Genomic DNA, 69,910 nt, shown 5'->3' on the forward strand with positions numbered 1-69,910 from the left:
GCTAGCTGTTGGGTTCTATTTCATACAATAATGTTTTCCATTCCCTGCTTTTTTAGACTATGATCTTGCTTATGGATTACATGTGTCTTTTGTATATAGCATACGTTGGATTTTGTTTTCTTATCCAATTGCCAATGTGTGTCTTTCAGTTAAGGAGTTGAGACCATTTATATTGATAGTTATTACTAAAATATATTGTCATTGTGTTATTTTTCTGTAGCTGATTCTTTTATTTTTCCTTTTGCTTAACTGCTTCCTCTGCTTGATATATTCACTACATTGGGTTATTTGGTGTTGTTGGCCTCATTGTCTCTGTCTAGATGGGACACGATGGGTGGAGCGAAGGAAAAAGAAAGATAAAAGAATAGGAGGAACAAAAAATCTTTAAGTAGTTTTTGTAGTGTTGGTCTGGTGGTCATTAATTTTTTAAGGTGTTCTTTATCAGGGCAAGTCCTTATTTCTCCATCAATTTTGAAAGATAGTTTTGTAAGGTGTATTAATCTGGGTTTAAAGTTATTTTCTATTGGGCTTGAAAATCTTCACTGTAAAGTCTCCTTGCCTTTAACCACTTACCAGTCCAATTATTTAAATACAAGATGACTAAAAAACACATATTTTTTCAATAATTTTTATAAGATAATATAACAGGAAATATAAAAATGACAGTTTTCTCAAATTTATTCAATACAAGAATTGAATCAGAGCATGGTGGCACAAGCCAGTAATCCTAGCACTCAGGAGGCTCAGGTAGGAGGATTATTATGAGTTTGATGTCAGCCTGGAGTACAGAGCAAGACCCTGACTAAAAAAAAAAAAAAAAAAAAAAAAAAAAAAAATCAACAGGTTGAAATGACATCGCCCAAGTGATGCTCAGAATAATCAGTATGTAAACCAATGGGCTGCCTGAGTTATCCTTGGGGTAAACTGTTACGTGATTAAGGTTTACATTGAGAAATTTGCTCTAATAATAGGTTTACCATCATAAGTTATTTGTTCCTTTTCTGTAACAGTTTTAAAAATTCTGTCCTTGTGTTGGACTTCTGGGATTTTAACAATGATGTGTCATGGAATTCTTTTCTGATTGTGGCTATTTGGGGTTCTATATACTTCATTTACCTGTATATTGAATGCTTTCCCTGTACTTAGAAATGTTTTTGCTGTGATTTCTGTAGATTTTCAATACCTTCTGTACTGCCTTATCCATTTTAACTCCTGTTATTCTTCATTTTTTTAGTCATCTAGAAGCTATTGGATCCACTTTCCATCATCTCTTGTGATATTGATGGTATCTCTAAGTATAGGGTCGACTCTATGGTATCTTCTGGTTCAGTATCTCCTCACATTGGTCATTTCTGCTTCTCATACAGTAACACCTCCATTCATGAGCACTTCTGTTTGCAAACAATCAAATTCGCACAGAAGCATTTGGCAAAATTTTGCTTCTATTTGTTCTCTATTGGCTGACAAACACAACTACGGCCATCTTCCTTACCCAAACACAAACGCAGCCCTCTTCCCTCAAACTGTAAAACAAATGAAGTTCATAAGCCAAGGCACCACTGTACTTTCAATAGAATTAGTTATACTCTGGGTTCCTATTTGATACCTTTTCATGGACTCTAATTATTTATTAAACTAGTTATTCATATTCCGCATAATTTTGGTTAGTTTACCCAGCTTTTTATTTTAGCATTCTTTACACTTGCTGATCATTTTATCAATTAAATCTATTATATTTTAGTTTGAGCTTGCTGGACACCTTATTGATCTTTTCTTTGTTGTTTGCTATTGTTGTTACTTCTTTTGTCCTTCCATACATTATAGCCATGTGGATTTTTACATTCTTCTCATCAGTGCCCACTAGATCAGCTTTGGAGGAGTTAGGAATTTTGGAGTCATTTTGTTGCCTTGTTTTCTCCTGTTTCTATTATTTTTTTTCTGCTGAGAGTTTAGGCTCAGTTAGAGTGGAAAGACTGTTAAAAGTATGTAGAATGCTTTGCTACTTGCTTCCCAGCGATGTGATCTTGGCTTTGGCTGTGTTTTGTAATTTATATACCCCTTTAATTTAGTCAGCATAATAGGATTAGACCAAATCGTTGCGTTGCAAGGAGAGAATCCCTACAGCTATGTCAACATCAACAGATTCAACCATGTGTTGACTGTTAAAACTTGTTTTAACAATTTTGCCCGTTAAAATGACCCATAAAGACTGTAATACACTACAACTGACAGGTAGGATGGGACACGGTGGGTGGAGCGAAGGAAAAAGAAAGATAAAAGTGAAGAGTGTAGTTCAGAAAGAATAGGAGGAACAAAAAGAACTAACAACAAATGAAAGAGAGAGAGGAGATCAAACTCTATTAGTATTATTTCTATAACCAGAGTAGAGGGCTGGGGGAGAGGTCTGAGAGAATATTTGTGGGAATAGAAGGGATGCAGAGGGAGTGTTATTGGAGATTGAGCGGAGCTGTAAGAAGGCTGGGCCCTGTTAACATGCTATACACAATTTCGGCAGGTCACCTATGAAAGGTACTATTTACCTTAAACCCCTGATTAATTCTTATTCTCCTTTTCACATATCCATACAGCTCCCATATATGTGCTAGATAAAAGGAGAAAAGGAAAAGAAGGAAGATAAAGGAATAAGAGAAGGGGGCCGGGGATTTAGCTCAGTGGTTCAGCCATCTGCTGTGCAAGGTCCCGAGTTTGAACTCCGGTACTAAAAAGAGAAGGGGGGGAAAAAAGCAACAACTAAAAAATCCCACACAGTTACAAGAACACAAAATTAAAGCGCCCTCATAGTCTTATTCATATTGCAGTCTGAACTGAGCCAGAGACATCTTCCCCTACATTCACAAACAGGAAGTTTAACGGTGGAGGTGATGGGGTTTCTGGATGGATTTCTGGGTCTGGCTCTTTCACGCAGCTCTGCGCTCCACAGAACACCACGGTCTGCAAGGTGCTTTTCCTCCCCGCCCTTGTCAGCCCACAGCCGGCTCCGGCATCCCTCTGAGCCAGTCCTTAGGGATCTGGACAGACTGCTGAGTCCACCTCGCTGCTTAATCTCGGTTTTCCTTCTGTGGGCTGGCTTGCCTCAGTCTCCTGATTGGAACCTTTCAATTGGGCCGGAGCGGGAGTGTGGCTGGGCCAGGACTCAGCCTTTCGCTGATTTCCTTCAGGGCCCGCTGGGTCTCCGCTCCTTCCTTGCGTGATAAACCTTGCCTCCTTGCCGCCACTCTGTGTTCTGTTTCTGTAAGGTTCAGGTCAAGCATGCGCCACACCTGCTGGCTGAGTGCGGCTCTCCAGGGCTTCCCTCTGGCTCTCCAGCATCACCCTCCAGCCCACACACTCAGTGGTGCCTGAGGGCTCCCAGTGCTCAGCAGCTCCTGGCTGTGGTGGCGGTGGTCATGTCCAGTGCAGGAGCCAAATAGTGGGTGGTAGGTACTGAATAGGATTTTCCTCCAGAAGAGCACTCTTGGTGTTTGGGGGAACGATGGGCACCCTCGCTTTTCTCCCCAGGTTCTCTGCATACAGGGTCGAGGCTCAAGTCTGCAACTCCCTGAGCCTGGGCCTTTTCAGTGCTCAGATCTGGGTCTCTAATCAGAATCTTGCCCTTGTTTTCAACTTTCCCAAGGGTTTGCTGGTGCTTTCTCAGGTGCTGCCAGGGAGCGGGCAGTTTCTCTGGTGCTGATTGCTTTCCTAGAGGGCAGGGCAGGAAGATTAAGAGCCCATTCCAATGGCCTGCATGTCATGGAGGTGCTGGCTCTGTCCTGCAGGGCATCAGATGCTTTCCCAAGATGGCGAATTTGTTGGACCTGGGCCATAAGGGGTGCTGTGATCCAGGGATAGCCTAGTTTCCCTTTCTAAGCCCTCCAGACACTGGACTTGATCTGTAGGCTTCTTCTGCCGTCTGCCTCCCCCCATTTCTGACTGCCTGCACTACTTCCTCCTTGCCTTAGATGTCATATATCATCTGCAGATTTGCTTCTGTTTTCTCAGCCAGGACCACAGTCTGTGAAGGATGTATAAACCACCAACTGGGAGTCTTATTTTCCAAGCAGCAGCTATATACAGGTTTAAACAGAATCCTTAGTTCCTGGTGTTCTTTCCTCTTAAACGCTGATATACAACGGAAGGAAACAGCTGCACCACCACTCCAGCATGCTCTAATTCCTTATAACACTTTCAAATCTTTGTTGGTAAGGTCCATAGTGATGTCAGTGTACACCTACCTGGCTCACACGTGTTTTTTTAAAAAATCATTGTAAGATGTTCCTTGTTCCTATAACACTTTTTTGTCTTCTATTTTTTTTTAACATATAGTGGTTTATTTAGACAGTTTTAAATGATTTCATTGTGAAATTCAAGGTAACTGGAACAAAAATCCAATTTTTTCTTGAGTCTTTTTGCTAGACAATGGCTTTGGTTTCAGATAGGAAAGCTTCCCAGAATTTTATTAGCTGTTTCTGTGTTTGTACTACTGATTCTGAGTACTCGATGATAACATTTTTAAAATCCTTCCCTTGATCTTTCTCAAATCTTCCCACTTCTTTTTGAATTTAGAGATCTTGATTTAGAGATCTGTTCAAAATCTCTTTCTCCTGTGCTTTTGCTTCCCACTCTCTTATTTCATTTTTAGCTTGCTGTATTTTAACTGGTTTGTTAGTGAACATCATTTTTGCCTCAGTTTCATGTTTTGTGAGTGAAGTCATTTCAGCATGTTCCCATTTTGCCAGCACTTCACTGAAGAAAGAAGACAAATGTAGTCACTAGGTAGTTCTGAAGACATAAAAGTGGGCAAAAGCTTGTTCTTGATGTAACTTGCCTATTTTCTTTTCAACTTCTGCAAGCTGAGACCAGGCTCTAGTTACGGCAGTGTGATCCTCAGAATTGCCTAACATGGCAGCACTTTCGGCAAAGGCAACTGTATTGGCTGAAAGTTCTTTTTTACGGCAGACCGAGGCTTTGACCCTGGCGTGAAGTTTCCTAAGTTGCTGGTCAAGGGTCTCATATTGCCACTGCTTTTCTTCAGACCACACATCGATTCATTCATCTTGATTGTCATTTTGTTAACAGTGTCAGCAGCCTTGTTCACTATCCTCCATATCCCTGCTCCGCCTGGAGCCTGTGTATTAACTGCTCTAGGCAGCTCTGAACTTTCCAAGAATTGCCTTTGGGTCTTGTGATAAAGTTGGATGTTTTACTGTTCTTTGAAGATACCTTTCAAGCACTGTTCTTCATTTTTCTACAAAATCAGTGGATTTGAATCTCTTTTACTACTTTAACCTTAGTCATTCTTCCTATACTGTTTTCTGGAGCTGATGGCACATATAACCAACATGTAAATACTTGCTTGCCAACTTCCTGTGCAAACCAAGAAAGTCACTGAATCTTCTTTTAACTGAAAATTTACTCTTACTGAACATGGAAAAAGAGTAATCTTTGCTGTTATTCTATGTGCCATGTAGGCCTTCATGCTGTTGCCAACTGTCCCTGGATCCAACACATCAATTGCTATATCAAAAATATCTGTTTCCTTCTTCTTCAGTCTCTTCCCTGGATCTGTCAAATATCTCAGAAGCTGACATACTCTTTGATTCAACTATAGGAGCAATGAGCATAGTAGGGGTGACAGGTGTGCCAGTATGAGAAGGTTCTGAGGACAGGATAGGGTCCCTTTCTGGGTTGTCCAAAAAAAAAAAAAATTCTGTGGCTTCTGCAAACAGATCTTCTCTATCACCCTCTAGTACAACTTCTGATGGTTTGGGGGCCATTGGAGTTTGCATTAATATCCTCTGTAGGAAGACTGGCTGGTTCTGGAGATGATGGACTTGACTCCAGGATGAAGACAGTGCTGGTGAACAGGTCTTCTTCTCCATCCTCCAGCTCCTCAGAGTTGCATGGAAGAGGCTCCCTCTCCACCACCATCTTTGCTCCCCCAGACAACTGTGTGACTGAAGGCCTAGCGGACCTTTCAATTGTATTGTTAGTAGAGCCACTTCAGCTTTCTTCTCCTTATTGGCTGCATATTTTTCCCATCCATTCAATTTCAACCTCTTTGTGTCTTTGAATGCAAGATTTTTTACTATTTATATTTTATGCTTCTCATATAAGAGAAATCATCTGATATTTAAGCTTGTGTGTCTGATTTATTTTACTAAGCATTAAGGTCTCAAGGTGCATCCCTTTTTCCTATAAATACCACAAGTTTATCTTTCTTTATGGCTAAGTTGTACACCATTGTGTATAAATACCAGATTTTCTTTACCCATTTATCTACTGATAGATATAAAGACTGCTTCCAAGATTTAGCTATTATGATTTGCACTTGTGCTGCTATAAACATGGGTATATGTGTATCACTATAATGTGATAACTTTAACTCTTAGGAAGATGCCTAGAAAGGGATAGCTGGGTCAAAGAGAATTTGTAATTTTATTTATCTATTTATTTATTTTTGGGGGGGTACCGGGGATTGAACTCGGGTCCTTGCGCTTACAAGGCAGGCCACGGAACTGCTGAGCTAAATCCCCAGCCAGAATTTGTAATTTTAATGAGGAATCTCCACACTGATTTCCATAGTGTTTGCACTAGTTTACATTTCCACCAACAATATAGAAAGGTTTCTTTTTTATCTGTAGCCTTGCCAGCATTTATTGTTATTTGACCTTTTAATGATAGTCACTCTTTTTGAAATAAGAAATCTTTTTTTTAAAATGACTAAGATTTATTTATTTTTCCTCATTGAGTTTAATGGTACATTTTAGGTATACAGTACAGTTACATTCATTATTGGGATCTTGTATCTTTACATAACAGGTCTTGGTTCTCTTTTTTTTCCCCTGTCCCTGCACTTTATTTCCATTTTTTCATTTTCTCTTTTCCCAATAAGAAGAAATCTTAGTGTTGTTTTAATTTCCATTGTGATAGTCAACATCTTTTCATGTGCTTATTGGCCATTTGTACTTTTTCTTCTGCAAAATATATTAATTTCAGTTGCCCATTTTTATTGGGTCTTTTATTTTGGGGAGTCTTTTTTTTTTTTAGTTCTTTGAATATTCTAGATAATAGTCCTCTGTCCAAGGAGTAGCTGGTAAAATATTTTCTTATTTGTAGGTTGTCTCTTCAATCTGTTGGTTGTTTCCTTTTCTAGGCAGAAGTTTTTTAATTTGATATAATCCCATTTGTTGATTCTTTGTGTTATTTGTTGTACAACTAGGATTCTGATCAGGAACTCTTTGCCTATACCTATGTCTTCAAGAGTTTTATCTATTTTATCTTCCAGCAGATTGTTTCTGTTTTAATATTGAATATAAGTCTTTGATCCATTTTGATTTTTGCATGGTGGGAAATATGAATCTACATTCAGTCTTCTGTATGTGGATGACCAGTTTTCCTAGCAACATTGTTGAAGAGGCTACTTTTCTCCAGCTTGTTTTTCGTCCCTTCATCAAAGATCAGATGTTGGAGTGTGCCTGGGGTTGTTTCTACATCCTCTGTTCTGTTCCACTCATCCATAAGTCTGTTTTGTGAAAGTTTCATGTTGTCTTTATTACTGAAACTTGGTAAGATGACTTGAGATCTGAGATTCTGATGCCTCTTGCTTTGCTCTTGCTGCCCAGGATTGCTTTGGCTATTATAAGTCTTTTCTGGGTCTGTATAAATTTTAAGATTTTTTTTTAATTCTGTGCAGAACACTGTTAGTATTTTGATGGGACTACATTACATCTATAAGTAAGTTTTTGTTAACATGGCTTCAGAATGGATCATATCAATGGGTAGTCTTCAGTGTGCTGAGATTTCTTCTGCCAATGCTAATCATTAGGATTTATTTTATAGTCTGCAAACAGTCTTGTTCAGTCAATGTCCTGAGTGAATTTGAAAAGACTATGCATTCTGTTCTTGAGTGGAGTGTTCTTCAAACATCAACAAGATCAAATTGATTAATGATGATGTTCAAGTCTTTCGGTTATTTACTGATTTTCTGTCTGCATGTTTTATCACTTGCTAAGAGAAAACTATTGATATCTTCAATGATAAATGTAGATTTGTCTATTTCTCCTTTCATGTCCATCAATTTTTGTTTCATATATTTATAATTTCTTTCATTAAATACATAAAATTTACATTCCTGATGCTCTCCTAATGACTTGATGCTTTTATTATTACAAAATACCTGTTTTCCCTGTAATATTCCTTGTTCTGAGGTCTCCTTTGTCTGTTTTTTTTTTTGAGATAGGGTCTCACGCTGTAGCCCAGGCTGGTCTTGAAGTCACGACAATCCTTCTGCCTCAGCCTCCCAAGTCTGAGATTACAGACATACACCGCCACACCCTATCTGCTATTAATACAGTCACTCTCAGCTTTCTTTTTACTACTTGAATTAATATATCTTTTCCCATTGATTTTCTTCATATTTCAAGTGGGGTTCTTTTTCCTTGCAGAGAGCAGATATTTGAATCTTATATTTTTATCCAATTTGATCATCTCTGCTTTATAACTGACATGTTTATAATTCATAGCCCCTCCTACTATAATCAAAGCGGGATAGAGGGAGAGAAAACCAGAAATCAGGTCTGTTATTCTTTACAAAATTATTTCATTCAAAAGCATCTCCCCCAGAGACCAAGGTGAGTAACAGAGGCCCAGAGAGGCAGTGGGGTCTCCTCTTCTGATTTTCTAAATTGTTATAGTCCGGAGAGCCCAGGTAAGATATAAAATACCAACTGGGTAGGGAGGAGTCTTCATTGGTGGTCTACTCTGATATGAATCAGATGGCCCTAATTTAGGAAGAAAAAAATGGGGAGGAGGTGGAGATAGGTGTGGATATAAGGAGGCCCATAGATATAGGTCAGAACATACTTTTAGATTTTTTTTTTGAGAACATAGTTGAGGGACAGGGATTTAGCTCAGTGGCACAGAACTTGCCTGGCAAGTGCGAGGTCCTGAGTTTGATTCCCGGTACATACACATGCATATACAGTTGAAATACAATTGACATTAAACTATGTTTAAAATATGCATACATAGTACTGATATTTTTTTTTTTGTACTGGGGATTGAACTCTGATCCTTGTGCTTGCAAGGCAGGCAATGGTACCACTGAGTTAAATCCCCCACCCTAGTACTGATAAATTTTGATGTATATATACACTGGTGAAAACCAGGACCACAATCAAGATAATGAACAAATCTGCTATCTCCCAAAGTTTTCCTCTGCTCCTTTGTAATTTCTCCCTCCTAAGATCCAGCCCACCCTAGGCAACCACACTCATCTGCTTTCTGTCATTATAGATTCGTTTGTATTTTCTAGGGTTTCATATCGATGGACTCATATAGCGTTTACATTCTTCATCTTTTTTTTTTTTTACCTATTCAGTATTTTTATTTTAAGGGTCATCTTTGTTGTTGTTTGTATCATTAATCCATTTCTTTTTTTTTTACTGCTTGAGAGTATTCCACTGTCAAACATCTTGAGTGCAAGTCCATGTGCCATGCTTCCTAGCCATTTGACCGTATGTAATTCAAATAATGTCTTTGTTTCTAAATATGTGAAATGAAGATAATGATATCTATCCTTAAGGATAGGATGTGTAATTCTTCTCCTTTACTTTTTTTGAGACAGGGTCATATTGTGTAGTCCAAGGTGACCTAGAACTCACTATATCCCATGCTGGCTTCAAACTCATGATCCTCCTGCCTCCATCTCCTGAGTGCTGAGATTATGGGTGCCTGCCACCATGCCCACTGCAGTTGTGTCTTAAATTAAAAGCTTTACCCAGAGTGTGTTATTTTAGGGAGAACACAGTAAATGTCAACTCTACATGAATGTAGCAGGAAATTAGGCCAAGGCCATTCTTTTATTAAGGTGCAAACTACTTCCAGAATCTGATTCTTAAAAAAACAACACGAAACTAGGAGCTGTTTGCAGAAAATGCCCCAGACGGAATATAGAGAAGACCCCTCAAATCTCACTCATGGATCTCAGTTTTCAGAGCCTTGAGTTACAGATATCAGTAAGCAAAACAAAAATTTAAACATCTAGTTTATCTGTATAATAATAATGCTAGCTATGGTTACTTATATAAATAGCTTATGTTTACATACCATGTGTATAACTATTTTGCTTGTAATTATAGAAGCTAGACTTCCATATGGAAGTTTGATTTGGTTGTAAAACTAACCTGTTGGTGCAGGCTTCACCTTTATCTCTCTTTTGTTGTTCACATGGAAGTGTTGTCTATTCACAACTTTATTATTTATTTATTGGTTTTTTGAGACAAGACTTCACAATGTAGTTCAGGCTGGCCTTGAACTCACAGCTCAGGTTGGCCTCAAACTCATGGCAATCCCCCTGCCTCAGCCTCCCGAGTGCTGGGATCACAGGCCTGCGCCACTATGCCCAGCTTATTCATAATTTTAAAAGAAAAAAAGGTAATGAGCATTTTTTAAGGAGCTAGTATTCTGCCTCTAAGGTTTCATCTGTTGAAATAATGATTCCTTAGACTGGAAATTGTGTGTTCTTATGGAATAAACTGATAGGCTGTGAGTCAGAAGAGAAGGTACTGGGCTTCAAAAGACAGGTAGACCTGACTGGGTTGGAATTCCAGGGTTTTTACCACTTATAATTAGACTACAGCCTTAGCAAGCCCTTTAACCCCTGGCCTTCACTAACTTCATCTGCTAAGTGGGAATAAACATACCTAGAGTGGTTTGTATGAGAAGGAGGGCTAATGCAAAGTGCCCAGGTTGTACTGTTAATGGTGAGTCCTTGGTGTTACACAAATAGTGACCAAGGTGCCCAGGGCTCCTAAGGCCACATAATCATGTGATTCCTGAATTCACAGGACGCTTACTCTGTTGGATGGGTAACAAATGTCAAAGGATAACAGATGTTGACATTCCAAAGGTGCCAGGATGCCAGACTTGGGATTATGTTGTATCCTTCCTTCCACAGTCGGTAGGAAGAAGTGTGACTTCTCAATGTCACATCGTTGGCATGTCAGGGGTCCGATGGAGTATCTATACTGGTTTAATAATCCAGAACTAACACACCCCATGGGGAGAGGCAGTTCATAAACTCATCTTTTCCTTCCTTATGGCCGCCTTCCTTGTTTGTATTGTTGGCTTCCTTGTTTTTTCTTTCTCTTGGCTCAGTGAATACCAACAGAACGACTAATAAAGCCGGCACATTAATTTTCTTCCAAGAATATGTTTTCGTGCTGCATGGCACCACCTTGCTTGCTTTCTTTGAGAATAACAGATGCATTCTTTCAGCCATGTCCGTCGACTTTCAGACCAAACTTCTCACGCGTTCAGTGGAAGGTAGCCTGGAACAGTGGAAAAAGTAGAGGGTAAAGACTCACTCAGTTCACCTGGGTGTGGACCCCATTACTGTTTCCTCCTTTGCACAGCGCATCAAAATCCCGCCTGGGTATGAGTGAGCTTTGTTCACACACATGGCAAGCGATGAACTGCGGCAAGAAAGCAACTCGAGCTCATTAGCACTCTCTGCCTGGAGCTCACAGGGAACTGCCGGGCAAAAACTGCAACTGCGGATGGCTGGCTTCCTTAGCTTCCCGTAGCTTGTGTCTCCGTTGCCAGGGGAGCGAGGGCGGTGCGCTTTCCGGCGCTACTGCGACGAGTCGCAGCTGTCATGGCGGAGACCGCCTGGAACACTGACACCGGAGAAGCTGTGTATCGTTCGCGGGATCCCGTGCGCAACTTGCGCCTCCGGTAGAAATATCCGGGTCATATGATTTTATGCTCTCAGATAACGCGAGCCTAAACTTTTCGGTGTTCTGAGGCCCTTACTTCCGCTTTCAATCCGAACTAGTTTCCTCCCGATCTCCACACATCTCCGGGCACTACCTGGACCCTTCTCTGTCACAGCTTCCAAGCATACCTTCCAGTCCTTCCAAGTCCTTCCCCTGAGCCCTGTCCTTCAGGATCCTGTGCCCCTAACACAACTTTTTACTCTTAACTTCCCGGTAGAGCCGTGCACCCCACCCACCTCTCAGTTGTGTGCACCCAGCACCCTTGGCAACTCCACCTCTGGGTTTTGTTTCCCCAATCCTTGCTGTGTTCATCTACAGGTTGTGTGTGTAATATTTTGGGATTCTCTTTTCTTGACAGAGTTCATCTGCAAAGAATCACATCAAGCAACTTTCTTCATTATCAGCCTGTTGCTCAGCCCGGGAAAGACCTTATAGACTTGGCCACCTTTACTCCTCACCCAACTGCCAGTGGGTATTACGGTGGCATGTGGCCCTTTGGGAATCTGGGGAAGGGTCTGGGACAGGAGAAGTATCTCTTGGAACAGTAGATCCAGGCCTTTGATCTTAATAGAAATCTTCAGTTTCTTACACAGGAACAACAGAAGGCTTAAAGAGGTTGAATTAGTTCCTTAATTAGTGTCACACAGTAGGTAAATGTTGAACCCAGAGGCCAGGTTTTGAATCCAGGAAGTCTTAATTACTATATTGTATTGTGTTTAAAAATTGAATTGTGTTTAAAAATTTCTGCCACCAAATATAGATTTAATTAGTAGTCAAATGTAGTGAAATAACAAATACCATACTTTTGACAAAAGAAAATGTGCTCCACACTCTAAATACACATGTGAACTCTTCTATAAGCAATTTTAAAATTGGAGACTGCTTGAAAAATGCACATGTGAATATCAACTCTGTTCTTGTAAATTTCCTTATCTGGAAAACCACAGAGGGAAGAAGAGAGGTTAGGGTGCTTAGATTGCTAGTCTTCTGCTTTTGTTGTTTCTCTTTTATTGGCTTGGGTCTGCTGGGCGTAGTGGTACACAAAAGTTGGAGCCCAGCCTGGACGACTTAGTGAATAATTGAGATTCTGTTGCAAAATTTATAAAGGGGCCAGCCTGGGCATATAGTTTGGTGTGAAGGCCCTGTGTTCATATCCCAGTACTGAAAAGAAAAGTTCCTAGGTAAGAATGTAGGCTGGTGGATTGTAAAGCATGTGACTCTAAAAAAGGCATACTCAGCCAGAATTATATTAGATTTGGTGCTTTAAAAAATCAGTTTATTTGCCTCCCCTGTCCTCTCCTAATGCTTGGTCTCTTAAGTTACAAGGCTTATGATTCTGTATAAGGACTTAGGAAGGGTCAGATAAAAAAGCGAGGGCTCTTATCTAATGAAGTCATTTAGGATTGAAGAAGGACTGGCTCTTCAGCCTGTACTAAATTTCAGTTCCTGATACTGAATTCAATAAAATATTTCCTGGAAGGCAGTACTGCCTTTTATTCATATTAAAATAGTGACTAAGACTTCTTGAGTCCTAATCTTGGCTTCTGCTCATACTAACAGAGTATATCCACAGCCTTTCTGGCCTTTTTCTAGATTGAGTGCTTAATTAACCACTGAACTCCAGAGGGTTTTATAGCAACTACAAGAGCAGGGACTTTGATTATTACCAGCCATAGAGCAAGAAGTAGTGCTGGTTTATTTCAAGCATTTGACTCACTTTTTCATCTTTGGAGGTGGACACCGCCCAGATGAAGAGGAAGAGGAAGAGGTTGAGATTGGGTGGCAGGAGAAGCTCTTTAGCCAAGTAAGACAGTGTTATTTGTCTGCTCAGACTGTTTCTACTTGGTCCACCTCCACCTAGCTGGTGATACATATTGCCAGACTGATTTCCAGAAAACTAATGGTTTATACTTTCCCCTGTTGTGTTTATGGGGGCAGCGTAACATAATGACTGCCACTACTCAGTTTTATGGTGCCGGTTCAGGCACATCTGATCTCTGGGTTGTATGCCATCCATAACAGCGATTAGACCATCGCTCTGGCTCCTTTTAGCTGTAAAGTTCTTGTATCCCCTGCCCTCTACTACTTAGATAAATGTGAGTTGCTTATGAAAATATATCAAATAGCATCAGTTTTATAGAAGTGATTTGATTGTATGAAGAAGAACTTGATAAATTCTCAGTAGATCTGTTTCCTTGTGGTGACCTCAGTTTGAAGTGGATCTGTACCAAAATGAAGCAGCCTGTCAGAGTCCTTTGGATTGTCAGTACCGCCAAGAGATCGTGAAGCTGGAGAGCTCTGGTGGCAGGAAGAATCGACGAATCTTTACCTACACCGACTCTGACAGATACACCAACTTAGAGGAGGTACTGTTCTTTCCAAGGTGCTAATTTTCCTTTGTTTCCTCCCCTAGTTTTCTGATCTCACTGGTTCTGTGTATTACATTGGAAGTGTGAAGCAAGAACAGGTAGCTGACTAGAAACTGTTGTGAGCTGCTTGCAGGCACCCAGGTTAGAATAGATAGGGCACAGGTATTGTGGTTGCTGCTCTTTTCTCCGCGTGCTGGAAGTCCTGGGGGAACCAGCCTGTACAAAATGGTGAGATAGGTGTACAGAATCTAGAACAATCTAGATAAAATTCAGCCAAAACTTTGTATAGTTTTGAAGAAAAGTACCTATCAGCCATGGGCAATGGCTTATCCTCAATTTGCCTATGTCACCATTCCCTTTTGGACTTGCTTTATGTTTTCTTCAATCATTGTATGTGTTCTGTCTTCTTGGTGAGATTTTTAAATTCCTTGAGTTTAAAGCCCATATTTTCAGATTTTTTTGGGTGGGGGGGTCTGTGATGTTCTAGATTTCTACTGAGAGGTCATATTAAATGAATATATTTGAAAGATTAGCATGCTTTCTTCAGGAAAGCTTTGAGCTGGTAACATATAAAATTGTAGTTGTCTGTTTTAGAAAAACAAATAAAAATACAGTTTGTGTTTAGTTACCCATGTGAGAATTTTCCACGAAGTTCCCTTTGGCATTACCTACCTATGTAGTTAACGTGGATATCAACAGGCAAACCAGCCCAACTTTCTGTAGGGTTATTATGCCCAAAGAATGTACACTGATTTTAATATTTGCAGAAATAACTCATTCCTAAACTGCTAGGGCAAACCAAGACATGGTAGGAGTCCTCTTTGGGCTGATTATCTAGTCTCCCCTCTAGTAGCCTGTGTAACTTCAATGTGGCCGTACCTGTTAGATTTCAGAAGGAAGACTTCCCTCAGGTGCTTGGCCCCCATGTCACCCTGACTGGATGGCTTTCACAGGACCGTTGTCTTCCCCCAGCATTGTCAGAAAATGACCACCGCAGCCAATGAGGTGCCGTCATTCTTGGTCGAGCGAATGGCAAATGTTAGGCGACGACGGCAGGACAGGAGAGGAACGTGAGTTGAAATTGGGGTTAGGGTGGAGGCTTTGTGGTTCTCCCATGCAGCACCCCGTGATTCAGCTTCCCCTTCTGCTGTGGACCACCACAGAGGTGTGTCCCCCTAGACCAGGGGTGGCAAACCTAGGGCATGCATGCCGCAGCAGACTGTGCTATCATTGAAAGCTCTAAAAGATTTGCTATCACTGCCTGTGCTCCCCTTCAGGCTACTCGGGGGGTTTCAAGGGAAGTGACCCTTCGTGGTTTTCTCCCAGGGAGGGCGGCATCCTCAAGTCACGCATCATCACCTGGGAGCCTTCAGAAGAGTTCATCAGGAGCAACCATGTCATTAACACGCCTCTTCAGACAATGTACATCATGGCAGACCTGGGGCCCTATGGAAAGTAAGTGAAGCTTCACTGCCAGCTCAGACCCTCGTCCTCTTCTCCTAACTGTCATCTTCCTGTTATAGTCATCAGGGATATATGGGTATATGGAGTATCTTCTTCCCTGTACTCAGAAGAAAATGTTTTAACACAATAGCTTTCGTAATAGTTCTTCCTCTGGCCTCCTCCCGGAAGTAGACTGACTTTCTCTTTCCCTGGAGGTGGCACCAAGGATCCTGAAACTTGATGTTGATTTCTTGCTTTCTAGGCTTGGCTATAAGTCATATGAGCATGTGCTCTGTATTCTGAAGGTGGACAGCAATGGTGTAATCACAGTAAAACCTGACTTCTCTGGCCTCAAAGGACCCTACAGGTGAGGAGAGGAAGAAAGGGGATGGATGGAGACTGACATTCCTTGCCTGGCTGCCCTTCTTGTCCTTAGTCAAGTAGATTCTGAGGAAACCCCTCATCTGTTCCTACCTTTAGATTCCCAGGCCATGGTACACATTATCTTCGGGGCCATAGGCCCTTAGGAAACTGTCAGGAAATGTGCAGCCAGTTTGAAAGGGGCCATTTCAGCTGCAGCACAGTGAAGAAAAAATGATCCTTTGCACTGCTGAATGCAAAGGGACTCAACAGGGCCTGGTGAACTCTTCCTGAGATAACAGAACTGTCTGAGATAACAGAACTGTAAGTTAGACATTAGCGGGACCAAACTGCCCATTTTCCAGATGAGAAAACTCGTTGCCACAGATGTTGTGCTTTAGGTTCTTACTGTGACTTTGTGGTGGAAATGGGCCCAGGACCTATACTCTTTGAGCCTAGTCTGATGCCCTTCCTGCTTTGCCGCTCTGTCTCCCTCTTCCAGTAACCTTTATGGCCACTTTTGTTGTCATATACTTCAAGCCAGGTGTGTGGCCCATGACAGCTCATCCTGGGATGGGTCTGGAGGGCCCACTCTTCTCATCAGAGGTGGTCATTTTGTGGCTTTGACCTACAGAATCGAGACCGAGGGCGAGAAGCAGGAGCTATGGAAGTATACGATCGACAATGTGTCCTCCCTCGCACAGCCGGAAGAGGAGGAGCGGGAACAGCGCGTGTTCAAGGATGTAAGAGGCATTTCCTTCCAAGCCCACAGGCAAGGCCGCCCACGCGTGGGAGCTGAGACCATGCATGCAGGGAAAGCTCCTGCTCCTCACGGCCCTCTTCTGAGCAGGAAAGCATAGCTGATAGATCTGACAGAAGCTTTTGCTAAAACTGTAGCATAAAGTGAGAGTGGCCGTTTATGAGCACTGACCGTGCTCTGTGCTGGGTCCTTCACGTACATTGCATTTAGACCTTGTGATACCCCTTCAAGGAAAGCACTTCGTTTGTATGTGTGGTATTGGGGATTGAACCCAGGGATTTATGCATTCTAGGCAAGTGCTCTGTCACTTAGCTACGTCCCAAGCCCTTTTAAGTTTTAGTGTTTTTGTCTGAGATAGAGACTTGCTAAGTTGCCCAGGCTGGCCCTGAACTTGCGAGCTGCCTATGAGGCAAACACGTTTATTATTATCATTTTTAAAATGAAGAAATTGAGATTGAGGAGCTAGTAAGTGTGAGAGCCAGGATTCAGTCCCAGAACAGCTGACTCTGGAGCTTCTGTGCTCTACATCATGACCATTGTCACCATCGTCATCGTCATCCTCACCATCACTGGAGACTGACTCTAGAGCCTTCACACTGAGCATCCCCAGCCCATATTTTTAATATTTTATTTTTTATATTTGACTTTGCTAAGTTGCCCCGGCTTGACTCAGAGGTGTTATCCTCCTGCCTCGGCCTTCCAGAGTGCTAAGATTTAAAATGGGAGTACCTGGGATGCTTAGGCCTCCGGCTGTCCCTAATCTTTCTCATTATTGCTTCTTCCTCCCCTTCAGAGCTGAACCCTGGTTTGGCTTGAGCTGCATCTTTTTTTTTTTTTCTAAATGCATTTTGTTTTTTTATTGTTGCTTTTAAAATTAATTTTATTGGCATACTTTTAATTTACATAATGAACACGTTTATCATAGAGAACTTGCACCTGTACACAGTCTATCTTGACTCTTCTTTTTTTCCCATTCCCCTCACCTTCCTTCAACCTTTCTTCCCCTTATTTAGAAAAGCTTTTTCTCCTACTTTTTTCTTTTTATTCTCTTTTTTTTTCCTTTTTCCTTCCTCCCCTTACCCCTCTCCTCCCTTGTTTCCCTTCCCATTTGAACATTTTCTTCCTATTTCCCAATATCTGTCATCCATTTTAGTCCTTATTTACCTTTTTGGTTTCTCACACAAGAGAAACAATATGATATTTAAATGTGTGTATCTGATTTGTTTCACTTAAAAGTATGGTCTCAAGGTGCATCCATTTACCTAAAAATGTCTCAAATTTATCTTTATGGCTGAGTAGTTCTCCATTATATATAAACACCACATTTTCTTTATCCATTCATCAGTTCAGTGGGCATCTGGGTTGTTTCCAAGATTTAGCTCTTACAAACTGTGCCACAATAAACATGGCTATGTATATATCACTGTGGTATGATGCTTTTAACTCTCTCCAGAAGATACTTAGAAAAGGAATAGCTGAGTCAAACGGAAGGTCTAGTTTTATTTATGTATTTATTTATTTATTTTGGTTTTTTGAGACAGGATCTCACTATGTAGTTGAGACTGACCTGGAACTCACTATGTATCCAGGCTGGTCTTGAACTCATAGCAATCCTCCTGTCTCAGCCTCCTGAGTGCTGGGATTACACACGTGCACCACCACGCCTGGCCTGGAAGGTCTAGTTTTAATCTTTTGAGGAATTTGGGCTGCATCTTGAGGGATGGTTTGCTTTGTTTCCTCAGCTTTATGGCCGACACAAGGAGTATCTCAGCAGCCTCGTGGGTACAGACTTTGAGATGGTGGGTAGCTTGCTTCCTGCAGCCCCGGCAGCTGTGTTTAGCCAGAGCATTCTGCCTGTGGATGAGTAATAGTGCCTGTCTCTTAAAGGTCCCCAAGACAAACTGCAGTCTAAAGAGGAAGTTGGAGAGTGGCATAGATGGCATAGTCCTGGTTATGTGTCTTAAGATAGCACATTGATAGAGAGCTGTTCACATAGAAAAGGGTCTGAAAGTGTGCACACAAGCTTTGGGCGGCTTTCTCTGGGGATGGGGTGGGATTTGGAGGTTATAGATGGGTTTTGGGTGGTGAGAAGACTATGTCAGGAGCTTTCACTTTTTATTCCCAAAATTTAGGTAGTTATGACTTTCTATTAATGGTAAAACTATGTATTCATATATGACTTTGTAATTAATTTTAAAATTAATATAAAGATGAAAATACCTTCTTCACTCTTCATGTGGATATTTTTCCAAAGTGCCCCATAGAGGGGGAATGGTTGTTATTTCTGCTTATCAAATGTTTTGGCTCTTTTTTGCTTTTCCAGTACTGGGGATTAAACTGAGAGCCTTTGCATTAAGCAATATTCCCAGCCTTGTTTTATTTATTTTTAAAAATTTCTTGAGACAGGGTCGCTCTAAGTTTCCAGGCTGGGTTGAAAATTGTTATCCTCCTGCCTCAGCCTCCCAGAGTGCGGGGATCACAGGCAGGCACCACCACACCTAGCTAATATTTTGGATCTTAAAAACGAAAATCAAACCAAACAGTTTAGGTTAGTTATTTTGGGTCCTGTTCCATGTCTTCCCTCATGCCAGGAGTTTCATTTCTAGATCTGCAAACAAGGAACTACCCATGGGTTTTCTTCTCGCTGTCTCTAAAAAATTAACTTATTTTCATATTGTATAAACAACAGATATTCACATTAAAAAGTTACATAAGACAATACACAACTAATTAAAAAAGAAAACCCTCAGGTTCTTGGCCTCAGCCATAAAAGGGTTTAGTGGCCATCGCACTCTGAAGGATGCTGTTGTTGCTTCCCTTGGTAATTTCCCAGGCTACACTGCCCTCCCTGCCTTTGAAATTGTGTGCTTTTCCCCTTGGATTTTAGAAATGAAGGGAGCGGCCCTGCACTGAAGAGTTAGGGCGGGGAGAAAGTGCAGCAGTGTGGCCCAGGGTCCGACTTAGATCTGTGGATGGGGCTGGAGGAGAAGTGCTGAGTCCGTGCAGGCCCCTGATCTTCCCCCTTCTCTCTACCTTAGACGGCCCCCGGTGCCCTCCGGCTCTTTGTAAATGGAGAGGTAGGTAAGTGTCTTATCCGACGGATCCCACCCTGCACGGGTGAGTCTGATGAAGCTGTGAGTAACATACCTCACCCCAAGGAACCCCACAACTTGGCCTGTCTGCAACAGGGGAAACTTATGATGAGTCTTTCCTGGAAATGGAGTGTTCCAGGCCCACAGATGACTTATTTCCAGAGCTTGTATGCCCCTCAGGACTAAGCCTAGGAGAATAAGCTAATGTAATTTGTTTTCTCTTTTAGTTTCAGCCCAAGGCTATGAGTATGACAATCTCTACGTCCATTTCTTTGTGGAACTGCCAGCTGGTAGTAAGTAATACTCTTCAGTCTCCCCTTCTATGCCCATTCAACAGTTCTAGGGGCTTCAGCCAGGCTTCCATCTGCTTCTCAGCCGAAGCCGATACTGTTCTTTTCAAGGACGTAGAGCACTTTCACATTGCCAAATCCAGTGGTGACTTCTCTGCTTTCCCCTTACTTGGCTTCTCTGAAGCCTATTACACAGCTCACTTTTCTTCCCTTGTCTTGCTTCTGGCCCTACACTCCTGTCCTCCGTCTCACTGGGAGCTGATCAGGCTCCTTGGCTGATTCCTCCTCTTCTCTTGACCTTAAACTGCACATATCCGAGGCTGAGCCTAGGCTCCTTTTATTCTCTACTTACAGTCTTCTAGGCAGTCACACCCCTCCCATGGTTTAAATTTCGTCTGTGTCTCTCAGACTCCCAGATTCCTCTCTAGCTTTTGCCTCTCCTCTAACTCCACATTTATATCCAGTTACCTCTTTGCCATTTCTGCTTAACGTGACCAAGAATTCTCAGTTCTCCCTCAAACCTCCCTCCCTGGTCCTCCCCATTCTAGCAAAATGGCAGTGACATCCGTTTAGTTGCAGATACCCAAACCCTAGGAGATCTGCACAATTGCTTGCTTTCTCTAGCTCGCTGTAGCCAGTCAGGCCATGAGAAGTTCCTTTCAGCTCCATCCTGGATCTGTCTGTTCTCCCTAGCATCCTACACCAAGCTGCTGCCATCTCTTGCCTGAGCCAGTACGTTAAGTTTCTGACTTATCCTCTTGCTTCCTCTCTTGCTCCCCCATGGTAGCTTCTTTGCCACACACACATTGCTGCATTGTGTTGTTAAAAATGCTAAGCGGTTTGGTCTCATTTGAGCTGAAAACCGCAACAGCTTACCCTCACACTTGGTGTGAACTCTAAACTCCACACCATGCGTGAGGTGGTTCCAGCTTCTCTCTCCCTGGCAGCATTCCAGTCATTCTTCCTGCTGTTGACATTGCCAGTGTCATTCCTACCCTTCACCTCCACAGGACCATTTAAAGATCCTTTCTTCCATATCATTGCTTGGCTGGTTCTTTTTCGGTTTAGGTCTCAGTGTCATTTCTTCTTTTACCCCTACTCTGAATGAATCTCCAAGTCATCGAGTCCCTTGTTCTGTATTTAGTATGATACTTACTGCCCCCTGATAATCTCTTGTGGGTCTTGTATGTCTCTTCTTCCATGTGCACACTAGGATGTGAACTTCATGGGAGATAGGGGGTCTTTCGTATCTAGTCACCAAGAAATCTCCAAATCATACTAGCAAGTAGCAGACTCTCGGGAACTTATAAATACGTGACTTGTATGAATGAGTGGATGGATGAATGAATGAAGGAACTTCATTTTTTTTCTCAATGACTTGGGCTCCTCCCAGGTAAACTTACTATATTTGGTATTTTTGGCTTTCAGACTGGTCGAGCCCAGAATTCCATCAGCTCTCAGGAGTAACCCAGACCTGTGCCACAAAGTCCCTGGGAATGGTATGGAGAATCCAGTTTCCCTGAAAGAGAAGGAGAATCTGTTCCTGGGGTGGCATAGCTTAGTCAGGTCAACAGCTGTGTACTCTGGGAAAGAGCTCAACTTGGGCCTGACCCTTGTTGGTGGGCTCTGAGGGCTGCCAGGGCTGGGGGCCTCTTTCAGTCATTTTGAGGATAGTGGCAGCTTATATTCTGCTGTCTCTTTGACTCAGCGTCTCAATTCCCACCAGCGTGATCATTTTTATTTTTTCTGTGTGAAAATGACCCTGTCATTAGCCACAGGGGTTAACAAATTCCAAGTGAGGCCTTGGCCACCTTCTGACATTGAGTATAAAGTGACATTCCTCCTTTTCAGGACAACGTAGCGTACTTCTCCTACCCATTCACATTTGAAGCATTCTTTCTGCATGAGGACGAATCAGCTGGTGAGTAGGGCAGCAGTTGATCCTGGGCTTCGGTTCTCCTCAGCCCACAGTCTCCTTTGACCATGGCCTCCTGTGACCTGGCTGCTTTCCTCCCTTATATCCAGATGCTCTCCTGGAGTGGCCTGTGCTCTACTGTGAGGTCCGCTCCCTGGACTTCTGGCAGAGGTACCGTGTGGAAGGCTATGGGGCTGTGGTGCTGCCTACCACCCCAGGTAATCTCTTATCCCTGCCCTTCAGATGACGCACGTGTCTTCAGTCCTAGGAAAAAGACTAAGGTTCCCAGATTTGAATGCTTCTGAGGAGAAATAGGAATAATTTGGGATTAGAAGCATTTAACTTTAGATGTTTTGTTCTTTTGAGGAATTTCTCCTTGCTCCATTAGAGACAAATAATGAAAATTAGATGTGATGTTGGAATTGACTCACTGAAGCCATTACGTGCCTCTTGCTCCTCTGATTGGATTTAAGACCTTGCAAGAGAAGCTACATGATAGATAATTGGGTTCTTGGCATATGTGGTGTGACTGAATAGGCATTCACTTTGAAATAAAAGCCGCGGCCTCTTGCTGAGTGCCAGGCATTGTGCTAAATGCTTCTCACCCAATTCTTCAACCACCCTGTGAGGTATAAGTAAGGGTGTTATTTCCATTACATGGGTTGAGGAAGAGGAGGCTTGGGGAGGTTGAGGAACTTGTCCTGGCCATGCTGATGATCACTGGAAGAGCTGAGATTCACATTTCTGTCCGCATTCCAAACAGGTGTTGTTAACCACCGTGATTACCTTCCCCAGCGGTCAGGTTGTCACCAGACCAGGTGTGGTCATTGCTGGAGAGTCAGTGAGGGGCCACGTGCCCCTGGTAGCCCTGGCCCCATGCTCCTCTTCCCTGGCACAGGCTCACACACCCTGACGTTGCCCACGTGGAGGCCCATGGAGCTTGGTCCTGTGGCTGAGCTGAGGAGGTTCTTCATTGGCGGCTCTCTGGAGCTGGAGGACCTGACTTACGTGCGGATACCAGGAACCTTCAAGGTGACCTGTCTCCAGGGAGACGTCATGCTGGGACCTTTGTTTCTGTTTTATTCTACAGAGGGTGGGTTCTGGGTTGAGGCCTCTCCCCTACTTGTTTACCACCTCACTATTCCTAAGTGACTTTCTTTTATGGTTTTAACTAGAAGTCGTGGCCACATAGATATCTGCACAGATATCCTAGGAGGTCTCTGGAAAACAGTATACTTAGAGATTTCCCTTGGCATCCTCCTGAATGGCTGGCCATTCTTCCCTGACTGAAGACCTCAGTGATCAGATGCAGGGTGGGGTTGCAGGAAGCATGAAGCCTGCTTATTCTTAGCTGGGGTTAGAATTTCCCTGAGTTGCATTTGGGAGCCCAGAGCTAGCTTTGCAGTGATGGGGTTTGGATGATGGCATGAGGTTTCCCTGGGAAAACTGCTCAGGAATAAGAATGGCAGGGAGGCCCGCAGCCATGGGACGAGGCACCACGTAGGGTCCAGAGACGGCAGAAACTGATGCTGTCTCCACTCATGCGCCAGGGGGAGCGCCTCAGCCGCTTTGGACTCCGCACAGAGACCACAGGCAGTGTCACTTTCCGCTTGCACTGCCTGCAGCAGTCCAGGTGAGTTGCCCCAGCTCGGTCTTGGGCTCTTCAACCCTAAGGGCTAAAGAATAGTTGTGACCATGTGATGGGCTTCCCGCAGGGCCTTCATGGAATCGAGCTCCCTGCAGAAACGGATGCGGAGTGTATTGGACCGTTTGGAAGGATTCAGCCAGCAGAGTTCCATTCACAATGTGCTAGGTAGGCTCCCCCACCCAGCTGGCCACCCAGAACCGTATTCTTCCCCACAATGCAGCAGCCGATTACACAGCAGCATCGTCTTCCCTTTCAGAGGCCTTCCATCGAGCCCGGCGCCGCATGCAGGAGGCCCGAGACAGCCTCCCCCAGGACCTCGTGAGCCCCTCAGGAACCTTGGTCTCCTAACTCTCTTTGTCCCTGGCCCTGGCCTGTGGTATAAGAGGATAAGACGAGGGATGTCAGGCCCATGCCCTCCTGGTTCTTCGTCTTCCAAGAGATCACAGCGGCCTGCCAAGGCCCAGAAGTGCTGAAAAGTCCCAGGCTGGCCCCTCTGCTGGACTCTCAGCACGGTCTTTTTCGCGCCATGTGAGAATAAAGCCAGAAACCCTATGGTCCCATGTGGCCCCTCTTTCTATTTCAGCTGCTGTAAGTGGGCAGCACAGAAAAACAGGACTTTTGGTCTGAAACCACTTTCACGGGTAAACCCCTAATTAGCCTGTCCTTGACACACCCTCTCTTCTGGCTTGTCTCAGTCTCAGTTACAGGGAGCTGCCTATTTCACAGCCTTTAAAAATCGAGCCTGCCTTCCTCCAAGGAAGGAGGAGCGTGAGAGATCTAAGACCCTGGCAGGTCCCAATCCTTTTTTGCTAGCTGGACAGTATCTTTTTCTGTGTTTTTTGTACATAAATCTATTTATATATTGACATGTTCTGTGGGCTGTTTCTCTCCTCAGGTCACTGGCCTGGCTCAGGTACCTTTTAACGTTGGGTCCCTAACACTTCTGCCTTTCTCTTTTCTGTCTTTCCCTTTGGGGCATTTCTTTGGCTCTCTTAATTCAGTCCCCAGAAGAGACGCAGAATGCCAACTTGTGCCATAGCAGTGCTGTCCTGCAACATCTAGGGCAAGGCATGGGCCTGAGGCCACCTGCCCCTAACCCAACATAGACACAGCAGCCCCTGCCCTCAACATGCTTTATTGGTACAGAGTGTGCTCCCAGCCTGCAGGTTCAGGATTGTGGGGTGGTGAGACTGGGACTAGGTGACCTTCTAGTCATGGTGGTGGTAGGGAAATAGAAGAAAGTACTGGAAACCCTTCAGTTGACTCTTGCTGGGACCTCATGGCTTGGCTCACAAATCCTTGTATCTGGTACTAATTCTTAACCTAATACTTAAGAGGCTCCAAGGGTGGGCGGGTCCATCGTTGCTAGGAGTCCCTGCTTTTCCTCTCAGCCAATGAGGCGGGCAGTGAGTCGCAGCCGCCGAAAGCACCAACAGGAAATAGTTGTTCCAACAGCAAAGGCAACCTCATGATCTTCCCTTTACCCTCATTTCCAAGAGTTGGGGCTTGGCACAGACTCCTGTGGAAACAACAGAAGTGAATAAGCAAGGGATTTGCCAGATATCCAGAAATGGATCCTAAAACAGGCACCAGTGACCAAGTTCTAAGGATAGTTGGACAATTCCGAATTGCTCCTCAGAGTCCTAGGCTTTGGGATTGACTTACCAGCTCAGAATTTAGCATACTGGAAAGCCACTAGGAAAGAGCCCCCTGTTGCTGGTGACAAATTTTGTTGTCTCTACTTGGAAGCCTAGGAGAAGCCATCTGTCCAACAAAAGGTGTGAGGGCCTGCAGGCCTCCCCTTACCTGCAGAAGCCTCATTTGCCTCGCCAAGCTGATAGGTTCAACCTGGGGATACTACTGCAGCTCACAAAACCCCGAGGGTAGATATTGGCCTTGAAGATGTCCCTTGAAACGGTGGTGATACCAGTATTATCACACACGATTCGAGACAAGGAAGTCCGTCTCAGGGCCTTGCGCTGTCTCTTGGTGAAAACACCCCATTTCTGCCACCAGAACCTACCAGGAGGTCAAGAGATGTGGGAGAAAGTTGGGAAGGAATTACCTTACAGGCACTTGTACCAGGTACTGTACATAGAGTATCTCACTCGATTCCTAGAAACTTATTCCAAGATAGGTATTATTCCCATTTTATAAATGAAGAAGCAGTTTCAGTGGTTCAATAAATTGCCCATTATTACAGGCACAGACCAAGCAAATACCACATCCAAATAAGGAGTCAGGTTTTAAACCACAAGGTTACTGTAGGGAAACCAGATTTAATTCTTTCCGTCTTATGGGATCTGCCAGCCCAGAATAGTGAGGCTGACAGGTCTCCCCTGGGTTTAAGGTGACTCTCGCTCCAGCAATATCAGCCTCACCTGGGTCAGCATCTCTCTTTCAGACCCAGTTTTCCAGGGAGGAGCCTGAAACAAATCTAAAACCCTTTTCCCCAGAGATTCTTGAAATGCTAGTGCTTTTCTGCTCTGCTTCTGAATTGATGTCTTTTACAGTGGAATCACTCACCTGTCTCCATCTCGGGCTCTTCTGAACTGGTTCTCAAAGAGACAAGCCAGAAGAGGCCCCACACGGGCCCCTGGCAAAAGAGGCTCTGCGATGGCCCCAACCCAGATGTCAATGTTGTTGGGTGTCCCGTATAGTTTCAGGAACTTCCTTGCCAAGTCATGATTTTTCAGCACTCTGCTAAGCTGTGCCAAGTTCCGGGGCTGGGAAAGCCCACAAAAGCGCCTCCATGCGTTATACCCTGCCGGAGACAGAGAGAAGCGGCTTAGTCCTGTCCATCTCTCATTAGCTTCTGCTCCTCTCCCCATGTCCTCCAGAGCATGGCTTTGCACCATTTTAGAGGACACCGGTCTGGTATTTGCTCTGTGAATAGTTAATGTCGGACCAAACAAGAAGATCCCCGCCAGTCCGAATACCTGCTTACTGCCCTCTAAACTGTGAGTGGACAACCAGGCTTTGTGTGCATCAGACTGAGGAGCTGTTGTAACCAAAACTCACAGCTTGCACTTCGTGATACCTTTATTGGGCTCACGTGCATTAGTTAGGCTCAGTACCCAGAATATCAAAAGGTCTGACTCAGGAGTATAGAATGAGTAGTATAGTGAGCAAGTAAGTAAATAAACGAGTGAACAAACCAACAAATGAAGACTCAGCTACTCCGAAAAGGACCACATACAATATGAGAGTTCTAGAATAGGCAAATACATAGAAAGTAGATTGGTGGTTTCTGGGCACGGTGGTGCATCTCTAATCCTGGCACTCTGGGAGACTGAGACAGGAGGAGTGTAAGTTCAAGCCAAGCCTGGGCAACTGTCTCTAAGGAAAGAAGGAAGGGAGGGAGCTATCAGGATCTAATACCAGGGCCAATGCTACGTAATATGCTATGGACAACCAAGAATGGAGATGGCTTTGCATAACCTGAAGAAACACCAGCCCCATGTGACAAACCCCTCCCTCTAAACAAAGGGAAGCCATGCAATGTCTTATTACTACTAAGCTCTGTTGCATGAATATTTCTCAGGACCCCTAGAAAATCTCTGTGAGGCACTTTTATAGTAATATATCTGGTATATTTAAAAGTGATTTGTCCAAGGTCATTGGAACAGGAGTTCAAACCAGGTCATCCAACCCCAAATTTGTTAGTCATGAGAAGGGATTAGAGGAGTCTGTGAGAGTTAGTGTTAGGATATTTCTGGGATGGCATGGAGGGAACAGAAGAAGTGTTGGGAACAGGAGTCATAGTGTCACAATTTAGGAGGCTGGCTGGTGATCTCAAGACTCCAACGGGGGGGGGTCCACAGCTCCTTAGCTGTCAGGAGACCCCAGTTTAAGGAGAAAAGAACTCAGGTGCCAGAGTGCCTGCTGCATCTGTCAGGTGCTGCGTTAGGGAAGTAGGTGGCAGGAAGTCCCCTGACTCCTTTATATGTGGCCAGAGAGCACCCAGGCAGATGAGGCTTCCATCTAGACAAGGAGGTAGGGAAAAGAGAAAAGGGAATCGCAGTGGCTGACATCTTTGCCCTAATGGTGTTGAATAGCGGGAAGAAGAGACAGTTTCAATTTCACTACAGACTTTTACTGCTTGTGTGACCTTGGACAAATTACTGTGAGTTCATTTCCTTGTGTATCACGGCTATAATATTTGTGCGCCAAGGTCATGGGGAGGGCTGAGTGGATTGTCCATGAAAGTGCCTACTCTTTCTTCTTCCCTGGGATGAAGTCTTTTGTGCCCTCCCCACATAGCCAAGGCAACCTTGCTTTTACTCCACTAGCTACTTGACTCTAAGGCTCTTTGCCTGTCACTTCTCAGCAAGGAGCCAGATTTTGTAGGCCTAGAGCTTTAGCCTCCCTCCCTGGAACTTCCCAGGGAGGCTGGGAATGAAGCAAGTCTTCCTTGCTTTTTCAGTCAACTCTTGTTCTCTAGTGGGAAAGTCCTGATCTCTTTTTTCAGTTCCCATGCCAAGTCCTAGCCCTTTGGTGAACCTAAAGCTGGAGACCCTACAGTAATGGGGAAGAAGTGACAGGTTCCCAGAGTGCAGTGGTACACAGCTCTGTACCATCATACATCCTGTCAGAAGGGAGGCCCAGTTCTTCTCAGAACCCCTTGAGAGGACCAGCCTTACCTGGAAGGCCGTGATCACGGCTGCGTTGCATGTTGAGGGCTGCCAGGTCCAGTCCGATCCTTTTCACTTGCTGAAATAGGCGGTCCCGGAGCTCATCCACCAACATGGAATCTTGACGGTTCAGCTTGGCAGGGGTGGCCATGAGGCCTCGGAGGATGGGGTCAATGCCACCTGGTGGCAGGGAATGATAGCAGCACGGATTAGACCAGACTCTAGAATCGCCTTGGGTTATTTCGTGATGCCAAGGTAGATCAGAGCTGGACAAGCCAGTCTCTAATGTGTGTCCAGATAAACCAGGGTAGACATGAGGGAGCTGAAGTGGGGGAAGAGGTCACCCCACCCACCTTCTTAAAGAAGGTGTGAGCACCTTGGAGGTCTACCAGGACACCAGTCTGCCCCTCTCAGGAATCCCCCCCACAGGGAAGAGAGGCCCGTGACGGAAGGTCGTGTGTTATCCCTGCCTCTCCTGACCTGGGGAGACAACAACGTGTCCTCCTGGCAGTATGTGGGGTTGCCCCACCCCCGGGGGGGAGGGAGTGCTCCCCGCCACACCCCCTTTGCCTCTGGAAAGCCTGATCACCTTCATACACGATTCGCCAGCTGGCAAAGAAGGCAGAGCTAAGCGGGATGTGGGAGTTGGGTGCTGAGGCCCGGTACTGGCTGTCCAAGCGGAACATGAAGGGCTGCAGCATGGTGTGGCCGAAGCGGAAGGCCAGGGTGAAGACGTTGGCCACACGTGGGTCCACATTGGAGCAATACCCCCGGTAGTGACCTAGGGTTCTTCTGGCCCGGGTCTTGCCCAGAACCAGAGGCAGAAAGTCTCTGTAGGTGATTATCTAGGAAAGAAGGCAGGAAAGACTGTTGGAGGCAGTGCCAGCACACTTGCTTCAGACAGACTTGTGTTTTCAAAGGGCTGTTCAGACCTAGGAAGTCTTTATTGTCACATCAAATGTGGCAATGGTAACTTCCCACTGGGGGATGAGATACTCAAGCCCAGAGAAGCTGAGTGTCATGGGTCACAAGGAGTTAGAATATAGCAGGACTGGGGCAAAGGTGCACCCTAGTTACCCAGACCCAGCTGACCTCAGATACACCCCAAGCATGTGTTAAGGATGGTGTGAGCCACTCCCCCGACTGCTCCGCATGACAGTTGGCTTCTGGGTGATTCTGAGACCCGGCACTTCCTACCTGGACCATGGCCCCTATGATCTTCCGGGCTTCATTGTACAGCTTGTCGCCAGTCCAGTGGGGATTCAGGCGTTTCAGCTCAGTGGCCAGCCTGTTGTGCTCTCGCATAAAGAGGGTGTGTATGGCTGCCAGTTTGGGGGTCTCAGTTGACCGGGAGTCACCTTGAAAACCCCAAGTTCCAAGTTGCCACAGCCCCTCCTAGACAGCCTTTCAGTGACAGCAGACTGAGGTCTGGGACCTAGGGAGGTGGGTGGGCCAAGCTCTATCTTCACTGCACCTCCATATCCTTGGCTGCACCATAAGACCCACTGATTGCACCCTCCTCCCCAGTACTGCAGCCCACGATGGGAGCACAGTAGATCTTGGATCCAGTAGGGAAATATTTGCCTAATGACTCTACTCTGCAAGATGGCCTGGACTAGCTGTGGTGGGGGCACTTGGACCACTCTGGGAACTTGATTGGGGTGGGTGAGCCCACCCACCTGCATATCTTCTACCAAGGACTGAACCTTCCTTCCCATCTTAGCATTTGGTGTCACACTGCTCTCTCTCGAGGAGCCAGAGGGAAGGAGAACAAGAGGGAAGGTTGAACAGAACACTGTTTCCACACCCAGACCCTCAAGAAGATAAATTCGGTCATCTGGCATCTCACCAAGCCCTTTTCACAGGGTCTCATTTAGACTGTGCTTCAGAAGACTCAGGAATGCACTTGCTGCTCTCCCTGGGACTCCCTGATGTATAGCTCTTACAGAGCAAGGCCTGAGCCACTCACCTTAAGGAAAGCAGGGACCACAGCAGCCATGGCAGAGACCCTGAGCTACACTAACTTTGTCCCCGTGTGGGCTCTTCCATTGGAAACTCTGTGCTCTTCGCACACATTACTTATCTTCCCTGAGTCTCAGCTTGTCTGAAAGTAAGGATGATAGCTCCTGTCTTTCAGGGCTTCTCTGAGGTTGAGGGGTGGCCCGTTTGAATATCTTAAATAATTGGAAATGATTGCCATTATCATTACATCCACATGCCTGGGGGGCAGGCAAAAGAATCTGAGGAGTTCATATTATGCATCCAGAAGAAGGTATCAGATATCACTGTCTAGCTAGCATTAGGGGTGGGTAAGAAAATTTAGCCTAGAGAAGAAAAAAATCTAGGGGTAAGCAAAGCTGCTTTCAGATAATTAAAGGGGCTGTTGCTGTGTAAGGAGATACAGCCTGCTTCTTAGAGCCAGCGGAGCAGCCTGGGGATGGGCTGGGGCACCCAGCAGGTGGTGAGTCCCCCACATCACTACAGATTGTCAAGCAGGGCTCTCTGGCCACACACGGGATTAGCAAAGGGATTCCTTATGACATACTGGCTCTCTGATGACTGTGCTCAGATCGATGCCTATGGTGTGCCTGATACTGACGTCCCGAACCACGTTCCCTCCCCACATCCCACCATGGCTTCCCCATCCCAGTCAGACACCAGTGCCCCCCAGAGCTGACCTGCTAGGAAGCAGGGGATGCGTGCAGAGCGGTTAGTGAGGAGACAGGGGTCATCATGCATATTGTCGAAGGGCAGTAGGGCCCGGCCATTGTCCTGAAAGTGCTGGTTGACAGCCAGCAAACCCAGGTAGTTGGTCTGGTTGCGGAGCCGTAGGGCAAGGGAGACCTCACTGCCGTACACCATGCTGGCATCCACAAAGGAAGTAAGTGCGTTGATCTGGTTGCGGATGTTGGCCCTGTTTTGGGGGCATGATGGTGCCGAGCGGAAGAAAGGGATACAGTCACGCTGGTTCTTGATGCGGGGGTCATTGGGTGGTATCTGAGGTAGAAGAGCAGTCAGTGACTCTGGAACCCCTCAAGAGCAGGCTCACTCCTTTCGGTCATCCCCTACCTCCCTCAAAAAACTTGCTCAAAAGCCATCTTCCAGGAAGCCCACCTTGACTCACCTGGACTCATGCTGCTCATCACTTGGATCTGAGTGCCCTTAGCGTTTTGTAGCATAGAGTCACAAAAGGTTAGATATGGATGAGGCTTTTGAAACAATCTAGAGTCTCATCGTACAGGTGGGGAAACCATTTCTGAGAGGGGGCACAGTTGGACAAACATTTCCTAGGCTCCTTTCTTGCTGGGTGCTTTGGAGACTACGAAGGGCAGTGAACCCAGGGCCAGAGGTGGGAAGCTGCCAGCGCAGTACAGACAATCACACGCACAAAGCTAAGTCCCTCTAGGTGGCTCTACGTGATATAGAAGCCAAAGGCTAAGGGTACACTAGGAAGGTCTAGAAGCCCTGCAGAGGAGGGGCCTCTGTGCCAGAGCTTGAGGAAGGGGGGAGGTAGCAACAGGGAGGGGCCGGCCAGGGCCTCACATGTCATCCTTCATGAGTGTGGCCTGGCTATCGTGGGTGGTGGAGTTTGTGGTGGTGCCTGTCCCCGCTGTAGCCCCAGCAGAGCCTCCACTCCCTGGATTCTGCTGTTTCTTGCCTTGTGGCCAGCACCATCCTTGTTTTCTAGCAGGAAAGGACTCTGCTCAAAGCCCAACCCCAGAAGTTGGTGAGAGCTTCAGGGACCTTGGACCTCCTCAAGAAGGAGAAAAAGTAAGAAATCCTAAAGGCTTCCAAAAGTAGGGGCCCGGGAGCTTCCCCTCTGGGAATCAAACCTACAGATTGAAGCCTGTCTCCATGGCTTTCCTCCATGAAGTCACCTGAGCCTCAGCAGGTCCTCTCCCTTCCTCAGCATGTGCAGCAAGAGGGTCCATGCCTGGCTGCATTCTGGGTCTCCAGATTATACCCCAGCTGCACAAATGGCTCCTTGAGAAAGGCTTCAGTCTCTCCCATCCCTGCCTACCTCGCTTTGCCTAGGATAGAAGCCACCCTGGTGTCTGGAAGGTTGGCTGGCTAAGGGTACCTTGATAGGGAAGCAGGGGGGCAGCTGGGCACATGTCTTCTCACAATCCACACTTGCAATGAAGGACACTCTGGCTGGGGAGTCTGGGGAAAAGTCCAGGTCATGGTCGATGAACTGGCCCCATTGCATGAACATGAGGGCCCGGCCACGGTCAGAGGTCAGCCTTTTGCTGGGGAAGCGCACGATCTGGTTGGAGACAGCCCGGACCTGTGAGAAAATAAGATCAGCAGTGGGCCCGGGCTTGGGATCCACAAGGTGCTAGCGTCAACCCAAGACTTGAGGGCAAGCAGCTCCCCCTGCTGGAGGGGCCAGAGTCTCTCCTCTTCCGCCCTCCCCTCTATTTCTCCTTCGTCCCTGGCGATGCAGCTCTCTCCCATTGTGGCAGTCATTCCTAGGATGGTTTCTGGCCTGGCTCCTGAGGATTCCAGCAATAAAGAGGAGAGGGACTGGTATGACTGTCTCAGGCCCCACCAGCTCTCCCAGAGAAGTAAATAGGTCAAATTGACAGATTAATTTGTAGGCTGACAGTTAATAGGAATGATTCACAGATGCATAGACTGGTTGCAAGGTGATGGATAAAAAATAAGAGTATGGGAGAAGCAATAAAAGAAAAATAAGTAGATATCAACAGATAGATAGATGATTAATTGTTATATTGGCATATAAAAAGTCGATGAGTATGCAGTTGTATAGTTCAATAGGTATTTCCAGATTAAGGTGTATAGCTCTTTATATTTAGCAAGATACTTTGACACCAATCCTCTCAGAAAGCAAACCACACACACACACACACACACACACACACCTGGCAAGCACAAGGTCCTGAGTTCGATCCCTGGGTACCAAAAAAAAAAAAAAAAAACCAAAAAACAATACTCCAGTAGCTAGCACTAAGAGACCATGTCTTATGTGGCTATTGAGACCAAGTACTATGCTTTGTATTCATACCAGCTCTGTGAGACATCCCACAGATAAAGTAACTGACTCAGTAGAATTATTTAGCCGTATCACCCAGCTGGTTGGTGGGAGAACTTGCGGTAAATCCCATCTGGCTGACTCCAGGCTGTTTTACTCCCGGAATTCAAAGGAGGTCAAGCATCCTGCAGCCCCCTCACCCCAACTCACAAGAGGGAGGAGGAAGCCATTGCGCTTCTTGCCGGGGGTCCAGCCATAGGGGAGTGACCGCCCATCCTCATACTCTGCTGGCAGCCAGCGAGCCAGGGCCATGTTGGAGGCCCCCAGCCAGGGTCTCTTCCTGTAGCAGGAATGTGTAGGGGTTAGCAGGGTATAGGAGAGAGGCTGGGGAGGGAGGGAGGGCCCCTGGGTCAGGGCAGCCCTGGAACCTACCTGTTGTTGCATCTCCCCGTGATGGTTCGGTACTTGTTGCTGCACTTCTCAGCTTGGCCCTGGAGAGCACAGCCACTGGCCTGGGACAGCAGGTGCAGCTGGGGTTCCGTTAGCCCATCTGCAGGGCCAGGGGGCCAGGCCTGAGTCCAGGGTCTTAGCTCCTTTCTGGACTGGCCCCGCCCAACCTTCACCATCTCGTTGCCCTCTCTCCTCCCAACACACCATGGCTGTGCCCCCCACCTCCCACTCCTGGCTTTTTTCCACTCCCAGGCCAGGTGGAGAGCAGAGTACCAGTGACATTGAAGGGTTGGGATCCCTGGGGTTGAAATTTCTCTTCCAGTAGCCCTAAGGCCACATGCATGTAATCAGCAGCCTGAACAACAGTCCTGGTAGCTGCTACTGGTTGCTTGAAGAAGGACAGGAGGTCCATGGGGCTGGCTGAGCCACTTCGAAGGCGCTGCTTGATGCTGCCCAGGGGAGAAACAGGGAGGACTGAAGGAAGGGTGCAGACCCACCCCTCAGAGCCCCAGTGCAGGGAGTGGATGGTCAGGACAGAGTAGGCAGAGAGCGGTTGCAGAAAAGGGAGGTCTCATGAAGTGCAGGGGCCAGTGTTGGGTGAAAAGACCTTAGCTGAAGCCCATTCCCCCAGGACCCCAGGCAGGCCCGGGCCCACCTCTTCTGGGTCTGGTTGTAAGCTGAGTCCACCAGCAGCTTGGCCTCTGTTATGCTGTCCCAAAGGACCGAGATCTCCACTGCCCTAGGGGAGGCTGTTTAAATGGGTGGGGACTCAGAGTCCGAGGGAGCCTCAGACACCCTTCCCCCAGATCCAAGTGTTCCCCTCCTTTTCCTTTCCCTCAGGTCGACCCACCTCCTTGGCTGTCCAAGGGCTGTTACCTGGGACGGTGCCCTCACAGGGCTGGGTGAGCATGAGTGTGGCCAGGACCCCTGCCAGGGCCAGGAGCAGCGGCATCTCTGCAGCGAGACCTCCGGCTCCACAGGTGGGTCCCCTAAAACCTTCCTCTCAGAGGGTCCCCAGCTGACCTGTCACCTCTTCCTGCTCCTTTCTGGAAGTAGCTGGGAAGGGACCTTTATATCTCCTCCTGGTGGGGGGAGGGCTGCTCTGGACCTCAGGAGCCCCACCCCTGAGGCGGAGCTCTGGAAAAGCCCTCTAGTCCTCCGGGGAGTGGAGAGATGGAATTACCTCGCCCCCCACCCACAAAAGCCCGGTCCTGTTCATCTTCTCCCTGCCTTCCTGCTCAATCCCCACCCTCCACCACTGAGTCCGTGGATGAATTTGTCCCAGGGCCCAAAGCAGCGCCCCGCACCCAGGTGCCGATGGGTACTTGCAGGAGGACCCGGGAGCAGTACGCCTTGGAAAAGGATTGGGGCTGACCCCATCCCTCACTAACTACGTGGCCAGGCCTCCATCTCCATGTCCCTACATGGGAGTTGGGTCAAATGACCGGAAAGGCTCTCTTCCTCACCAGCAGAAACTGCAGCTGCCTTACTATTGTATTTTCCCATGCCCTATGCAAGACCTGGCGTTCGGCAGGTGCTCAGTAAGTGTTTGTCAAGTGAATGAATAATGTATGGCCGATGATGCGCCTTGACCTCCTTAGCTCCTCCCGAGGTGCCAAGGACAGTTGAAGGTGTGGCCGAGGCAGAGCCTGGCAGTGGGCTCAGACTGAGCTGGAATTTGATCCAGCTGTGTCTCTAACGGTGAGACCCTGAGGGAGCCCCGTTTCCACATCCTCTGTGTAGAATGTATCCCAGGCAGTGCGTGCCCAGGCCCAGCCCTCTCACACCTGTCTCCCTTCCTGTCCTCCCTGGGAGTCATGCACTCATCTCTGGAGCCTGCCTACCGCTGTGTCCACCGCCTCTCTTCTGGTGGACGTGTCCCTTCCTCCCTCAGTATGGACCCGTACTGCTCCAGAGCCCCACAGGGCTGTTCCCATCATCCTGTCCCCTGCCCAGACCCTTGTCCACCTCAGCCTGCCCAGTGCCCTCCTCTGTCCTTCCTCCCTCAGCGATGTCACCAGCCCCGACAGTTGCTCTCGACAGTTGCCACTTTGCTTTGGCAACCCTTTCACAAGCTCCAGTTGATGGCCAGGCCGCCTGATCTTATCGCCTGATTTCAGCAGAGGCCCCTGCTGCGTGATAAGGGGGCTGGAAGGAAAGTCACTCTGTAGGTGGTGAAAGTGTACCGAGTTCCCTGCTGGCCCACTGTGTGACTTTGGGTAAATCCCACCCTTTCTGGGCCTCAGTTCCCAAACCTGTAAGGTAGGATGGTGATCATCATGAGAGGTTTTCTTTTAATGGCACCAAGCACCTCAACATGCTTGACCTGCCCTGCCCTGCCCTCTGGAGGGCGGATGCTCCAGCTTGGAGCTAGCAGAGGTATATGTGGCTGAGGTTGCCCTCTTTCCAGGGTCCCTGTACTCAGAGCCAGCGCTGCTCTCCACCTCGGGGGCCTCTGCTTTCTCAGCGATAGTGAGCTGTGAAGGGTCAGCCCCAGATGTGGGCTGTCATGGGTTATTGGTACCACAGCCTAAGACCGAACAGAACCCTGGGCTCTAGACCTAGCCCTCCCTGCCACATTGGCCCATGTTCTAGGGATTTGAGCCTACTGATTGCTGGAGGGTGGGAGGGTTGGGGGCAAGCAGATGGAAGGGGTCATAGAACAGCCCTGCACAGCCAGACTGGAGATCAGGTTCCGGGGTGCTGCTGGGGCTGGGCCCATGCATCTGCCCCAGTGGGCAGAGGTTCAGGAGAAGCAGGGCCTCTTGGGGCCCTGGGGACTGGATACTCCTTATCCCATGCTCTGTGGCCCTCCCAAGTGGCTCTGCCACTAGGACCCAATCCTCCAACCCTTCACCTACAAGACCCAGCTTTTTCTCCTGGCTCCCTCTGGGAAGCTATCTCTGACCTGCCCCACAGAAGGGGCTAGACACCAAGCCAGGCAGTCAGCACCAGGGAGCCTGACCGTGCCAGCGGTGTTAGTTCCTCAACCTCAAGGCCATCTCCTCACTGGTGGCGGAGGGCTGCCCTGTCTACTGGGAGAATAAATGTGAAAGACCACCACAAGGTCTGACATGCAGCAGGCACTTGGCTGTGCTGTTGAGCCAGCCTTGCTGCCTCTTTCCGAGCTCCCGTGTGTCTGTCCTTCCTGGGCAGCCACCACCACCAGCCTGAAGGTGGTGGCAGGGAGTGCAGTGCCCTCTGGGCTGGGTGCCTGGAAGGGAGGCTTCCAAAGAAGACAATGGACCTCTGCCTCTGGGGGCCAGGACACTGCACATCAAGGGGAAAGACAGAGGTGGGGCCCCTCCGGCATGGGCACCCCGCCATGGCCTGTGCCAGGCAGCAGGCCTGACGGGTGGGGTCCTCTCATACCTCATGCCTTTGACGCTGTGTGGGGAGTGCAGCGGCACACGGGACCAGAAGAAGGGCGCGAGCAAGGGATGTGTCGTCCCTTCCCTTCCCCCATGGACTTTTTCTCAGGCCCACTGAGACCTCATTGGAGAGATTTTCCTTGGGGCTAAATTTTGCTTGTGGCAATCAAGAGTATCAGATTTTTTTTCTTCCAGTACTGGGGGTTAAACCTAGGACCTCACACTTGCTTGGCAAATGATCTATCACAGAGCTGCATCTTCCAATCTCACTTTTTTTTTTTTTTTAACACATCATCTTGCTATGCAGTCCAGGCTGGCCACAAGGTCAAATCTTCCTGCCTCAGCCTCCCGAGTAGCTGGGATTGCTACAGGTGTGTACTGCCTGACCTGGCTCAGATTACTTTTTTTATGCTCTTCTTCACATGCCAAACCATTTTTATTGATATCCATTAATGAAACAAATAATAATAATGACTAGAAATGTGCGAAACATTTCTTTTTTATACTGAACTTCGTGTATACATAGTCATGCAAGTAAAGAAATAAAAATAAAATATTACTACATAAAAGGAAAAGAACAATGGATTAATACTTTTTAAATTGCACAAATATGTTTTAAATAACCCACATGTTGGTGGTTTAATAGTTAACATATCCACAGTTTCTGCTTTCCTGACTTGTTATTTAGTTTTAAAATGAATAATTAGCCGGGCGTGGTGGCTCATGACTGTAATCCCAGCAGTCAGGAGGCTGAGGCAGGAGGATTGCTGTGAGTTCGAGACCAGCCTGGGCTACATAGTGAGTTCCTGGTCAGTCTCAACTGCATAGTGAGACCCTGCCTCAAACCCCCCCAAAATTAAAAGTTTAAAAAAAAGAGTTTGTTTAATCTTCAAGATATGAATGAAATTCAGTAGAATATTTCATGTGTGAAATAAAACTGCCAATTAAAAGTACTTCACCATTTGTACTTTTTCACTGTTATAAATTTTAAACACAAAACTCCAGTGGTCACATGGAAGGACATAATTGTAGAAAATAGAGTTCTGTTTCGTTGTCTTTACAATTACTGTGCTACCATAGTTTATATCTAGTCAACTGTTTAAAGGCAAGAGCACTCACTATTTAAAGGCAAGGCATCACGCCAAAGCCTGCCCAGCTCATTCTGAACTGCCAGCACTTACTCGGAGCAAAGGCCCATAGCTAAGGGAACCACTGAATTAATGGGAAATTTCCTAATTAAATTCCACATAGGACACAGTGTTTAGTAAAGAATAAGGCATTAAAATGCACTAACTTGGAGCTTGCATGTTTTACTAAAGCTCGTGGGTGACTGCGGTGACAACTTAGAATACAGGCCAACATAAGATGTCTTGAGGGAGGAGAATTTATCACTGATATTGTTTAGAATTGCTGCCGTGTGGTGATCGTAGTAAGTGGTCTGAATTTCTTGCACAGTTAGCACTCCTTATTTTCTGCGTGTGCATGGATAGCTTCCTTTGCTCTGTCTTTGGTACTGGCATTTCACCCCTTCTTATCCATTGCTGAATGACAAACCAGGAGGCTTTCCAGCCCTTCCACCCTCTTGCCCCTCTACACTGTGAGTCCCTGGGGAGAGGGAGGAGGGGAGCACTGGGCTCCGAGCATCTAGAGCTGGGAAGGGGCCGTTTCACATGCTCTCCTGGGAGCAGCTGGCCATGCAGGGTCCTAGTGGGCAGGCTTGCTCTGGGAGGTCTGTTATGGCTTGTGTCTAGATGTCCCCCCAATGCCCCCCAGAGGGGGTTGCTTTTCAGAGGTGGATGGATCTAGAGTGTGTGGTGCTGGGATTGAGGGTGTGTGATTATTACATTTGTCCACTGATTGGTTTGGCACAGTTCTGGCTAGAGTTTAGGGTGTGAGTGCTATACTCACCCTAGGGTGGGTAGCCTGCATAAAATATAAGGGACAGAAAGAAGCCCACTGTGCTCTCGCCCACCTGCTTGCTGTACACTGTTTCTCCTCTGTGATACCTTTCTGCCATGGCACCCTACCTTAGAGACAGCTGATTATGGACTGAAACCTCTGCAAACTATGAGTTAAGTAAACTTGTCCTTCTTTAACTTTGGTTGTTGGGTATTTTGTCTCAGCAATGAAAGAAAAGTAACTAAGAATTTGGTAGTGGGAGTGAAGCCATCGGTATGTCTACCTGACAACATGGTTCAGGAGCCTTTGGAACTGGCTTATGGAAAGGTTCCAAGATACCAGCTAAAATAGCAGCCCTGGAAAGCCTTAGGCTGTACTTGATGGGAGATTCTGGTCAGAGCTCAAGAGACCAGAATACTGATAGAAATGTTGCCATGAAAGACTAGGGTCATGAGGTTTCTGTTGGGAAGAAGGTTTACACTGACTGGTGGACTCCAGAACATGTGTGTAATGCCTTGGCAGAATGTTTTCCCATTCCAGAGACTGTGTCTGAGACCGATATTAAGGGCTATGGGCTGATAAATCTAACAAAAGAAATTTCAAGGCAGTCTAATGTTGAGGCTGTGGTATGGCTACTGTTGGGGGCCTTTGGCAGGATTTATATTGAGAATCAAGAGCAAAGAGCCCAGCAGAATGATTTAAAATGTGAGTTTGGCCAGAAAGGAAGCTCCAGTAAAGCTATAGACTGCAAAGATTAAGCAGAGGAGATCTTGATTGCTGAGGACAGGAAAATAGAAAAGATGGCCTGAAGCTATCACAAGAACCAGTAGTACTCCACTCTTTGCAAGCTCAAAATTGCAACATGAAAGACTTTGTATTAAGAGAGCCCCAGAGCACCATGTTGCAGAATGGTGGTGGCCTAGGAAAGCTGTTCCTTGGGATTTGGTTCATTGGCACTTGACCCCTACCGCTAAGAGAGAAGGAAGCCTGACTGTCGCTCCAGCTGGTAACAGACCTTGGCATCATGTGGTGCTGGTTTTAGGCACGTGCAGAAAATGAGAGTTGTGGGGTCAGGAAGGCTTCCACCTAGATTTCAAAAGAAGGCCCGGAAGGCAAGCAGTGTGCCCCGGAGAGGGCAGTGTGTGAAGCTGTGTGAAGACAAAGGTGCAGTGGAGACCCCAGAAGTTTGGAGAAACAAGGAACATGGTGAGGAAAACTGCAAGGAGGGAGCAGATCTGGCCAAGACAGAAGCCTTGGGAGCTGCAACTACCAGCAGAGCCACCCAAACCCTTTAGAGTGCACATCTTGCCACAGACTGCCTTGGATGCTGGACATGGAACTACAGGACTTAATGTTTGCTCTGCTGGATTTGGGGCTTGCTTTGGTCCTATTCCTTCGTATCCTCCTATTTTACCTTTTGGAGTGGAAATGTCTACCTTATGCCATTGAATGTTTGAAGTGATAACTTTCTTTTCTTGTGTATAGGTGCTTGCAGTCAAGAATTCTCTGAAAATGTCAGAGGAGACTTTGGACTTGGAATTTTCAGCAATGCTTTTGGCAACTCTTAGAGATGGACTAAATGCCTTTTTCATAAAGGGATATGCATAAGTCTTTGGGGGGCCAGGGGCTGAATATCAGGTATTTTGACTCAGCTATTGGAAAAACAACTAAGACAGGGTCTGTGCACAACGTCCCTTTAGCAGCAGTCCGGAGAATTCCAGATTCTTCCCCAGCTTCCTAGACCCTCCAGGACCTTCTTAGGCCTCTCACTTCTGCCTAGCCACCACACTCTGGCCTTGATCTCTCTGGTTGGTTGTTTTTTATTTTCAGTTTCGGGAATGGTACGTAGGACTGTGTGTATGTTAGACAAGTGTCCTACCACTGGGCTGATCCCCAGCCCTCTCTGGAGTGTTCTGATGCATCATCTGCCCCTTTACCTCTGGGTTCTTGTTCATGTCCCTTGCCTAGCTAACTTCTCATCTTCTCACCAGAGCTGAGCCATCACCTCCTCCCAGAACCTTTCCTGTTCACCTCCCAGATGCCATCTCAGTTAGATGTCCCCCCTTTGTCTGCAGGGCACCCTATGCTGGTGTGTCCCACAGCACACGCTGTACTGCACTGAAGGGGCACAGTCGCTGTGTCTGCCCCTGGGGCCCGAGGCCTGATTTTGTGTAACCAGAGATAAGCTCAGGCCAGTGCTCAGAAATACCAGGAGTTCATGCTTACTGGAAAGGGAGATATTGTCTCCTCGCCAGCCACGATTCTGTTGGCTGGGTCTCCCGGTTCTTGGTCTTGCTGTTCCTTTCCTAGGATTTAACATCATTATAACTAATCATGTGTATCTGTGATTGGATTTGACCAAGCTGCAGCTCCCTGCCAGTCTGTGAGCACCACACAGAAAAGGTGTGTGTACCTGTATGGGTTTTTGGTGGTCACGCTGGCCTTGGTGCCCTAACTCGATGCCTGGGAGGGGCTGAACACAGTGGATTTGTGCCTGTCAGGATGGTGTCTTTGGCTGGGGTATTGTTCTCCCTCAACTAGGCCAGTCCTAGATTGGTGGTTGCTATGGAGACTTCCCTCTCAGGCACCTTCCAGCAACTATACCCAAAAACCTTCCCCCTGCCAGCTTGCAACCTCAAGCTTCTGCAACCTCTTTCATAAGAACGGTCTACAGCCATGGTGGAGCAGCCGGCCACAGGCCTGATTGAATCTCTTTATCTGCTCTCCTCCAACTGCCCCTATCAAGACAGCTGTGGCAGAGTAGGGCTCAGGGCCCTGCACACCAGTCTCTGCCCGCAGGGATTCCTAGGAAGGGGGCCTGGGCCATGTTCTCAAGATGAGAACATGAAAGTGTTCATGGAGGAGTTTGGCTCAAACTTCGTTGGCTACACACTGGCAAGGCCACGTGGGTGCACATGTGTCTGAGGACTGCTCTGCGCCCTCTACCTAAAGCAAGGCTGGAGAAAACTCAGCTTGTGGCTCTGGAGAGCTGTCCTGGGGGTCCAGCACCATTCCTGCTTGTGTGAACTTGAGCAAGAGCTTGACCTTTCTGATGTGCTGACCAAGCCAGCAAAGGTCGGGAAGATTGAGGAGGCAGGAGCGCCTGAGAGGTGTTGCAGGTCCAGGACGGGGTGGTAGTCAGCTGAGGGCAAGCACCTCTCCTCTCCCACCTCCCTTTTGCCTTGGCCTTACGTGAGAGCCTTTCGGGATGGGTCACGAGAGGCATAGGCTGGTTTTATTAGGCAGAGTTAGAAAGAAAGAGGAAATGGGAAGCGAGTTAAACTGAAGGAGCTGAAGGGGGCACCACTCTGATAGAGAGGATCAAATTGAAAGGAGAAGGGGATCTTGACATGAGGGAGGGAAGGAAGGGAAAGCGGACTAGGAAGAATTGATACATTATATACTTGTACCTACTTCCCACAAGGAATGTCATCAGTGTGTACTACAATCACGGACTAATACAGTATAAAAGGAAAGGCCCGGATGTTAAGGCATGGGATGGGACCTGGTTAATTATTATTTTGGTTCTGGTTTTGCAAGCTACATCCAGGAAATATCATTTAATCCAGTCTTCATGAGATGACTGTTTCTGCTTGGGGCAGGATCACTTCTGCAGAGGCTCTGCTGGAATCCAAAATAACTGTAGGTTTAGGGAAATACTGGAGACTTCTGGGGATTTAGGGGCGGTTCAGTATTCCTATAAATCTCTTATCCCGGTGTGCTCAATCATAAAGGGAGGTGAAATAGGTTATATAAATTTAGGGTTAATGATCCCTGTACTATAGCTTTTAGACAGATGCTCTCTAAATGTAGATGCCTACACAAAGAGCTCAGCAGGGATCTGACCCAAACTTTTAAGTAATAAAAAAGACAGGTACAGGGGATTTAGCTCAGTGGTGCTACCACCTGCCTTGCAAGCACAAGATCCGGAGTTCGAGCCTCAGTACCAAAAGAAGAAGAACAAGAGGAGGAGGAGAAGGAGGAGTATGAAGAGAGAAGAAGACAGATACAAAATGAAGGCTCTACTGCTTCTTGGCCAAACGAAGTCCCAGCTTTGTTCCTATTTCAGTTACCCTTTGGGCAGCTGTAGGCCCAGGTGAAGAGTCACTGTTCTTTTGTTTTTGTTTTTAGCAAAAGCAGCTTTCAAGTCTGACTATCCCAGGAGAAAACACAAATCACATTTTGTTTTGTGTTTTGTACCAGGGATCGAACTCAGGACCTTGCGCTTGTGAGGCAGGTGGCGGCAACACTGAGCTAAATCCCAGGCCCCACAAATCATGTTTTAAAATAACAGATTAAGGACCCAAGAGTCTGTTTTTCCTCTGTCTCCGTCTTAGGTCTGCCACTGGCTCTGGGTTCCTCTGACAGTCTGTGTGTCTGTCTTGTAAATAGCTCTGAATGGAACCCAAGAAGCTGGCCACGGCACTCGTTTGTATTAAGGAAAAGCACTGCCATAGGAAATGTGAGGGAGAAAGGTAGGGGGGAGATCAAATCAATGGATCTTTTGATTCTTGTTTGCAAGAAGTGTTGAGTCTGAAAATACAGATGGGTGGGTAGGGGATAGTGGAAAATAGACTCCAACACACGTGGCCCTGAATTTATACTCACCATTTATGGGTTAGTTTCACCCTCGGGTATGTTGCATGGCCTTCTGGAGTCCAGCCTCCATCCTCTCCATGCCTCCTTCACTTCACATAGGAATGAATATCTGCCCTACTTTCAAAATCAGACAGGAGAATAAATGTCAAGGATAATAATAATCCTTACGTATATTCTGTTTTATAAGATATTTTCTCACATATTTAAAAACTTAGATCTTATAGTGAATCCATGACACTGTTGTGATTGGCACTGTTTTGTATTCCTGTCTGGGTAGAAGGAAAACGCCATGCAACCCAGAGTTTAAGTAGCTCATCCAAGATCACCAAATGGGTAAATGAAAGGTCACAGATCCCAGTTAGGGACCAGGACTACAAACCTTGTGCTCTTTTTAATACTCTGGACTCAGACCAAAATGAGATGCTGAGAAGAGAGATAATATACAGAAAATAGAAGTGCTCTAGGGGAAATGAGGTCATTATCAAAGAAACTTACCCAGCAGTCAGTAAGGGACAAAGGAGGTAGGGTTCTTCAGGGATAAATAAACACTTCTCTTTGTTGCAGGAATGTTAGAATGTTTTATCACAAACCTTAATCACAAAAAGAACACTTTCCTTTCTCCTAAAAATACTGAGTTAGTTTCTTAGTCTCAACACCCACTATGCAGCTGGCTCTCCCAACACACTCACAGGCTATGAGTAGAGTAGATGTAGTACATCTCTCTATGCGATTTGCAAATGGAGAACAAGCCAAAGAAAAGACTACCTTCTGGTAGTCACTCTGCTTTACAAACCAGTCGCCACAGTGCTAATCTTTTCACTGCTGCCCGCATCTCCTGGTTCCTCAGGGTGTAGATTATAGGGTTGAGCATGGGGGTCATGACCGTGTGGCTGATGGACACGGCTTTGTCTATCGGGAAGGGGGTGAAGGGCCGGGCATAGAGGTAGATGCTTGGGATGAAAATCATAGACACCACGATGATGTGGGTGGTGCAAGTGGAAGCTGCCTTCCTTCTTGCTTCCCCTGGGTGAGACCTCAGCATCACCAAAATAGCCAAGTAGGAGATCAGAAGGAGAAAGAACCAGATGACATCCAGCATCCCACTGTTGGAGATCATGAGGAGCTCTAAGAGGGAAGTGTCCGTGCAGGCGAGCCTCAGCACTTGGGGGACATCACAGTAGAAGTTATCCAAGATGTTGGGCCCGCAGAAGGGCAGTGGGAGCATCAGAGCCATCTGGACGATGGAATGAACAAAGCCCCCTACCCACGCCGTCAGCATGAGTCCCATACAGAGTCGAGTGTTCATGACGGTGATGTAGTGGAGGGGCCGGAAGATGGCAATGAGGCGATCATAGGCCATCACGGAGAGGAAGAAGACCGTGGCACCTCCCAGGAAGTGGAAGAAGAAGAGCTGGGCCATGCAGCCCTCGAAGGAGATGGTCTTCTTCTCAGAGAGAAAGTCCACCAGCATTCTGGGGGCAGTGACTGAGGAGAAACAAAGGTCTATGACAGCTAGGTTTTGGAGCAGAAAGTACATGGGTGAGTGGAGCCGAGAGTCTGAGGCCACTGTGACTATGATGAGGAGGTTTCCCATGGCAGTGGTGATGTAGACAGTAAAGAACAGCAAAAACAGAAAAAGCTGGAGCTCCTGAGTCTGTGAAAGCCCCAGTAAGACAAACTCTGACACCCACGTGAGGTTCCCTGTTTCCATGGGGTCTATACTACAGACAACAAATTTCAGACAAAGATGCATGAGTCATTACTCGCCTTTTAGAGCTCAGGAGCTCAGACCGAGCTCTTCAGATCCATTTGTGAGGTATCCTTACATGCGGACCATGACATCAGGTGCTGCCATGTCTCTGAAGACTTCACAAGTAGGTGCTGCAATACACATGCATGAGATACCTTAGCACCATCCAACACTACATGCAGCCTGCCTCTCAAAGACTGGTATTGTGATAGGAAGACACTGAGTGTCCCACAGATCTGGAGTCAATTTTAGATCTTCCAATTCTTTGAGATTTGCTCATGTTACTTATTTTACTGGTATCTCAGTTTCTACATCTGTAGGGTAGGAATGAAAAGGCTTTCTTTACAGAATTTTCTTTGTGCTAGGTGGCGTAAAATGTATAAGCTTCCTGGAATGAAGCCTGGCATAATAAACAGTAATCACTCTCACCTGTGACAACCTGACATCTAAAGACATCTTTCTTCTTTCAGGTTTTCAGTATTTGTAGAACATTTCGCACACTGAAGTGTTAACAGAACCTTCATGTCTATTAGAGGAAATATGCTGAAAATAGAGATGCTCTGGGGGAAATGCTGGCTTCGTAAAAGTAAACTGTCCATCAAACTGACTGCTTTTCCTCCACAATTCAGCTTTGTAAGATTCTAGATAGAGGTCTTGATTTCACAGTTTATTTATGGCCAGCATAGCCAGTACTTCTGAGGATCTGGGGTGGCGGAATGGTTACAGGATGTGCAAGGCCTTGCAGAGGAACCTCTGGACACAGTTGGATACCTGGACTATCCAGTTTCTCCCCATTCCTCAAGGCAGGTGCCCCTTCCTTGAGGGAGGCTCCTCGGGACATGTGTCCCGGCAAGAGGGAAGTGGGGAAGAGATTTGCTAGGTTACGAAATAGACGATGGGTATTGTTTGAAGGGGACTCTTAGAGCAATTTCAGTTGTTACCAAGTCTAAGGGTAGAAGAAAATGAAAGAAGTTGAATGAAAAGAAAGGCAATAGATGAAGTGAAGAAAGATCACAAGGAAGAGAAATGGGATAATAGAATAGGCTAAGGAGGGGCAAATGGAAATGTTGGTGTTGGGGAGGGAACAGTTCTAACTGGAGAAACAGGTGAAGGGGGAGAGAGGGACAGCATGAAGTTAAGCCGTCTCCCTCATTCTGTCTCCATCTTCCCATCCTCTCTCCCCTGACTAATTACAGTCTGTTCCCTAGTGTTGGACATTCTCTTCCCTTTCTTCCTCCCCTGTGTTTCCACTGAAATCCTCCTTTCCTGTTAACATCTTTAGTGACCGTCTGGTGCCCACAGCTTAAAGCTCAAGCTCTTAGAAGGTGCCCATAGAATCAGGATTGAAAAACCTACCTACCTATGTACACACAATTCCCTCTTAGCATTTCACACAAGGCTGTAAAATGTCCTCTCCATACACCTTTCTGATTAGTATCCCTGGTACCCGGAGCCAATTCATAGTTTCTACCTATGTCATCTATTTGATTATTTCCATATCTTCACTAGTAATTCCTGAGCCAGATATTTAGCTCAGTGGTTCCACTGCCTGCTCACAAGTGCAAGGTCCTGAGTTGGATCCCTGGTACTAAAAAAAAAAAAAAAAGTCCTGTTTTTTAAGTGCCTCCTGCTACCTTGACATCCTAGAAACATTCAGATATCACCTTCTGTCCAGTTCCATTCCCCATTTCTCCCATAAAGAATTCTTCATATCTATGGGACCCAATAACACTTTATAGATACCATCATTATAGCACTTACCATTTAAACCTACACTAGATTATGAATTCAGTAACATGGTAGGTCCATCATGGTGAGTCAGTCACATGCATATTTTCACGTGTAACCTGGAACATATGTGTTCAGGGTCACATCCTCCTGCAGTTAGTACTTCCTGGATCTCTCCTACTCTAGACTTTCTCCCATAGTCTGTCACTTGTTTAGGACTCCCATCCTCCAGCAGATGTCACTGGATCCTTCTTACAGCAAACTGTCCTCTCACCGTCCCTCAGCCCGGAATGGAGCTTCAGGTCCTACATCTTCTTGGATATCCTCAGCTGTAGCTCCAGCTTCCCGATCCTATGTGTACTACCAGGTGTGGGTTCCTGGAGGAAGAAGGCATATCACTGGGGATAACTATTGGACAGGACTCAGAAAAAGTGCTGGGTTGATTACCACTGGGGCCAGGGAACAATGGGAGTTGTTAAAAAAGTTTCTCTATGTCTCAAAACAAATATTCTTTGAGAGGTCTTCCTTGGGGGCACAAAGTACTGAGATCATTGAAAATCTTAGAGATTCATGGAATGTAGTATGTGCAGGTCAAGATCCAAGAGGACAAGAGAGTCTTCAAAGAAACAGACTCTGAGAGTTTTAACAGCACACATTTCTTAAACTAGTGATTCTTACCTTTGAGAAAATCATCTGCATGGCTTGTTAAAAGACAGATTGGTGGTCAGGCATAGTGACACATGCCTGTAATCTAAGCACTTGGGAGGCTGAGGCAGAAGGATCACTGTGAGTTTGAGGCCAGCCTGGACTACATAGTGAGTTCAAGGCTAGGCTGAACTACATAGTGAGACCCTGTCTCAAAAAAAAAAAAAAAAAAAAAAAAAAAAAAAGATCGGTGTTGCAAGCCCTGACTTTCTCATTCAGAAGTTCAAAGGTCAGACCAAGAATTTGCACCTGTTTTTCGTTTGTTTGAGACAGGGCTTCACTATGTAGCTCAGGGTGGCCTCAAACTTGCAATCCTCCTGTCTCAGCCTCCCCAGTGCTGAGATTACAGGTGTGTGCCCCCACATCTGGCTCAAACATCTGCATTTGTAAGAAGTTCTCAGTTAATTCCAATGCACTCCTCTCATCCCAGGGATTGGACATTGCAAACCGCTGACTTGCTCATCAGCACAATGGACAGTTCTTTCTGTCTTCATGCTAATGGATGCGTTTGATTTATTTTTCTTCTCCACATTCATTTAAACTGAATTGATCTTTACTTGGGCAAAGTTTTGGATGGGAAATTGTTTGTTTACCACAAGAGAGACTTAATACCCCTCAACTGTCCTTCATTTTGCCAGCCAGACCGAACAGTTGATTTACTGTCCATATCTCATTCTATTCACACCATGTATAAGTGCTAATGTTCTTTATATGTGAATTACTAGTCTCTTTAATACTGGAATTAGTATAGAAAAACCGTATTTATTCTCATTGTGAGAAATTGATGAAAACTGCAATTAACTGGCCCTGTAAACTTGATGTGTTGTAAAAACCATACAATTCCTTAGACAGAGCTCTCTTCCAGTCTAGAGGGGAGGAAACAAAGATCTCACCTCTCAGTGAGAAGGCTGTGAAAGCCATATTGTAAGGGCATGATGAATGGAAGGTACTAATGCAGCCATTGCCAAAAATACAGTATGCTACAAATGGTATTTTTAATTCCCAAGAAATCTTTTGTCATTGTTCTGATTGCTTGTCCCTAAAATGGCATCCCAATTTTCTTTCATGAAAGTAATGCCTCTCTTAACTGTGGACATCAATTATCCTAAGCTTCCAGTGCTGCACATTGTCTGTACCAGTGCTAATATTCTGGTTGTGATATTCCACTGTGGTTTTGCAGGATATTTCTGTCTTAATCTGTTGAGACTGCCACAAGTGGTACACCAGACACTGGGTGGCTTATAACCAGCAAAAATGTTTTTCTCACAGTCTGAAATCCTTGTGCTAGCAGACTGGGTAGCTCCTGAAGGTCTGTTTTCTGGCTTACAGGCAGCTGACTTCTTGACTTATGTCATGGGGGAAGGAAGAGAGAACTCTCCAGGGTCTCTTTTATAAAGGCACCAATCCTATTTACATTAGGTGACTTAATCACCTATCAAAGGGCCCTCCCAAAATATCATCACACAGTATTAGGGATTAGGTTTTAACATGTGAATTTAGAGGGATGTAAACATTCAGGCTGCATCAATTAACTTCAGAAGAAACTGGGTAAAGGGCACATGAGAGCTCTTCTTCATTATTTCTTATAACCTCAGATAGATTTACGATCACTTCAAAATAAAACATTTAACTCAAAAAAATTTTAGGAAGTTTTCTTCTTTTCTATGAGTTGCCTCTTTCTGCTTGGAGTTCCTTTTTTTTTAGTTTCTTGTTTCACATTAGTGTTTGTCTTTTATATTCAAAGTTTTCTTCATCTGTCTGATGGTCTCTGGCTATTAGTGTTGAGAATCAAATCACTAAAATAGGGCAGGGTTTGAGAAGGTGCAGGACTCTCCATGGCTTGTCAGCTTATTTGTTTGGTCAGAAGATGCTGAATGCCACTTTGGAGAGATGATTTGGAACTGGTTCTCTGAGGCTGATTAGTAGCTCTAAACATAATCTGAACTTTCTATAAGGGCTTAGGTATGGGGGTTCTGCATTGGGGAGAGGAAGGGACTAGGAGTGGAATTTTCTGTTTTGCCCAGATAAGCACTTTCCAGTTCACCTTCAATTTCACTGGGCCCACTCAACTTATTCACGTTATTTGTTGGTTTTACTGAGCAATTTAATTTTATGATTCCTGCCTGTGATAGAGTTCTCTCATTGTCAGTAGTCTTTGCTCAAGATAATAATGTCTCTTCCTGCTGCTGAAGGATTCCACCTATGTGCTAGATTCTTTCATTTGCCATTCCCAATCCCCCCTTTTTTTTTCCTGGCCGAACAAGCCAGTTGTTCACTTGTTCTTTCTCCTATACATACGGGTTTTCAGGAGCAATTCTATATAATTTTGAGGGAAAATCATTTCACAATTAAATAATGATTAGGTAAATTTTTCCAGCCTACAGGTTGGCTATGGCATGTGAAGACATAACTCCATTTTCTCCTCCATTCACAGCTAAAACCTCAATGGTCTGTTGATGCCGTGATACTCTAGGGCAAGATTACACCAGTTGAAGACGTCCTAGGGAGGAACAATATCTTCATCTGCATGAAGTCCTCATTGTTCTAGAATTATCAACCACAGTCCTCGGAGTCATCTGTTACTACTGATTTACTGCATAAAGGTGTGGCAAGCTGGGGCCTTTTCATCTTTGCTGCCCAGAGCAGCATTGATCAGGCCCAAAGCTCACCTTCTTCTCTAAGTCTTGTTTTCTTTCTTAATTCATTATTTCACCTTGTGCAGTAGTGGCTCACAGGAGACTAGGGACTCACTGCAGAGGTCCTAGTAGCCTTCCCACTTCCTGTTCCCTACAATGGGTGACCATATGACCTGACAATAGCCAAGTGGATCAAGTGAGGACTCTACTGAGATGGTTTTAGGAGTTTCCTCTTTCATTGTTTTCTAAAGAACTCACATCCCCAGGGCAGCGATGTCATACAGTACACACACGCTTTTAAAGAGGGGGCTGTTGTCCTACAAGAGTGGATATGGAAGACTGAACAGGATGGTGGAGTTAGGAAACTTGTGACAATGGGAATAATTGAAGGAATGCATCTGGAGAAGAGAAAAATTAGAGGATGTGAAAAGTATCACCAGATATTTAAAAGACCTTAACATGAAAGGAGAATAAAACCTCTTCTGAGGAATACCATAGATGAAGTAACACAATAAATCCTTTTCTCCCTCCCCTCATTTTCAATATTTGAGTGAGAATATGATAAATGTGTGAAATGAAAACAGGAAGAAGTCAAGAACAGATAAAGCAAGAGTTGCTATAATGGTTTAGAGAAACCAAGAAGAGCCAATGACTCTTATTTCTTGCATTGGATGTTGCTGGGAGAGAAGTGGGAACAAAAAAGAATCTGTGTATACTAGGGATTAGCTCAGCAGTGCCACCCCTGCTTGGCAATGTGAGGTCCTGAATTCAATCCCCAGTACCAAAAAAAAAAAAAAAAAAGAGTCTGCATTATCTTCCTAATTTTGGATTAACACTACCATGAAACTTTTATAAAATGATTTATACCCCAAAGGAGATAGAGAAAATAAATACACAGAGGGGCTGGGGATTTGGCTCAGTGGCCCTGCAGCCTGCCTTGCAAGCACAAGGACCTGAATTTGATCCCTGGTACCAAAAAATAAAAATAATAAAAATAAATGCACAGAGATAGGGACAGAAATTTTCAAAAAATAGATTCTGAATCTAGGCACAGTGGTGAGCACTTGCAATCTCACTACTCAGGAGTCTGAGGTAGGAGGATTATGAGTTCAAGGCCAAGCCTGAATAACATAGAAAGGCCCTGTCTCAAGAAAAATAAATGAAGTTGACAGGAGAAATAACAACAGCCAGGCATGGTGGCACATTCCTGTAGTCCAAGCACTTGGGAGGCTGAAGTAGGAGGGTCACTGTGATTTCAAGACCAGCCTGAAGTACATAGTGAGACCTTGTCTCAGAAAAACAAACAAACAAAACAAAGAAGAAATAGCAAGAAGTAGGAAAAAGCAGAAACATCTCCCTGTCAGATACTGTTCAAGTAACTGAAATAATTTAAAAATGAATAATGTCTGGCCCATCATTCTAGAGTGACAAGTCAAGGAGAAGACAAAATGTATATGAGTTGGTAGCCTTGGACCTGAACTCACTACCCAAGTTTGGAACCCTAAGATTTATGGCCCTGCCTCTCTGCCTGGGTTCTTTAACCATATTATGCCATTTTCCTCTCAGCCCTACCACCCAAACAGTGAAAAGAATGTGTTGGGTAATGTCTTAATCTTTTATATCACTATTTAAAAATACCTGAGAATGAGTGATGGATGAAGAACAGATATTTATTTCCTCACAGCTGCGGAGGCTGTAAAGTCCAAGACCAGTGCCTCAGCAGGTTTGTTGACCGGTGACGCTGCTCCCTGCTTCCAAGATGGCGCCTAGATGTTGGTCCTCTGGAGAGGAGTGTGGTGTCCTTTCATGGCAGGAGGTGAAGACATTCAGTCCCATTCACAAGGAAAGAGTCCTCATGGCCTAATCACTTTTTCAAGGTCCCATTTCTTTTCTTTTTCCTGGTTTTTTGAGACAGGGTCTCACTATGTAGTTGAGACTGATGTGGAACTCACTATGCAGCCCAGACTGTCTTGAACTCACAGCGATCCTCCTGCCTCAGCCTCCCAAGTGCTGGGATTACAGGCATGTGCCACCACGCCTGGTTTAAAGTCCCATTTCTTAATACTAGCATAGTGGTCATTGTTGTAATCTATTTTCTGCTGCCATAACAGAATACCAGACTGGGTAAATTATAAGGAAAAGAAACTTGTTTCTTATAGTTCTGAAATCTGGTAAGTACAACATCAAGATGTAGCATTGGATGAGGGCCTTTTTGCTACATCATATTGTGGCCACAGGCATCACATAGCAAGGGGAGGAGGTAAAGCGTCAGCATCAGCTCTGGTCCCTTTGACTCACTCTCTCTCTCTCTCTCTCTCTCTCTCTCCCCCCTTCCTTTGTTCCTTTCTTCTTTGTCCTTTTTGTGGTCCTGGGGATTGAACCCAGGGCTGTGAGAATGTTAGGTAACTGCTCTACCATTAAGCCACATCCTAATTCCTCTAAAATAATGTAAAAGATAAGGTCTTGCTAAGTTGCCCAGGCTGACCTTTAATTTGCAATCCCCCTGCTTCAGCCTCCCAAGTAACTAAGATTACAAGTGTGTACCACCATGCCAACTCAAGTATTTCTGTCCTTCTAAAGCCATCGTGGTGTGGAGGAAGTTCCGCCCTGGTGATCTCATTTGACCTTGAGTACTTTCCAAAAGCCCCTCCTCCAAATACCATCAACATATGAATTTGAGGATTAAGTTTCTAACACATAAACTTTGGTGGGAGCATATTTAAACCACAGCAAGTAAGTAGCATGATTTGAAAATTATTTGAAAAGTGTTTGGTAGAGTGAACCAAAACCAAGGTCAAATGCAATTATGGGAAAAACTCAGACAACGAGGTAGGGAGATAGGAAGGAGAACAGAATGTGACTGTCCTGGAGTTGAAATCAGACAGTCAATCATACATCCCAGATATTCATCTACACAAGAAGAACTTTCAAGATTTTCCCTTGTGATGGTGGAAGAGTTGGAGCTTCAAATATCATTCACTTCTGTCTCTAACCTGGAATCAGAGGAACCAAATTTTGCTACTCATCTGCTGTTCACCTTTGAGCAGATCACTATGCTCCAAATTTTCTCACTGTAAAACTGTTTAATAATAATAATACACCCACTGTCAATTTTATGAGATAAATGTGTAAGTGCCTAACACCATACCTGACACCAGAGTAGGTCCACAAGAAATATTAGTGCAGGCTGGGGATTTAGCTCAGTGGTGCTACTGCCTGCCTCATAAGTGCAAGGTCCCAAGTTTGATTCCCAGTACCATTTAAAAAAATATTAGTGCAATCTGACTTGTTGTACTTTATAAAGACTTTCTTTCGTTTTGCACATGGGACAGCACAAGTTTAGGGAGATTTGTCATGATCTATTTAAAGTTCACTCCCTGCTGCAAATCACTAGGCGCTTGCCTAATCTCTTCATGGCTGCCCGCATCTCCTGGTTCCTCAGGGTGTAGATCATTGGGTTGAGCATGGGCGTCATGACCGTGTAGCTGATGGACACAGCTTTGTCCAAGGGAAAGGGGGTGAAGGGCCGGGAGTAGATATAGATACAGGGAATGAAGATCATAGACACCACGATGATGTGGGTGGTGCAGGTGGAAGCTGCCTTCTTCCTCACCTGCCCAGAGTGAGACCTCAGCATCCCCAGGATGACCGTGTAAGAGATGAGAAGGAGGAGGAACCAGATGAGAACCAGCATCCCACTGTTGGAGATCATGAGGAGCTCCAGGAGGGATGTGTCAGCGCAGGCTAGCCTGAGTACCTGGGGGACATCACAGTAGAAGTTATCCAGGACATTGGGGCCACAGTAAGGCAGCGGCAGCATCAGAGCCAGCTGGACAATGGAGTGGACAAAGCCCCCTAGCCAGGCAGCCACCACCAGGCCCACACACAGTTGAGTGTTCATGATGGTGATATAGTGGAGGGGCCGGGAGATGGCTATGTAGCGGTCATAGGCCATCACGGAGAGGAAGAAGACAGTCCCGCCTCCCAGCAGGTGGAAGAAGAAGATCTGGGCCATGCAGCCATGGTAGGAGATGGTCCTAATCTCATGAAGGAAGTCCACCAGCATCTTTGGGCAGGTGACTGTGGAATAGCAGAGGTCAATGACAGCCAGGTTTTGGAGCAGAAAATACATAGGCATGTGTAGCCGGGGGTCAAAAGTCACTGTGACCATGATAAGGAGGTTTCCTGCCACTGTGATGACATACACAAGTAGGAACACCAGGAACAGGAATTTCTGGAGCCCTTGCATCTGTGAGAAACCCAAGAGGACAAACTCTTCCACCCATGTGTTGTTCTGCGGTTCCATGGGGTCTTCCCCATCTGCCTAAGGAGAGATCATAAAAAACAAAACCAAGCACATGAAAATTTTACCACTTACGTTGGATAGTCAGGACTCAGCATACTTCACTATTTTCTCTTATGGCTACAATTCCTATTACGATTACAACTACCATATAGTTTATATGCCTTTATCAGTCAGAGATGAACACTGAAAGTTTTCTAGCTGAATAAAAATCTTGATGATTCCTTAAGTATTCTATGAAAGAGGAGTTCACTGAGATTACTGGTCGCAGTTTGGAGACGAAAACTAGAAAGGTAACTGGACTATGAGGACAGCCAATATTTTGGCCCTGGCCCCTCAAGGTCTACAAGATCCAGGACACAAAGGAACCTTCCCTATGGGATCCTACATCTTTGGTAAGTCACTCAACCTCCTGAGTAGGGAGATTGCTGGACACAGGAGGACAAATATACTATGTGCCAAAGGAGGGTCACCAAGAGGGACAAGTCTCCCACACTTTCACTGAAAGCAACATGGTCAAGCAAGGCTGTGACCCATCCTGATGGCTGACACTGACAGGAGCTGAGAGGCTCTATCCATGGTTCCAAAATACTGCCTGAAGAGACTGAACTGACCTTGATAGATAGCAAGAGGTTCATGTTGATTGACACAGGTCTCACTTTAACCCAGTCTTAAACACGCAGAAGAAAAGAATAACCAAGAGAGTTATAAAATAATGCCATAGTAATAAAGCTAGATATAAAAAGGGGCTCCAGTCACTGACCCCTTCTGGCAGTTTCCAGCTCTACCAGTATCTGACCATTGTTATGGATCATTAGAAAAAACAAACTACGGCAAAATCTACAAGAGCTCAGCTAGAGTTTTGTATTTCTTAGTAAAATTTGTTCTTCAAATTGTCTCTTATTTTACAGCTAAAACTAGACAGACTTATGACAAATTACCAGACTTATAGATAAATCAATGAAAGAATCTAAGTCCAGCAGTTTCAATCACTATTTCATTTTCTAAGTGTGACTTTCTCCCCAACCTGCCCTTTCATTCTAGTGTGCTCATGCTTAGGTTATGCATACTCTAATTTCTTAAAAGTTTTATTTATTCTTGCCTAGAGGCTGCCAAACTCCACGTGGTCATACAAGTGGAACCAATGACAAATTTTCTAGACTTCTTCTACTGGGAGTCATCAGATCAACCTTGTAAACAGCTCATAACTGCTAAACTATATGACTTCTATGTTGGATTCTGAAGTCCCCTGGACTTCTACTTATCCTCTTTGTGGGCTATATTCACAGAAATCCTTCTGACCTTATAATTTGGCCCATGCATTGTTAACTGTTTCTTTACTTTTTTCTCCTCCAGATTTAAAAGCTATGCAGCTACCAAGATGACAACGCCTGGTACCTATCCAAGGCCTTTAGATAGAGTAACTCTAACTGCTGATCACAACTATGACCCTTTTCAGCTGGAAGTAGCCCTTTGCCCCTTCATAGCAGTTAGGGGCACTTCTTCAGAGGGGGGAATACTGCAGATAGGTAAGTTAATTAGATATCTTTTAGGCAGTTAGATAGGACTGCCCTCAAGGAGCCAACACAGCAAGGAGCCAACATGGAGGACAATAAAGACAGATTTACTATGGCCAGAATTGTAAAAGGATAGAAACTACTATTCCCTTGTGCTTAAATAGGGATACATAGCAGTAATTGATATTCTAAATAGGTACTCATCACCTGGGTGGAGGGGGCAAGGTCTTAACCCAGCCTTTCCAGGAAATATCCCTGACCCCTAGCATTACTGAAAATCCTTGTATGCTTGCTGTATGACTTGCTCCCCCATTTGACCCCCACTTAATCAATATTACCTGGGTGACTGTACTTGTAATCTTATTGGTTGGTCATGGTTTTGCCCCACCTCTTGCCCACCTTGCAATTTTCCATTGGGTCTTATAGTTTTGTCCCACTTTGTACCCACCTCCCCACATGGTTTTGCTACATAAAACATCTTGGGGAAGCGAGGTGAGTGGGCAACCCACTTTCCGTCCCCCTTCTGTCTCAGACAGAAGCTTTCTTTCCCTCAATAAATTTTCCTACCTTAAAAAAAGAAAAAAGAAAGAGGAGCCAAGTATATGAATCAAGATTGGAAAATGGTGAGTAGTTGCTGGAAAACAGTGATAGGCACATTAAAGTTTGGAGCCAGGGATTTAGCTTAGTGGTTCTGCTGCCTGTAAGTGCAAAGATCCAAGTTCAATATACTACTCTCCTTTCTTTGTGGATGTATAAATATTTCTGTTATAAAACAAAAGGTCAAAAGTCTAGTTTTGGTCCTGATATCTTTCTGTCATTTGGTTATTTTTACTTTCAATGAATTATACATCAATCATAACGGAAGGAAAGGATTTGAAAATAAAATAACACATGACAGAATCTTATCGCCTAGAACTGTGGCCAGTTACTTGGTAATTCTTTTTTTTGTGTGTGTGCTAGGGATAGAACTCAGGACCTCACACTTGCCAGGCAGGTGCTGTGCCACTGAGTTAAACTCACAGTCCTGGTAATTCTTACCAATGTATATAAAATTTATTTATGCTGTACCAAATATAAAACCTCACAAGACAATTATTCACAAATGAAAAATGATACCATTATGTCCGTCATCATCATCCTATAATCACTCTTACTCCTTTTTTAGTCTACACCCAAGTTTCTCCTTGCTACCCCCTCTTCCACTTCTTCAACTTTGCGTACTGCGTGTATCATAGCCACGACAGGATAGTTCTCCCTGTGAAATGACGGCCAAATTAGAGACGCGGCTGCAGCTCCCGACTGAGGAGGCGGGGGGGCTGAGACAGAGGCAGCTGGGTGGGCACCGCGGCCGGGGGTCACCACCTTCGAGGCTGTGAAGCGCAAGATCCAGGTTCTTCGGCAGCAAGCCGATGTTGCAGAGGAGAGGACCGAACGCCTGCAGCGGGAGGTGGAGGGAGAAAGGCGGGCTCGGGAACAGGCTGAGGTAGAGGGCGCCTCCCTGAACCCTAGGATCCAGCTGGTTGGAGAGGAGCTGGACCGCGCACGGGAGCGCCTGGCCACTGCCCTGTAAAAGCTGAAGAAAGCTGAGAAAGCTGCCGGCGAGAGTGAGAAGTATGAAGGTTACTGAAAACCCAAACCTAAACGATGAAGAAAAGATGGAACTCAAGGAAATCTAACTCCAAGAAGCAAAACATAAAGCAGGAGAGGCCGATAAGAAGTATGGAGAAGTGGCTTGTAAGTTGGTGACTACTGAAGGGGACTTGGAACGCACAGAGGAGCGAGCTGAGCTGGCAGAGTCCCGTTGCCGGGAGATGAATGAGCACATCAGACTGATGGGCCAGAACCTGAAGTGTCTGAGTGCTGCCGAAGAAAAGTACTCCCCACAGGAAGACAAATATGAGGAAGAGATAAAGATTCTTACTGATAAACTGGAGGAGGAGGAGACGCGTGCTGACTTTGCTGAGAGATCAAACTGGAAAAGACAACTGATGACTTGGGAGATAAGCTGAAAGGCACCAGAGGAGCACCTCTGTACACAAAGGAGGCTGGACCAGACTGCCTGACCGTAGAGCTCCCCAACCCCGCTCTGCTGCGGCTCCTCCCTCCTACCCCACACTGCCTGAGGCCGCCTGCCCAACTGAGGGCTGATCTTTTAACCGGAAGGCTGCTTTCTCCTTTCTGCGACTTCTCTCCCCATCCTACCTTACCCCAAGCCCTTTGTCTCTTTCCTCAAGCCGTCTTCTGAGATTCCAGCTGGGCTAGAGGCTGAGGACCTCTGGGAACAACATTTAAGGAAATGTGAGCACAGTGCAAAGTGTCTTTAAAAGCATGTTGTCCCAGGGAAAGACTCCACTGTAGGAAACCTCACTGCTCTGCACCAAGCACCAGCCAAACCAGGAAAGTGATCAATCCGTGCTGCTCAGGTTTTGAGCTTTAAGGTATCTTTGGACAACTTTATTTTTATTTGTTACTTTTTTCATCAGAAGTGAGCAAATTAAGACGGTGAGACTTCTGAGACTTTTTTTTTTTTTTCCTTTTGTGATGCTGGAGATGGAACCCAGGGAGGGCCTCATGCACATTAGGCAAGTGCTCTTCCACTAAATCTATCCCCAGCCTGAGACCAGATTTTTGTCCCATTTCTACCCGCTTCCCAGCTGCTCACTGAATGGATCATGTGTCCCTTCCTTAATGTTGAGGTGATCAATTAATTGTTTCCCTGCCTCCTTGAAAGAAAAGAAAAATGATGTCTTTGCCATTGATTCGGCCACATGAAGTTAATCTCACCCTTTGCTGGTTCTGGAGCTGCCCTCTCTGAAAGTGCCATCTCATTGTGCTTTGTATCAGTCAGTGCTAGAGAAATCTTGAATAGCTTAGGTATAAAACTTTTTAATATTATTTTGAAATTTTTCTTCTTTAGGGTTGGAACGCATGGCTACTCCATCTGGCTGTGAGAGCTCGCTAGAATCTGTGGGCTGGCAGTGTGCTGAACCCACTTTTAGGTGAGGTTTCTGTGAGGTCTGTTGAGTGTACATCCTGCAGCTTATTGGCTTTTAAAAAAAGGTATGCTCCTTTGTTGTGGTCTCTCTTTGGAGCCAGTCAGGAGAAAGGACCAGTAGTGCAACTGTTTTGATACTGAACATTATTGCCAAGTGTCTTTTTGAAATAAATAACCAGCCCCTCTTTAAAAAAAAAGACATTACTGCCAAATTACTCTTCCTGTCTGACATTGCTATGGGCTTCCCAGTGGATTCCTGACTCAAGGTTGTGCTCTAGTTTTTAGCCCACACTGTGCAACACAGTACGTACTTCAACTTCCTAAAAGACATCTCCTTTAGTTTGAATTGTTTATGAAATTTTTTCATGGCTCCTTACTGTCTACAGGGAAGAATTCCCTCACAGAAGCTCCTCCACATCCTTCTAGATCCATCTACCATTTACAGGTAGTCATAGTAACACTTTATCATAACAGTGGTAGTAATTGTCATTATGATAACAAATAGTTACTGTTTACTCTATGCTAGACACTATACTAAACATTTTATAAGCATTTATCCAATTTCATGCTTAATTTATAGGTATTTATCCAATGTAATACATTAAGTGCTATAAACTATCTTCACTTTAATATAAGCATACTGAGACTTAAAGAGGTAAATAACTGAACCTGGTAACAAAGAGAATGAATAGTTCAGCTGGGGTTCTAAACCAGGTATGATCAACCCTAGAATCTGCTCACCTAACTACCATTCTCTCCTTCCTCCTCCACCTTGAGAACTCACCCAAACTGATCTCCTCTTTGGTTCCTTGAGGCTTAGTGCCTTTCATCTGGTCAGTGCACCAGCTGGCTTGCCTTTCCATCTTGTTCCTCTGTCTGAATTTGCCCCTCTTTGAAGATTAAAGAGTAATTACCTCCTCTGTGACAATGAAATATGTTGGTATTTTTCCATGAGAATGACTTGCCTTCTCCCAAGCATATGATTTCAATGCTAGTCCAATACATTGAGTATTCCACAGTACCTTGATTTCAATGCTAGTCCGATACATTGAGTATTCCACAGGTGTGTTCTGAAAGAATGCTTGATTGTGGCTACAGTGCTGGGATGAACTAATCATTAAGAGCTGAAAAGTGAGAGAAAGTAGCCACTGGATGAAAGAGTATAATTTTTTTTTAATTATTTTTTTTTATTGAGTTTATTGGTACATTTAGGGATACAGTACAGTTACATTCATTGTTGGGATCATGTACCTTTACATGGCAAGTCTTGATTCTCATTTTTTTCCCCTTACCTCTGCCCTCCCTTCACCCCCTCCTCCCCTCCCCATCTACAAACACTTTATTTTCATCTTTTCATTCTCTCACATTTTTTTCTTTTCCCTTTTTGTTCTTCCCCTACGTATCACACCTTCCCTACACCTTTAGCTCCTTTCCTCCCATTTCTAAATGTCAGTAATCTTATTAGAATCTTATGCATTGTTGCAGAATATTCACACCAGGGAAACTATTCGGTATTTACACATGTGGGACTTATTTATTTCACTTAGGAGTATATCTTCAATATGTATCCATTTTCCTATGAATGAATCTATTCTCTCGCTGAAAGAGTATAATTTAAGAAGTCTCGAAGGAAATCCAAGAATTCTATTTCCTAACCTTACCAGATTTGCAAACTTAAAACTTCATTTCAGCAAGGTCAACATTCACTCCAAGATGTGTTATAATCTTTGCAAACACTTCTACCCTCTGTGCATGGAGATTAAATTTAGAGGGGTTTTAGATAGGAAAGATGTAGAGGGGTTCTAGACAGGGAAAATAGATGTAAGGGGAGTGTACAGACATGAATGCAGAAAAAGGAGCATTTCCCATACATAATTTACAGCTTTTTACCAGACCACTTAGTGTTGTTACTCAATCATGTCTCTCATGGATCTTAGCTTTGAGGAGATCAGTCTACATATGACAGAGAGAGAAAGGGTGGGAAGAGAGGGAAGAGAGATAAGTAGAATCCAAAAATAGGAGTGAATCTAGTCTGTGGTCATCCTGGGAGGAACAACAGATTTTATTAAATTCAAGATTTAACAGTAAGAAGGTTAAGGTGGGCAACAAAAAAAAGGAATGAAAATCTGGAGTGAGTGGGAGAAGTAGTAGGCAGGAGAAGGAGGAAGCTAGAGGAGAGAAGAGTATTAAAAGAAAAAATTAGAGGGTTGGAAGTGTGAGAGTAAGACTTGGTTGTGTTTTCTCCTGGGTGTGGGAAGAAGCTGCAGTGTGGATGTGGGAGGTGGGGGAGAGATCAGTGTATTTATATTCTGTTCTCCCTCTTATCTTCCATCCTAAATTCCTCCCAAAATGTAAGCTGGTGAAGACAGATTTGAGCTCCAGATTAAAACCAACTGTTCTCCAAATCCCACTGATCCCTCATTCTTGCCCAACGATTTCCCCACATTTGTCTCACAACAGGCTTTTGCTAAGAGACTTTTTAGGGCTGACTTGTCCACAGGAAAGACACTGGAGTCATCACCTACCACCAGCCCAAAGTGGCCGTGGAGAATTAGAGCCTCCCATCTTCTCAGCCATCCTTATTTTTCAACTTCATTCTTCTCCTATCCCCTCTCCAGGCCAGGAATACATAGTGGATTGGCCTTAAGGGAGAGGACATTCCTCAGGGGACAAAACTTAAGCTTAATTCTTGAACTCAGGCCACTGAGGGCAAAGGAGCAAAGGGAGTTATTAAAAAGTATTTGAGGTGTTGCATCAGATGTGCATAGTCATTGAGAAGCTGTCTTGGGGCTGACACTTCAACAGCACAGACCATAGGACCGAGATGAAGAAGAATAAGAACGCTGAAACTCCAGGGACGTTTTCTGTAAGAACCAAATCCCTTGAGATCAGCACCATGGTCAGCGCACGTCCCACTGAAACGAAAAATCCTCTGTCCCAGGACATACACAATCCAGACCACCTTCTCTACAGAGTAAACTTCGAAGCCTTCCTCAGTCATTCCTTTCACCCCAATTCTTATCTGCTGTCATCACAACAGATAAGCCTTTTCAATATAAATTGGCCAATGTCATTCTTCAGATAAAAGTCACGTATCAGAAAATTTACCATTTTAAAGTATACAATTCAGTGGATTTGGGTAAATTCCCAAGGACAACCTAGACTCTGTCTCAAAATAAGAAATAAAAAATAGGCTGAAGATGCAGCTCAGTGTGAAGGCCCTGAGTTCAATCCACAGTACTGAAAAAATAAAAGATATGTAATTTAGAAATATTTTCTCCGATTCTGTAGGTTATCATTTCATGGTCTTATCATGTAATTTAATGTAAAGGAGATTTTACTTTTTATAAAGTTCAATATATTTATTTTATTTTTGCTGCTACTTATGCTTTTGGTGTCAAACTTTATAATGTATCTTCTGAAGTAATGAAGATTTATTCCTGCTTTCTTCTAAGTCTTTAAGAATTGTAGGCCTTTTTATTAGTTCATTGATTCATTTTGATTTAATTTTTGTATAGATGGGCAGTAGAAATTTAAATTCATTATTTTGCATGTGGTTGTCAAGTTGACACGATGCCAGTTGTTGAAGAAACTATTCTTTCTCTACTGACGTTGGCATCCTTGTCAAAGATCTATTAGCCACAGGTAGGCATGGTGGTGCACACATATAATCTCAGAAACTCAGGAAGCTGAGGTGGAAGGATAACAGTTCAACCTGAGTGACTTAATGAGATCCTGTTTCAAAAGAAACTTTAAAAATAAAAGTCTGGAGTGTCACTCAGTGGTAAAGTGACTGTGTGAGAACCTCAGTTCCATTCTCAAGCCTATTTTTTAAAAAGTAAATTGTCCACAGATATTTTGGTTTATCTAGACACTCCATTCTATTCCATTGGTCTGTGTATCTACCCTTGGACAAGTATTACTTTGTTTTGATTACTGCAATTTTGTAGTAAGTTTTGAATTTGGGAAATATGAGTTCATCTACTTCATTTTATTTATTTATTTTTATTTATTTTTGTCAGTGCCGTTTTGGCTATTAGGAGCTTGGTGCACATGTATGTGAGTTTGAGAACTGGATTTTCCTTTCTGTAAAAAATAAAAGTCCATTGGAATTTTGATGTTTTATTGAGTCTTCAGATCGCTCTTAGGTTACCACCTTTATGATATTAAGCTTTCCAATCCATAAACATGGTATGTCCTTTTCAATGGTTTAGGTTTTTGTTAATTATTTTTCACCATGTTTTGTAGTTTGACATGTGCAAGTCTCTGAAGTCTTATGGCTAAATTTTTTTCCTGAGTATTTCATTCATTTCAATGTTATTGTAAATGCAGTTATTTACTAAACTTTGTTTTCTAATTGCTTTTACTAGTGGATAGAAACATAAATGTTCTTTTGTGTGCTGATCTTGGATCCTGACACTGCTGAACTTATTAGAGTAATTTTTATAGATTCTATGGGACTTTTCTACATACAGAATCAGATTGTCTGGACACAGATGGATTTACTTATTCTGTTCTAATTTGGACACCTTTTTTTTTTTTCTTGTTTACTTGGTCTAGATAGGACTTTCAGTACAATAGTGAATAGCAGTGGCTAAAGTGTACATTCTTGCCTTTTTCCTGGTCTTACAGCATGAAGATGATAGCTATGGAATTTTCACAAAAAACCCTTTTCTATATTCCTTATATTTGGGGTGTTTTAATCATGAAAGGATGCTAAATTTTTTCAAATGCTTCTGCTGCTTCTATTGATTTTTTATATGTTTCTTCCTTTGTTTTATTAGTGCAATATAGTGATCAGCTTGCTGTTGCTGGGACAAAATGCTTGACACCTGCTACTTAATGAGAGAGGTTTGTTTCACTTTCAGAGGCTTCAGTCCATGGTGGGCTGACTACAGGGCAGGAACAACGCGGCTGATGGGCATGGTGGAGGAAAGCTGCTCAATTCACAGCAGCCAGGGAGGAGCGCTCAGTGGAAGAGCACCTGAGAGGAAGTCGTCAGGGACCAGCTCTAAGTCTCTAAGGTCACCCCTCCATGTCCCAGCCATACAGAAGTGGGCTTCACAATCTGCTAGGCATTTCTTAATCTAGTCAAGTTGACATCAAGATTAACTGGTGGTGTGTTACATTGATAATTATTATGTTGAACCATCATAGCATTTCTTAGATAAGTTTCATTGACCATGCGCTATAATGCCTTTAATATGTTGTTGGATTTGATTTTATTGTATTTTACTGAGAAATTTGCATTTATATTTATAAGGAGTGTGGTTTGTTGTTCTCTTCTTGGGGATTCTTTGTCTAGCTTTGGTAATGATGGCCTCATATAATGTGTTACCTTTTGCTTCTTTTTTAAAAAATTGTTTTTGTAATACTGCTGTTTAATTTTGCTTGTGCCATCCAGTTCCAGATTTTCTCTTTCTTCTTACATCAGTTTTGTGGTAATTTCTTTTCTTGTTTGTTTTTTTGTTTGAGAATTCAGGCTGGTCTCTCTCTCTCTCTCTCCCTCCCTCCCCCACCCTCTCTCTTTCCTCCCTCCACCCTTCCTCCCTCTCTCTCCCTCTGTCTTTCCTGTGGTACTGGTGACTGAACGTAGCACCTTTGCACTGAGCTATATCCCTATTCATTTAATGTTATTATTTTTTATTATGAGGCAGGTTCTTCCTAAGTTGCCCAAGTAGGGCTCAAACTTGCAATTCTCTTGCCTCAGCCTCCCCAAGTGTTGGGATTAGCGGTGTGGTCACCATGCCCAGCTTTTTTGTTGTTGTTGTTTCTTTTAAATATTTATTTATTATTTTTGTACCAGGGATCAATTTTTTTTTACTTTTTAATGTTTTATTTCCATTTCACGGTCATTATAGTTTAAGGTATAAATTTGGGTAGTTGATTTCAGTTTTTTCTTCTTTTATTAGGCTTTAACAGCCATAAATTGCCCTAAAAAAGTTGATGTGTATTTTTTTAATTGTATCCATCTCTCAGTATTTTCTAATTTCACTGATGAATTCTTTTTGGCACATTTGTTGTGAATGAGTGAATTGTTAATTTCCACAAACTTATGAAATTTTCATTTGTTATTGGTTTCTAGATTCATTCCATAATAATCAATGAAAATACTTCGTTTGATTTCAACCCTTTACTATTTATTAAGCTGTTTGATTGCCTAACATATGTTCTGTTCTGCAGATGGTCCCATGTGATCTTGAGAAGAGCGTGCATCCGGCAGTTCTCAGGTGTTCTGAATGTGTCTTTTAAGTGTAGATTTGTACTAGGCTTCTTTATTGATCACATCCCAGTTTCTCTTTTGCTTACTGTTTTAATGGACTATCTTTTTCTCTCCCTTCACTTTGAGCCTATTTTTTTCTTTTTTTTTAATTAAAGATTGCAAACATACATGATAACAAGAAAGAAGATACTAAATAAAAATTTCAAATATACATATATACGACAGCAAAAAAAAAGGATATGAGGGCCGGGGATTTAGCTCAGCGGTTTGGTGGCCTGCCTCACAAGCCCAAGGACCCGAGTTCGATCCTCAGTACAAAAAAAAAATATGAAATGGACAAAAATTTATGTAACACAGACTAATCAAAATACATTATTAGTTTGATATGATCTTCAAACATTATGTTCTTTCTCATTTTCTTATAATATTTTTGAAATAATGTAATTACAAATAAAACAAAGTTACATATTATAGTTGAGAAACTGTCCTCAAAATTTTATGATTTATAAACTCCTTGGTTTTATTAACTGATAAATATCACATGCTTGTTGATTGTACCACTTACATTTTCTAACAAAACTTCCTGCAGAACAAAATATACTTATATTTGAAATCCAAAAGTAACTAAAAATAATTCACATTTTTAAGATCAGATTTTTCTGTTTCTATTTTATTATATCCCATACTTCTTATTATATTTTTATAAGCATGATAGAATTTAACACCAATACATATGTAGTATTCTTCCCAAATGAATGACTATAAATTAAGTCAAGCATGTAATTTAAAGAAATCATAAGGTTGCCAGAGAAACTATCAATATGCCAAATGTGCACAATCCTACCACATTCATGACCATGTTTCTCATTTAATAGTGCACACATATGTGTAAAAACATAACCCCCACACATATACACAGTGCATATTTTCTACAATACAATATATACTTAGGTATAATAAAACAGTACAGTGATGTGTGGAATGTTGATAATTTGTGTAATTTGAGAAAAAAACAAATATCATTTTTGAGGGAGTTGGAGAATTTGTAATATGTACCAGATACTAAATGATATTAATGATTAAGTATAGTTATAATAAAATTTACTTAAAAATTAATATTTGTCATCAGTAGAAAATAGGTACAAAGATATATTGATAACATAACCACATTTGTCTTAACAAAATTTTCAACCAAACAAGCTGTAGTGACAGAAAAGGAAGTTTGTAGAAAGCAGAGATGAAAGAGGAAAATGACAAATGGACCTTAATATTTTTCATACTACTCATATATACAGATTTCATAAATTCTCAAATAAAAAAGCAAAGAAAATGAGAACCAAAACAACTCATCAATTTGGTAGATCAACATATAAAGACAAGGATTAATGTGTTGATAAATTTTTAAAATATGAAATGTAAAGCCTGAGATTTAGCTCGGTAGTGCTGCACCTGCCTAGCCAGAACAATGTGCTGAGTTTAATCCCCAGCATCAGAGGAAGAAAAAGAAAAAAGAAAAAAAAAAGAAGAAAAGAGGAAAAAACAGCCTATGTACTTTCTGATATACTCAATAAATTAAAAATAAATTATTTGTTATCTCTTCCTCTGGAATTGTTCCCTTCACAAGGATGTAGTGAACTTCTTTGTCTCTTTCAATCAGTTTAGGTTTGAAACTTACTTTGTCTGTGAATAAGATTGCTACCCCTACTTTTTTGTGGGGGGGGGCTCCTGTTACATGAAGAAGTTTCAGTCTATGGGCTTCTTTTTGCACTAGATGTGTCTTGTATACAACATATTATTGGATTTTGCTTCTTAATCCATTCTGCCGGTCTATTTCTCTTAATTGGTGAATTGAGGCCATTAATATTGATGGTTATAACTAATATGTACTAACTTATTATTGTCATTTTTTTTCACCTTCTCCTTTAAGTTTCTTGGCTTGCCTATTTGATTTGCTCTGTTAGGCCTCATTGTGTTGTTACCTTCATTGTCTTTTTCTAGGATATTGTTTAGAATTAGTTGTAGTGCTGGTTTGGTATTCATAAAGTTTCTCAGGTGTTCTTTATCATAGAAATATCTTATTTCCCCATCCATTTTAAAAGAAAGTTTTGCAGGATACATCAGTCTAGGTTGGAGGTTTTTTTTTTTTTAGTACTTGAAATGTCTCATTCCAGGCTCTCCTTAACCTAAGGGTTTGTATTGAAAAGTCTGCTGTGATTCTGATGGGCTTTCCTTTGCATGTAATTTGTTTCTTGTCTCTTACTGCTTGTAGTATTTTGTTCTTCTGTTGGGTTTCTGGGATCTTGATTATTATATGTCTAGGTGTAGATTTTTTTTTTATCACGGTTAGTTGGAGTCCTATATGCCTCAGTTATCTGAATGTCAAACTCTTCCCCTCTGTTTGGGAAGTTTTCTGTAATTAATTCTGTGAACAGCTTTTTAAAGTCATTTGCATTTTCTCCTACTACTTCTTGAATTCCTATCAACCTTATGTTATTCTTCTTAGTATCGTCTAAGAGTTGTTGTATCAATTTCTCATGATCGCCTACTGTTTTTAAGAGACCTCTCTTTTCACAGTCACTGAATGCAATTTTATCTTCTATATCTGAGATTCTATCTTGGGACTCTTTTATTCTTTTGTGAACACTCTCAATGGAGTTTTTAATCTCCTGGATATCTATTTGAATCTGTCCTATGGATTCCATTTCTTTCTTGTATTGGGCATTTATTGTTTCCAATTCTTTCTTATGCTGGGCATTCATGGCTTCTATCATGGTCCTGAGCTCATCTATTTTCCTCTCAGTTTCTGTTCTAGAGTCACGAATTATAACTTTCATTTTGCTTGTCATCTTTATGATTATCTGGGAAATTACTTCTGTTTTATATTTCTCTAGAGCCTGATTGATCAGTTTTGTTACTTCCTGTGCTTTGAGTTCAGGGTGTCCTGATGGTTCACTGTCAGACTTTTCATCCTCATTTGCCCCACTGTTTGCCATTGGTGAACTGGAAGTCTGTCCCTGTATCTTGCTTAAGCGTTTTCTCATTTTTACTATTGTTGTTGGGTTGTCCTTAGTTTAACCTTTAGGTTATTACTTAAATCTTCCTGATATAGTTGGGCTGCAGCCCATAGGTCTCTAATGACTCACAGACATTCTCATTTTCATAATACTGAAGAAAACAGCTCATTGAATCAATCACAATCCTTTATCCTAATTGATACAATCAGCACCACAATATAATGAAGCACAATTTGCAAATTGACCACTTCTGGTAGTCATCAAGCTAGCACCTTCAAACCAGGTGAATTAAATTAAAATCAAGAAGCAATACCAAATATGCTTACAATGAATAAACCTTTCAATAAGGATATTTACCATTTACAATGGGGGCTTAAAACAGAGTTAAGACAAGAGTAAATAAGTAAAAGAATTAGAGAAGGTTTCATATGAAGCCAAAAGATGTAGAATGACCAATCGTCAGGAAACTGTTAAATTCAAAAAGAACAAACAAAATAGAAGTATAATAACCCTTGAGTGAGGTAGAATGACATAAGAAAAAAACATAAAGAAAAGAGAAAAAAATAATAAAAGAAGAAATCTGAGTTAGGACAAGAGCAGAAACAGAAAGGGAGATGAGGGATACTATAGTGGAGTAAGAGACTGAGTTGGAGAAAGAAAACAGAAAAAGAAAAAAAATTTTGCAGAATGGAATGAAAAAAAGAAAGAAACAAAAATGAGTTTGAAGGGCCTCTTTCAGACTTATCACTGCTTTCATAATATACAATATGTGCTGCCATGTGCAGAGCCGAGTCCCCCGATCTCAGCTAGCTGGTGGCAGAACCCCACAAAGCAGACTGAGCTCGGGCTGCAAGGCCCATACTGAGTTCCCCGACCTCCTGAAGGGTTGAACTCCACTCAGTTCTACTATAAGTTTCCCCCACCACTTTATTAAAGATATTCAAAGTTGAAAGCGCCAGAAAATAATCTTTATGACCACCTCTGCCTCTACAGAGTAGGTCCAAAGACTGGCACAATCGGGAGGTCTAACAGCGCGAGGGGGAAGGGGCGGGAGTTCGGGGTGCCTGCGGCTACCTTTCCGGCGCTGAAGACGGCGGCAGCGGCTCCAGCAGGGGAGGGCCCGGCCGAGAAGACCCTCTGGCGCTGAAGACAGCGGAACAGGCCGCAGGCAGGGGAGGGCGTGGCCGAGAAGCGAGCCTATTTTTGTTTTTGGCTCTCAAGTGAGTCTTTATAAGCAGCAAACTGTTGGATCATGTTGCTTTACTCTAGTCTCCTAAACTCCCTTTTAGTTGATGAGTTTAATTCATTTGTATTTAAAGTAATTACTGATAATGAACATTTTATTTCTGGTATTGTGCTATTTTGTTTTCTCTGTGCCTTACATTGTTTTCTTTGTTGTTGTTGTTTTTACCCCCTTCAGTTCCCTCAATACTTCC

At 44.3% G+C, this 69,910-nt stretch overlaps 4 protein-coding genes and 2 pseudogenes across 6 annotated transcripts; 2 read left to right on the plus strand and 4 right to left on the minus strand.

The window, feature by feature from the left end:
* Window positions 1-4,409: 4,409 nt before the first annotated feature.
* LOC104859659 lies at window positions 4,410-5,928 on the minus strand (annotated as a pseudogene).
* A 5,665-nt stretch (window positions 5,929-11,593) lies between these two features.
* Mks1 (MKS transition zone complex subunit 1) lies at window positions 11,594-24,479 on the plus strand. 3 transcript variants are annotated; one of them, XM_010620243.3, is made up of 18 exons: window positions 11,595-11,736; window positions 12,136-12,245; window positions 13,508-13,581; window positions 13,988-14,143; window positions 15,119-15,216; window positions 15,473-15,601; window positions 15,852-15,956; window positions 16,584-16,692; window positions 18,452-18,508; window positions 19,748-19,790; window positions 20,029-20,094; window positions 21,520-21,590; window positions 21,943-22,012; window positions 22,117-22,224; window positions 22,905-23,038; window positions 23,557-23,639; window positions 23,722-23,819; window positions 23,911-24,479. In XM_010620243.3, the coding sequence occupies exons 1-18, from the start codon at window positions 11,657-11,659 to the stop codon at window positions 24,000-24,002; spliced, it is 1,683 nt and encodes a 560-aa protein (XP_010618545.1). In that variant the 5' UTR covers window positions 11,595-11,656; the 3' UTR covers window positions 24,003-24,479. The 3 variants fall into 3 exon arrangements, with proteins under 3 accessions (XP_019062494.1, XP_010618545.1, XP_010618546.1); XM_010620244.3 differs by having other exon boundaries at window positions 13,511-13,581; XM_019206949.2 differs by lacking the exons at window positions 22,905-23,038; window positions 23,557-23,639; window positions 23,911-24,479 and having other exon boundaries at window positions 11,594-11,736; window positions 13,511-13,581.
* A 299-nt stretch (window positions 24,480-24,778) lies between these two features.
* Window positions 24,779-34,758, minus strand: Epx (eosinophil peroxidase). The gene is made up of 13 exons (XM_010620242.2): window positions 34,611-34,758; window positions 34,390-34,483; window positions 34,008-34,183; window positions 33,717-33,834; window positions 33,495-33,624; window positions 32,370-32,576; window positions 30,967-31,285; window positions 29,486-29,646; window positions 28,878-29,133; window positions 28,298-28,468; window positions 26,181-26,418; window positions 25,461-25,673; window positions 24,779-25,173 (listed from the first exon to the last, which is right to left on the minus strand). The coding sequence occupies exons 1-12, from the start codon at window positions 34,684-34,686 to the stop codon at window positions 25,472-25,474; spliced, it is 2,148 nt and encodes a 715-aa protein (XP_010618544.1). The 5' UTR covers window positions 34,687-34,758; the 3' UTR covers window positions 24,779-25,173; window positions 25,461-25,471.
* Window positions 34,759-44,378: 9,620 nt separating this feature from the next.
* LOC104859658 (olfactory receptor 4D2) lies at window positions 44,379-45,314 on the minus strand. The gene has a single exon (XM_010620348.1). The coding sequence runs from the start codon at window positions 45,312-45,314 to the stop codon at window positions 44,379-44,381; it is 936 nt and encodes a 311-aa protein (XP_010618650.1).
* An 8,478-nt stretch (window positions 45,315-53,792) lies between these two features.
* Window positions 53,793-54,728, minus strand: LOC104859565 (olfactory receptor 4D1). The gene has a single exon (XM_010620241.1). The coding sequence runs from the start codon at window positions 54,726-54,728 to the stop codon at window positions 53,793-53,795; it is 936 nt and encodes a 311-aa protein (XP_010618543.1).
* A 1,378-nt stretch (window positions 54,729-56,106) lies between these two features.
* On the plus strand, window positions 56,107-58,305 carry LOC104859657 (annotated as a pseudogene).
* The last annotated feature ends 11,605 nt before the right edge of the window (window positions 58,306-69,910 follow it).

Source organism: Fukomys damarensis, unplaced genomic scaffold, assembly GCF_012274545.1.
Source record: "Fukomys damarensis isolate Sample0158 unplaced genomic scaffold, DMR_v1.0_HiC HiC_scaffold_13, whole genome shotgun sequence".
NCBI classification, from domain to species: Eukaryota; Metazoa; Chordata; class Mammalia; order Rodentia; family Bathyergidae; genus Fukomys; species Fukomys damarensis.

What these genes read in the sequence shown, in the direction of transcription:
- Mks1 (XM_010620243.3), top strand. Translation starts at nt 11,657, where the DNA reads ATGGCGGAGACCGCCTGGAACACTGACACCGGAGAAGCTGTGTATCGT. An exon ending in CCACAAAGTCCCTGGGAATG is followed by an intron (nt 21,591 to 21,942) that starts GTATGGAGAATC and finishes CCTCCTTTTCAG; the next exon opens with GACAACGTAGCGTACTTCTC. An exon ending in GCATGAGGACGAATCAGCTG is followed by an intron (nt 22,013 to 22,116) that starts GTGAGTAGGGCA and finishes CCTTATATCCAG; the next exon opens with ATGCTCTCCTGGAGTGGCCT.
- LOC104859565 (XM_010620241.1), bottom strand. Translation starts at nt 54,728, where the DNA reads ATGGAACCGCAGAACAACACATGGGTGGAAGAGTTTGTCCTCTTGGGT.
- Epx (XM_010620242.2), bottom strand. Translation starts at nt 34,686, where the DNA reads ATGCCGCTGCTCCTGGCCCTGGCAGGGGTCCTGGCCACACTCATGCTC. An exon ending in CCAACCCTTCAATGTCACTG is followed by an intron (nt 33,835 to 34,007) that starts GTACTCTGCTCT and finishes CTGGCCCTGCAG; the next exon opens with ATGGGCTAACGGAACCCCAG. An exon ending in CCCCCTGCTTCCCTATCAAG is followed by an intron (nt 31,286 to 32,369) that starts GTACCCTTAGCC and finishes CTTCTACCTCAG; the next exon opens with ATACCACCCAATGACCCCCG.
- LOC104859658 (XM_010620348.1), bottom strand. Translation starts at nt 45,314, where the DNA reads ATGGAAACAGGGAACCTCACGTGGGTGTCAGAGTTTGTCTTACTGGGG.